Below are 72089 nucleotides of genomic sequence, written 5' to 3'. Positions count from 1 at the left end.
ACACTGGTACACGTAATCGTTATTCTGATGAAAAGTATATGAAAGCTGGGGTTGGGAGATGATTGGTAGAGGAACTAAGAAAGTTTTTTATTGGATTCGAACAGATGAGAAAAGATAGGTACGACGACAGAATGGAAGGCGGCGAGACGTCATTGCGAAACATGCAACAACAGTTAGTGGACTGAAAGTAATTAGTAGGATACTGGAGAAATGCAATGAATCCACAAAGGAAATTGCGTACTAAAAGGTCGTGCGACCCATTCTGCACTTCTCAGTCACGTTAATGTGATCACCTGTCAAAATCCTGAATAACGGCCTTTTGTAGGAAGAGAGACCGTGAGGTTCCGGAAGGTACCGACACCGATGTTGATCCATGCCTACTCCAGTGTCGCGGCCAGCTGTGCTAGGTTTCTCGGGTGAGGATCCATGGCACGACAGCCTGATCCAGGTCGTCCCACAGATTGTAGCGGCTTCAGTCTCGTAAACTGCCATACGTCCGGGAGAGCGGTCTGCTGACAACGTGCTTCCCACATCCGCCTCCATTGATGCCTGTGGGATGAAGATGACACGGTGGCCGGTCGGTACCGTTGGACCTTCATGGCCTGTTCGGACGGAGTTTAGTTTTTTTGTGACTCAGTCAAAAAGTGAACGCAGACAAGCATGGAAATAGGAAGAAGATATGCCAAATTGTGAAAAAAGAAGCAAAATAGGAATAGTGAACAGTGAAAGCTCAACAGGTACAGCATCGAGCAGAGTTGTGTAGCTTCAGCGACGTGGTTATGTGCTGACGGTTGGACTGCGCAAATCTTGGAAATTGTCATACTAGACATTGGATGTAGAACATGTTATGTGGCAAGTATATAATACCGTCGCAAGTAAATGTGATGAATAGTGAGGGCAGGAGAGATGCCGCGTCGACCTTTCGCAGACAAGAAAACAACGAATAAGCGGTTGGGAACTATGCTACACCAGAGGAGTTCAAATGTCAGAACGGAACGCAATAGTCATAACATATGGCACTTGTGTATAACAAATAGGAGGTACGTACTTCTGTAGGTCCCTTTCTTACACCTAGCTGTTGCAAACTGACGTTACATCACGACACGGATACAAATCTGAATACAGCGAACAGGCACGCCAATAACCGGACGGATAGTTCATAATTTTGGGAAAAAAGAATTTGGGGGAAGAGCGAGATTTGAACACAGGTCATCAGTCTGCAATCGAGCGACCACTACAGTCGCAGGTTCAAATATTGTCTCGGGCATGAATGTGTGTGATGTCCTTAGGTTAATTAGGTTTAAGTAGTTCTAAGTTCTAGGGGACTGATGACCTCAGATGTTAAGTCCCATAGTGCTCAGAGCCATTTGAACCATTTTGAGCACAGGTCACGCCGTTCAACACCGTGACCAGATAATCACGACGCTGCAGCTACAGAACAGAATGGTATAAGGATACACATATTGAGCTTGGACCGTTCACTTTTCCAATTTTGCTTCCTTTTCTCACAGTTTAGTACACCTTCTTCCTGGTTTCATGCTTGACCTGTGATCTGTTTTTGATGGGCTATCTTCTGGGCCATCTACGACTGATTCTGAGGGGGGTGCGATGGGGAGTTTCGTTTGTCAGCACACTCAACGCTTAACGCTCGAATTCACGGTCCGTGTCGGACGGCTTAAGAATCCCTAATACATGCTACAACGGGAAATAACGCTGTCCTGCACTACACAGTGATTTGCAGAGTGCAGCAGTAGAAGTTAGAGAACAGATGTCTCGCTGGAGACACTAATTCGTGGAAAAGTGCAAGTGATGGTCAGTAGCGCGGGTAGGACAAGCTGAGGCCTTGAACGCAGAGACGGTCGATTGTGCGGCAGTAAGCGGCCGCGTGCGCCGAAAAAGTGTGTGGCGGGCGAGGCGTGGCGCGGCGGGAGCGCGCCAACGGCCCACAATGGCGCCGCGCCGCGGGCGTAACGTACTCGGCGCCTGGCCGGTGGTGACTCACCCACCCGGCTGGCCGGTTACCTGTCTCCCTGCCGGCCGGCGCTGCACTGCCCGCCACGCTGCCCGGGAAACTGTGGGCTGCCTCTCTCCCGTCAGCGAGTCTTCCTCAAACGTCCTCGCTCATCCGTAGCTACCTGCTTTTTCTGTGACGAACTTCCCCGGTACCGGGCTGAAACACGTGAAGATTAAATTACTGTGCTGAAAGGAACAGTTCTTATTAAAACTGCCGGCCGCTGGTGGCCGAGCGGTTCTGGCGCTACAGTCTGGAACCGCGCGACCGCTACGGTCGCAGGTTCGAATCCTGCCTCGGGCATGGATGTGTGTGTTGTCCTTAGGTTAGTTAGGTTTAAGTAGTTCTAAGTTCTAGGGGACTTATGACCTCAGCAGTTGAGTCCCATAGTGCTCAGAGCCATTTGAACCATTTTTTGATTAAAACTGTGTGCCTGACCGAGACTCGAACTCAGCACCTGTGCCTTTCGCGGGCAACTGCTCTACCATCTGAGCCTCCCAAGCACTATTCACGATCCGTCCACAAAGCTTCAATTCTGCCAGTACTTTGTTATTACAGCAGCATGTTCGGCTACCTTGACAAGGTAATGTAGTCCAGGGTTGTCAAATGGTTCAAATGGCTCTGAGCACTATAGGACTTAACTTCTGAGGTCATCAGTCCCCTAGAACTTAGAACTACTTAAACCTAACTAATCTAACGACATCACACACATCCATGCCCGAGGTCATCAGTCCCCTAGAACTTAGAACTACTTAAACCTAACTAATCTAACGACATCACACTCATCCATGCCCGAGGCAGGATTCGAACCTGCGACCGTAGCGGTCGCGCGGCTCCAGACTGTAGCGCTTAGAACCGCTCGCCCACTCCTCCAGTGTTGTCACCAACCCTCTTATTCATGGGGAATTTAGTCAAACTCATTAAATAAGTTTTTTTTAATACGTAGCTCAGCTCAATCTCGGTTTAGTTCTTATTTGATTAACGGAAAGAAAAAAGTTACCTTAGACCCCGAGTAACAAAAAGAGGGACGCCGTATTTGCCTAGGGGAGAGGTTGCGATCGGAATCCCACAGGGTTCGACCATTGGACCACCATTACTGTTCCTTTATGTTAATGATTTACCATTTTATTGAAATCAAGAGGTAGGATTAGCCCTGTGTGCATATGGTACAAGCATTGTTGTGAAGTCAAAAAAAGAAGCGTCAACGGGTGATATCTAATACGAAACATCATAATAGGATACTTGAGTTTTTCTGCGCAAGGTATCTGTTACTGCACACAACCGTTGTTGTGAGGCCGAAAACAGAGAAAATGGTAAATAATGTTTATGGGAAAGTTACTGACTGGCTCTGCAGGGATGTGGTAGTTTTAAGCTCATACAGCTTTATATTGTGAAACGTATTCCACCTCCTATTAACCCTATGCAGCAACAGGATAGAAAGTTCTAAAAAAAGAAAACAAAGGAAAAACCACATAGTAGACCTCCTTAAACTTTTAGGTTCGGCTACTTATGTTATAAAAATAATTGCCAACTTCGTGAATATGAATATTAGTAAGTTAATATATTTTGCATGTTTTCATCTGTTGATATCTTATGGGGTAAGGAGCTGGGAATCAACTACAGCCCACCATCGCCTTCAGAGGTGCAATGAAAAGTAAAAAGAAACTTAGGAAACTTCTTATCAAGAATCGATCTGAGTTTTAGACTATCATAAATATATGGGAGCAGTCAGATGAAAGTGAGACAGATGGGAAAAAGTAAGTAAACAGTTTATTATTTCAAAAGTAATCGCCATAACTGTTAAGAGACTCATCCCACTGTAAGACAACAGTGTCAGTGCCTTCATGGAAAAATGTTGCGGTTGTCTACCGAACCATGATTGTACTCAGGTGTGCATCTCTTCGTCCGAAGCAAATCGACGGGCACGAATGTCTTCTAAGGTTACGAAGGGAAGACGAACGCCAGTCGCAATCGAGCATCGCAATAATTCGAAGTCCGACTGTACAGACATCAGACACACACACACACACGTACATCTCGGCTGTTCATCCCATAAAGTCCAGGGACAACCCATGTAACACGATCCTACAGCAGACGCATCCAAAATTCAGTGGCTCATACGTGGTGATGTGGGAAAAATGCCTCATTTATTTGGTTACAGTTCTCATTAGGTGACGGCTACCCCTGCGGAGTCCATCGGTATTCCTACATAATGAAAAGTGAAGCTGAAATCGATAAAACATGCGGTCTCATGTTGATGTTATAAACACTGTTGGGTCACATTACAACTGCATCCTACAAGCTAGGGCAGCTATTGAAACTTCGTGGCAGATTGAAACTGTGCGCTGGTCCGAGACTCGAACTCGGGACCTTTGCCTTTCGTGGGCAAGTGCTCTATCAACTGAGCTACCCAAGCAGGACTCAGGAGGCGATCTCACAGCTGTACATCCGCCAGTTCCTCCTCTAACGCCATACAGACTTTGCCGAAGTTCTCGTGCAAGCTGGCACTCTTGGAAGAAAACGAATTCATTCTGGGAACGGCCCATCAGGCTGCGACTAAGCCATATCTCCGCAGTATCCTTTCTTCCTTCAGTGACGTTTGAAAGGTAGGAGATAAAGAACTGGCGAGAGTAGACCTATAAGGATGGATCGTGAGTTGTGCTTGGGTAGCTCATATGGTGGAGCACTTGTCCGCGTAAGCCAAAGGTCCTGAGTTCGACCCTTGGTCCAGTACACATTTTTAATCTGTAAGGAAATTTCGTATCAATGGACGCCACGCTGCAGAGTGAAAATTCATTCCAGTGTTCTGTATAATTGTTAGTACATTGCAGTGTTCTGTACAATTGTGAGTACATTATGTCGGAGCTCAGTGTATTCGAACGTGGTCAAATTGTTGGTATTCTTATGGTGGTAACCAAGGTTGCCGAAGAGTGTGGTGTTTCAAGAGGCATCTGATCGAAGATACACCGCATATAGGGAAAGCGGAAAAGTATCATCCGCTAAGTCACAATGCGGACGAAAGAGTGTGTCGAGTGTTCGTGATCGACGGTCATTGAAGAGAATTGTGACAGCTGTAAAAGTTACTCCGAAATGAATGTGGCACTCATGAACTGATCAGTACAAAAACAACACGGAGGAGGCTCCATAAGCTGGAAATTGCTGGGCAAGCTCAGCGATGGAGATGCCCGTAACAAGAAAACGTGGTGCCGGAACCATAACCTAGACAGTGCAGCAATGGAAGAAAGTAATTTGGTCGGACGAGTCTTGTTTCACACTATTTACAGCTTCTGGCCGAGTTTACACCCAAGAATGAAACGTGGCAGGGATTCAGTGATGATGTGGGCAGACATACCATGATATTCCTCGGCGCCGTGGTTACTTAGCAAGATCGCATTACTGCCAAGATTATGTGATCACCCCTTGGTACTCTGTTTATTCCCCAATAGTGATGCTGTGTTCCAACATGACAGCGCCCCAGTTCAAATCGTGCAGGACTTATTTTTGGAACACGAGGAAGAATTGTTGGCATCTTTGCCGGTCACCACAGTCACCAGATCTCAATATCACTGAGCCTTTGTCGTGTACTTTGGAGTGGGTGGTGCATGATCGCTGTACACCTCCATCGTCGTTACCTGAATTGACCACTATTTTTCAGTAAGAATGGAATAAGGTTCTCATGAAAACCCTACAAGACCTGTATTTATTCATACCGAGACGAGTGGAAGATGTTTTGAACGTCAACAGTTCTCCTAGATCGTATTAGATATGACCATGTCTTGGGTTTTGGCGTTACTGTATTTTCATGCACTGCCTGTAGGTCACCACATGTATGGAGACTCATGTGCCCTACAGTCCTTACGGTGTCTCCTAAAGAATGAGTGGTGGATATTTCATGGAGCAAACACGACGATCGATTTGGTCTTACAGACGTGTAAGACCCAGGAACGTTAAAGCCTTGGTCGTATTCTACCTCTACCACGCACGTGATCCTGATGAAACATGTCGTTCTTCTTGGGTAAGTCAGTCATCGTGATCGTACAGTCGAGATTGTCGGGGATGGAATCGTAACCAAATTGGACACACCTGCGACCTACGTCGATATTTAAAGAATGCAACGAAGATAGTCTTCGCACCATATTACTTGTTCTACCGCAACAGAATTCACTGTTTTTTGTGCTAGCCACTGAACTGGTTATCTTTCTAGTTTCTTTACAGAGACAAGTATTCTAACGACTGTAGCGTGTCGGTTAGACTTCGCGCACCTTCAAAATCGCCGGCCGGAGTGGCCGAGCGGTTCTAGGCGCTACAGTCTGGAACCGCGCGACGGCTACGGTCGCTGGTTCGAATCCTGCCTCGGGCATGGATGTGTATGATGTCCTTAGTTTAGTTAGGTTTAAATAGTTCTAAGTTCTAGGGGACTGATGACCTCAGCAGTTAAGTCCCATAGTGCTCAGAGCCATTTGAATTTGAATCTTCAGAATCGCTGTTCCCCTTCTTACATCAGTGGCATGTGGGTGTCCGCAATTTATATGATTGTCATTGATGCTGTTATTCCCCCGCGATACGCTATCACCACACAGGAGGCTAACGGTTAGGAGTTTGTTGTTCCGAAATATGCTGCTCCTCCCCCCCCCCTCTCCCCCCCTCTCTCTTGGCCCTAAGCGAGTTGATCTGAAAACTATGACAAGTAGCTTCATTTTCCCATGAAAGCAGTGCACGAAATGTGTAATCCGGTTTGTTGATCCCTCCATCTGCATATCGCGATGTCGGTATGACAATTAGGCGGTGACGATAATAATGCGACTGCATAATAGGACGGAGCCGTTTTTTTTTAGGGTGGTTTGTAGCGGTTGGGTTACTGCCGGACGGAACGGCCTCGGCACCCATGAGAACTTTCGCACGGATGCCCTGCTCGGTAAGATTGTTCACTGTCGGGCAGCGAAGGCCGAGCTGTCACCTGCTGGCACAGTAAGGCGTTAAGGAGAGAAGCTCTCCGCCTGGAACTAGATGACTGCATTTATTGTTCTAAAATGATTCTTTCAACATTTTTCCGATGATGAGAGTCCACCACTGAAGTGTTAATGTCGAAGCACCTCTTTCCGCCACAAACGCTTAACTGCCCTCAAAAGAGTTTACCGTCAACGGCTGCCAAATATGATGATTAGAACTTTCCAACAGTCCGTACTTTAATACTTTTTACCTATGCGGAAGCGCCATCACAAGCTGAATAATTTTGTTTTGCAATCATGGTATCTTTTCAATTTTTTTTCTTCATCTGGTCGATCCAGAAGCGTTTTACCCTTTGCAAGGCAGCCAGTAAAGGCGCGTACACACGAAGCCAACGAAGACCGACAAACAATAGAAACTGGATTCTGCCGAACTTTGGTCGTCAGTGCAATTGCTTGTTATCCACACCAAACGAAGGGCGTGAGGCCAAAGGAATCGGCCATGGGAATCGCAGTTGGCTCTGATAACTAGCCGACGTTGCTCCCGTTTTGTTATTATTATAAAGTAGTGCTTTAATAAGTTTCCTTGGCCGATATTATGAGAGAAAAAGACGATGTTGAATGTGCTTCTTTTTCTGACGATCAGTTTCTTGCAATAAAGTAAATGCTGCACATACGAAGACTGCTAAATCGTTGGTGGACGATCTCTCTTTTAAAAAGTAGAGAGCAGTGCGGTGGGACAAAATTAATGTCTCTTGCAAAGCTGAATCGGAATATGGGCTGTTTCATAATTTTTTTCGCTGATGAAATCTACAAATTTCGGTTTGCTATTGAGTTGTGTAGGCCCTAAAATTTCCATAGATTAGTGGAGCTCTACCTGCAGTGTAAAGTTAATAGTCGCCCCTTGTTCTGTTTGTGTATCTTTTTCGTTCACGGCGAAAAGAAGTGAATAACCAACCATTTTCTTTTGCACATCGCGCATATCACTATCTGGTAGCTGAGTTATTTTCCTCCAAGCCTCTCTAGCCTTTTCAGTTTGTTTTTATAATCGCAGTTCGTAAGGGCTCATTAACGTTCCCGTTCACGATAGAACTCGTAACAGCTTTAATGCTCTCCCCGTATTCTGCTCTATACTCCAGTATTTTTCAACACAATAAATACAGTACACGCTCTTAGCGAGAGCGGCCACTGCCTACAGGGGGAACAGCGACTGTTTTAAGTTTTTCAGCACAGCCACAAGTCGCACTTAGTATGTTTCGTTAACTGGTTCGCTCTTTAGTTTATCAGCCAACTTCTGTATTGAAACTGTAAATTGCAGAGTGTCTGATGATGCTCTCGCCAAATTAAAGAGCGAAACCAGTCAATGAAGCCGGCCGCAGTGGTCTAGCGGTTCTAGGCGCTCAGTCCGGAACCGCGCGACTACTACGGTCGCAGGTTCGAATCCTGCCTCGGGCATGGATGTGTGTGATGTCCTTAGGTTAGTTAGGTTTAAGTAGTTCTTAGTTATAGGGGACTGATAACCACAGATGTTAAGTCCCATTGTGCTCAGAGCCATTTGAACCAGTCAATGAAACATGCTAAGTGCGACTTTTGGCTGTCCTAAGAAACTTAGATATACACCCTTTGTAGAAGCAGGACAAATGGCTCTGAACCAACGAAGATTCGACATGGCGTCTACACTAAGAGGTGTGTCCCAACGTCAACCAACTGCCAGTAGATCGAACCGCAACCAAGGTCAACCTCTTCGTTGGCTCCGATTTGCCGTCTGTCACACTAAGCAAATCTCGGCCAGCGAACGGGTCGGTTATCATTCGTTGACCTACGTTGGCCTAGTGTGTACGCGCCTAAAGAAGAAACACAGAAAAACCCAATTGTTCTTGTTCTTGTCCGAAGACTGGTTTATCCAGTTCAAGTCTCTTCTCTGCGTAACTATTGCAACCTTAACATCCATTCGAACCTACTTATTATATTCGTGCCTTGATTTCCCTCTACAGTCTGCAGACCCAACACTTCCCTCCAATACAAAACTAACGATTCCCTGATGCTTCAGGATGTGTCCTCTATCACCCAATTCCTTCTTTTAGTCAGGTGTGCCATAAATTTTCCTTTTCCTCCAGTTTAATTTAGTAGCCCCTCATTAGTTACTCCGTTTCCCTTTCTAATATTTAGCATTCTTCTGTAGAACCACATTTCAAAAGCTTCTGTTCTCCTATTGTCAGAACTATTTATTTTCCACTTACACTGTGTATAAGGCTACCCTCCAGAAGACAAATACCTTCAGAAATGTCGTAGTAACAATTTCTCTCTTTCTGAAATGCTTTTCTTGCTATAGCCAGTCTGCAGTTTATCATCACCTCAACTTCGGCCTTCCTCTGTTATTTTGCTGTCCAAATAGCAAAACACATGTGCTACTTTCAGTGCCTCATTTTCTAACCGAATTCCCTCAACATATCCTCATTTAACTCGACTGCATTCTATTACCTTCGTTTTACTTTTGACACCTCATACTCCACCCTTCATGCAGGGTTAAAAATATTAAGGGCTCTGCTGTAGGTCAACTAGGACTACGAAAGTCCGGTGTTTACATCACAGAGTGCGAGTGTGAGCGTCATTACATCGGCCTACGAAGTGTGGAGCACATGGTCAATCGCTTCGACGAGACAGACAAGTATTGGGGAGGCGGGGGGTGAGAGTAGAGTTAAGCGAGCTCATCAGCCAGAAAATTTGGTCGCACTGCTACGCAGGACAGGTAAAATCGAGGAATTGAAAGCAAAATTGATGCCAGAGATGAGAAATAATTTAAAGAGGGGTAAAAGTAAACTATCTGAATGGAAGTATCCGGGGGCACGCATTAGCAAACATTAATATGGTATGTGTCCGTGCCGGCCGCTGTGGCCGAGCTATTCTAGGCGCTTCAGTCCGGAACCACGCGGCTGCTACGATCGCGGGTTCGAATCCTGCCTCGAGCGTGGATGTGTGTGGTGTCCTTAGGTTAGTTAGGTTTAAGTAGTTCTAAGTCTAGGGGACTGATGATCCCAGATGTCAAGTCCCATAGTGCTTAGAGCAATTTGAACCATTTTGATGTGTCCGTCGTTTGTTTTTTGAAGGCTGCAGCTGTGCTGGTGCCACTTTCAGTGAGGTGTCCGAATGTCTGTGGAGGAATGGCACCCTGTTCTTTCTCAAGAGCCGAAGCCAGAGAAGGTAGTGTTGTGGACACTGGGATCTGGAGCGAATTCGACGTTCCAACTCAGACCAAAGGTGCTCCAAAAAATTCAGGTCATAAAAGAGGAGAAAGTGCGGCGCTCGGTTGACTTCGTGGATTCTGTTGTCGATAGGCTCGTTATCAGCGTAGCAGGTGACACTTCCAGAACTAAAATGTCTTTCTCGGATTCGGATAAGGAAGGAGCTAAGAGATTACCACACGACTGATTGTAAGTAATACCGTCAGTGGCTTCAATATTTGACTATGCTGTGAAATCCTACAATACTCTCTTACGTTACACACAGCTTATGCAGAAAAATGACCCTGTGGTTAAGTCAGGAATTTTCATCATTCTTGTTTTTAAGTACAATAGTACGTTAGCTAACAACGATAACGTGTTGCGGTTTTCTACTAGTCGTCTAAGGAGCGTATTGTGGGAGATTTTCAGTGTATTATTTCATTCTGCTTAACAATTAAATGACATTCAAAGCGGTATTGCTCCTCTGCTCGTCTCATTTTACGTTTGAACTGCAGCTGGCCACGTGACAGCAGGCTAGCTGTACCAGCTGACCGGCCAGTGCTGTCCAAGTTAAATGCGCAGGTAAAGCTGTTGCCCTTTATTATCGCCAAGTCGATGTGCGCGTAACCAACAGCACAAAACGTAACCTTATTATCGTACCTGACAGTACTCGAGATAGCTTGGCTGCAGTCCCACGTGAAACGGAAATCCAGTGAGGTTCCAGCAAACGCGGAAGAATACATAGTACAATGTTTACATCAGATTTATTCTTGTGATGAACGGATTATAGTCAACGTTCGAAGTCCTTGATCCCTCCTGACTGATCCATTCTGCTGCTATGCTTCTCTACACACAATAGGGTATTCACCGCCTCCGTTCATACTGACATCTAGTGGTCAATACCGCATTACGTATTGGTGTCTGGATACTTGTGATCAGGTAGGCCGTATGGGTCGGACAAGTATGGAAGTTAGAGAGAAGGCGAAAGTTCTGCAGGGCTTACCTGCGGCGAGAGGCAACTCATACACGTCAGACCCTACCCCCCCGCCCCAACCCTCGCAGACCCGATGCAAGCGTAAGACATAACGAAATAAATAATTCCCTCAATCCGGGAGGAGAAAGACCCGTGATGCTAAAAGTAAAAAAGCCAAAAATGAAATGTATATCAGATGGACCGACGATAGTAAAACATGGTGAGAGAAATAATCAGGTTAGTAAGCCGGCGGGCGCAGCTTAGGGAGCCCCGAGGCTCAGCAAACGGCGGGAGTCGTCCCTTCCACAACTTTTGCACCCCGGATTCGGTACACTCAGTGTGTTGAACTTGGGAATCGAAGCCACGGTCTCGGAGGAAGCATAAAAACCTGTTCAGCTATTCTTTTGTCAACAGCTAGTATGTATCGTCATTTTTTCTGTTTTCCGTCGTTCTTCAGTTGCTTCAAACTTCATGGAGGCACTCCGTCTTTGCAGGTAAATGAGATTCAGGTCTCTTTTTGCCATACGCGTTTTGCTTCTTTTATTTATGAAGCGTCTTCCGTGCGATTTCCAATGTTTCTACTTCATGAGTTGGTCCGGGAGGTGCGTTCATTACGTTCCCAGCAGGACCAGACACGTGGACTAGCAACTCTGGAAATCGCCACTGAGGTTGCTTCATAAATAAAAGAAGCGAAACGCGTATGACATAAAAACTGCCATTCCTTTAGTTGCAAAGACGGGACATGCCTCTATGAAGCTATTACCTCTTACACCTTCGGCGTCGTCTTACACTTACAAGGAGACGGCACGACCGCGGGGTCGGGGATTTGTCCGAAATTTTGTGTGGTGAAAGAGGACCTCTGACACCTCACGTGATTAAAATATTAGGACGCACCACCCGGAAAATCCCGGGAAAAATCATTCCAAAGTTTCTTAGGTGCCTTATGAGTACAAAATGTTAGTCCATTGCCGAGCCGCCGTGTGGCGTAGATGTTTAGGCCTCGGAGTATTACGCCAGAGGTCTCGGGTTCGAGTCCTCCTCTGACACTTTTTTTCATCTCTTTCATTTTCTTTTGTTATTCCACCAATTATTCAGGAAGTTTTGCAAACCTACATTATCTTTAACAAATTAGTTACATTATTGAATAAAAATTATTTTCTTTTTGTCCAACAACACAATTCATGGCGGTTGGTTTTCCATTTCTAATAGTAAATTATATGAGGGGAAACATTGGGTTTTTAATCAGAATAAAAAAGTCAATTGGGAAACATTTAGTTTTTATACATATAATAATTATAAACAAGAACCGCAGTGGTAACTATCGTAAAAACAAACAAAGCAATAATTTTTTCGGCATCTTGTGCAACATATAAAGGCGGATATTTTTCAATCACAGGGCGTTTGCAATAAATCTGTACATAAACGTGCCCCATTAACATTTAGGAAAATGTTTTGAGTTTCTGATAATTTTGAGGCAAACCAGGCATATTGAATCATGTCTCGGAATATTGGTGGCGATAATTGACGGTGAATTATAGAATGAATTTTTATTCAGTCTTCCCGGGAATTAATTTCACGATTCTTCTGTAACAATGCGCTGCAATTTTGCAAGCAACAGAAGAAAAAAAAGTGCCGCAGGAGGAATCGAACCCAAGACCTCTGACGTAAGGGCCCGAGCGCTAACCATGTAGGCCAGACGGCGGGTCGGCACTGGAGTAACATTTTATACTCATAAGGCACCTAAGAAACTTTGGATTGATTTTTTCCGAGTAGTGCGTCCTCATATGTTAACCACTTGAGGTGTTAGGGGTCCTCTTTCACCACACAAAATTTCGGACAAATCCCCGACCCCACGCTCGTGCCGTCTCCTTGTTAGTGTTTGCGCCTATGGTTACAGTTTCGCGACGTCGTTCACGTACACCACGTTCAAAAAGATGCGCGTAATGTGCATTCAACATTTCGTGACTGTTGGAAATGGAGAAGCACTCGTTATGAACCTTTCAGAGACTTTGAATGGATTTCCTTTTCACGGTAAACAATCCGAAAAGAAAGAATTCTATTGCGGTACGGTATTCACGTTTATCTACTTGAACGAAACACTAAAGCGCTGCTTCTGTTCCTCAGCTCAGTTTGACTGTTGCCTTCCGTTATTGCGCAACGTGGACACCCAAGTGGTGGTGTGTGTGAGGAGCGGCGATGTGCCGGCACCCTGGGTGCAGGCTGTCACGCAATACAGGCCGGCCCTGCCTGCAGCAGCCCGTTACGAGGCCTCCACAGTCGCCGCCTCCGTCTCGGTAGGCGCGCAGGCGCCGCGGGCAAGGACAGCCGCTCCGGATCGAATTCGTTCCTCCACTCCCGGCGGGCTTAAGGGGAGTGTGAGTGGCCTATTCCGCTAATACTAAACTTGCTAATTTCGTGGCCCATGTTCTCAAGAACTACTTCATGCAACTTGAAACTTTTGCATGTTAGTTGTACGTGGCCGCTCGGTTAGAGGCGCCATGTCACGAATCGGGCGCCCACTCCCGCCGGAGGGTCGAGTCCTCCTCCTGGCATGAGTGTGTGTTGTCTTTGGCATAAGTTAGCTTAAGTAGTGTGTAAGTCTAGGGACCGATGACCTCGGCAGTTTTGTCCCATAGAAATTCACACACATTTGAACTTGTAAGTGCATCGAACACTTACTCCTCCAGTTTGATTGAAGTATATATTCTATGAGTTATGAAAATTTTTTATGTTGTATTATTTTTATTACAGTTTTTCCGTACGTTTATACAGGGCTTTCCAGAAACGACTTTACAACTTTGAAAATTCATATAAATTAATTCATGGTACCTACTGAGGTGATAGTAGTGTCAATTTGTAGGGGAATTCATCAAGTTTCGTCTCGTGTAATTCTCTAGTGCCGAATCGCACCGTAAGAAGCGCTAGCGGCAGTTGCGTTAAATACGAGGTGCATTCAAGTTCTAAGGCCTCCGATTTTTTTTTCTAATTAACTACTCACCCGAAATCGATGAAACTGGCGTTACTTCTCGACGTAATCGCCCTGCAGACGTACACATTTTTCACAACACTGACGCCATGATTCCATGGCAGCGGCGAAGGCTTCTTTAGGAGTCTGTTTTGACCACTGGAAAATCGCTGAGGCAATAGCAGCACGGCTGGTGAATGTGCGGCCACGGAGAGTGTCTTTCATTGTTGGAAAAAGCCAAAAGTCACTAGGAGCCAGGTCAGGTGAGTAGGGAGCATGAGGAATCACTTCAAAGTTGTTATCACGAAGAAACTGTTGCGTAACGTTAGCTCGATGTGCGGGTGCGTTGTCTTGGTGAAACAGCACACGCGCAGCCCTTCCCGGACGTTTTTGTTGCAGTGCAGGAAGGAATTTGTTCTTCAAAACATTTTCGTAGGATGCACCTGTTACCGTAGTGCCCTTTGGAACGCAATGGGTAAGGATTACGCCCTCGCTGTCCCAGAACATGAACACCATCATTTTTTCAGCACTGGCGGTTACCCGAAATTTTTTTGGTGGTGGTGAATCTGTGTGCTTCCATTGAGCTGACTGGCGCTTTGTTTCTGGATTGAAAAATGGCATCCACGTCTCATCCGTTGTCACAACCGACGAAAAGAAAGTCCCATTCATGCTGTCATTGCGCGTCGACATTGCTTGGCAGCATGCCACACGGGCAGCCATGTGGTCGTCCGTCAGCATTCGTGGCACCCACCTGGATGACACTTTTCGCATTTTCAGGTCGTCATGCAGGATTGTGTGCACAGAACCCACAGAAATGCCAACTCTGGAGGCGATCTGTTCAACAGTCATTCGGCGATCCCCCAAAACAATTCTCTCCACTTTCTCGATCATGTCGTCAGACCGGCTTGTGCGAGCCCGAGGTTGTTTCGGTTTGTTGTCACACGATGTTCTGCCTTCATTAAACTGTCGCACCCATGAACGCACTTTCGACACATCCATAACTCCATCATCACATGTCTCCTTCAACTGTCGATGAATTTCAATTGGTTTCACACCACGCAAATTCAGAAAACGAATGATTGCACGCTGTTCAAGTAAGGAAAACGTCGCCATTTTAAGTATTTAAAACAGTTCTCATTCTCGCCGCTGGCGGTAAAATTCCATATGCCGTACGGTGCTGCCATCTCTGGGACGTATTGACAATGAACGCGGCCTCATTTTAAAACAATGCGCATGTTTCTATCTCTTTCCAGTCCTGAGAAAAAAAATCGGAGGCCTTAGAACTTGAATGCACCTCGTATGGCTGCCTTCACTGGATCCGAGAATGCTAGCTGTGTGTTTTGGTTTGAAGAATCGAAGTCGGCGACAACAGTTCACCGTAATTTCCGTGCCAAGTACGCTAAAGATCCTCTAGCAGGCCTGTAGTATGAGTGGGATAAATGTTTTATAGAAACAGGGTGCTCTGTAAGACATGAGAAACCATCAGAACTGGCCGCTGTGGCCGAGCGGTTCTTGGCGCTTCAGTCCGAGACCGCGCTGCTGCTGCAGTCGCAGGTTCGAATCCTGCCTCGGGCATGGATGTGTGTGATTTCCTTAAGTTTAAGTAGTTCTAAGTCTAGGGGACTGATGACCTCAGATGTCAAGTCCCATAGTTCAAAAATGGCTCTGAGCACTATGGGACTTAACATCTGAGGTCATCAGTCCCCTAGAACTTAGAACTACTTAAACCGAACTAACCTAAGGACATCACACACATCCATGCCCGAGGCAAGATTCGAACCTGCGACCGTAGCGATCGCGCGGTTCCAGACTGAAGCGCCTGGAACCGCTCGGCCACACCGGCCGGCTAAGTCCCATAGTGCTTAGAGCCATTTGAAACAAACCATCAGATTGTCCAAGAACATCTGACGACGTCGTTGAGCGAGTGAGACAACGCTTTGTCAACAGACCTACGAAATCCACCAGGCGTGCATCTCGCGAACTGCAAAGCCCACAAATGACTCTTTGGCGTGTGTTGAGAAACCGTTAGCATTTGAAACCGTACAGATTGACGATCGTACAAGCAATAAGTGACACTGATAAAATTGCTCGCAACATCTTCTGTGTGGACAAATCAATTACATGAGAATGAACATTTCTTCGACAAAATAATCTTTTCTGACGAGTCGACTTTTCACTTAAGTGGCAAGGTTAATACACACAACTGTAGGATTTGGGGCAGTGAAAATCTACATCAAACATTGCAGCATGTTCGTGATAGCCCCAATCTGAAAGTTTTTGGTGCATTGAGCAAGAACAAAGTGTATGGTCTCCTTTTTATGTGAGAGAAGTGTCAACAGAATAGTGTACCTGGATCTGTTACAACAGTTTTTGATACCACAGATCGATGAGAATGACCAAGAACGAAATGTTTTCTTCATGCAAGATGGTGCACCACTGCACTACCTGGCTGACGTTCGGAATTTTCTCGGTCACTGCTTTCCAGATCAATGGATTGGCCGTGATGTGCCAATTGCATGGCCCCCAAGTTCCCCAGTCCTGACACCACTCAATTTTTTTATGGGGATTCATCACCTCCTGTGCCGGCTTCCCTATCTGAACTTAGAGCAAGAATTTACACCGCCACTGAGCAAGTTACACCTTCAATGCTAGAGCGAGTTTGAGAAGAAATTTACTTCCGATGGGATGTGTGCAGGATAACCGACAGAACCCACATACTACATCTTTAGTTTAAGGTAAAAAAATTGACACGTTTCCCTACAAAATAACACTAAAGGCAGCTCTATCTTATTTCAATAAATTTATATGAATTTTTGAAGTTGTTAAGTCCTTTTTGAAACACCCTGTATCCCTACCATTCAAAACGTTTAGTGTAACAAGGGTATTATCAATTAACTACAAAACAGTCAAAACTTTCGTAAGAAAACGAAACACCTTCATTCGTCCTTACGACGTCTTTTATTGTGTAGCTACCAGTTTCGACGCTTCAGTGCACCATCTTCAGGCCTTAGTAGATGCTGAAGATGTTATCACCATCTGTGCGTAGACATCTCATGCCGCAAACCTACCAACAGGCTGTCGGAGCCCTGATACGCAGAACCAGTGATGTATTTGGTTGCAAAGACGGAGAAACAAGCTATTAAGGAGGTGGTCATAATATTTTGGCTCATCAGCGTAGTGAACACCACTGTTCTTACTGCAGTTGGGCTCACGAGCGATGACGGACGAGTTTAGGTGTGTTATGCGCACCAACGTCACGCTTATTGTGGCAGCCGGTAAGCGTTCAGTAGTGTTCGCAAGGCTCTGCTGGGAATGCCGTATGCAATGCTAGCATTATACGCGATCGTAGCGAGTGGGTCTTTATTCTGTTTGTTGTGGGTTGTCCCCGGACTATACAGTACCGGACGTTTGTGGCTTTTCTGTCGTTTTCCCGCTGACTTCGTTGTTCGTTTCCACTTGTCAAGTAATGCTACAGAACGACAAAGGCTGCTAGCCACACGGAAGGGTGTTCCGGATACGATTTAAGATTTGTTGTACATTTGCTCCCTTCCTAGTACCGGTAATTTTATTATAACAATAGATGTACAGTACACTACATCCAAGATGTCTCAAATCTTTTTGGTCAAATTGAAACAGGTGATAGGTCTACAGCCGATTATATTGAGATAGGAAACCAATGTTCGGAAATGCATATGTGCTGTGTTATGGACATACACAGCGTACACCGCATAACAACGTAGCTAATACTAATTGTTGAACGTGGTGACTGCCAGTCTCAGTGCATGCATGGCAACGGTGCACGAACTTCTGCCGCACTCTCTGGAAGATCCCTGGTGTCTGTTGGACCAGGGAGCTTGGAAACTAGCTAGCAGGTCTTCATCCGTTTCTGCGGGGATTTCATACAACAGAGTCGTGAAGTAACTCCAGAGCAAAAAGTCCAGAGGTGGGAGATCCGGCGATCGCGCTGGACATGAGACGAGACCTCCCCCTCCGATCTAACGATGAACGTACATGTTCAGGTTCTCGCCAACAGTAAATCGAAGAGGCTGTTGCATCGTCGTGTTGGAACAGCATCGTTTCGGGGACAACAAGGGACACAGTCACGAAGAATTGCATGAGCCGTTGCAGTGGATGCACTGAGACTGGCTGTCGTCGCTTTGAACAATTTCTGTGAGCTACGTTGTTGTATGTCTGTAACACAATAAATATGCATTTGCGACCACTGGTTCCCTATCTCAATATAATCCGTTGGACACACACTATCACCTGTTCCAGTTTGACCCGAAATGTTTGAGACACCCTGTATGTGTCATATCAAATTATTTTCCTACTTCACACCACGCTTTCTCCATCAAATTCCTCCTGCAGAAGTCTGGGGTCTTGTAGTTGTATAGAAAGGGATTTTTCCACTTCCCGTACAAAGCTCATGTTTACAGTCTGCGCTTTCTCCTTTGAATTAAACCAACACAGAGCTGTATTTGAGGACACGAGCAACTCGGATCGCACGGCAACGCGGAGACCGAGTCGTTGAAAACTGGTTGGTAACGCGTTTAACAGGAGCATATACTGTATTCAAACATTATGAATCACCTCGAAGGGAACGATCTATTGATACGTAATCAGCATGGTTTCAGAAAACATCGTTCTTGTGCAACGCAGCTAGCTCTTTATTCGCACGAAGTAATAGCCGCTATCGACAGGGGTTCTCAAGTTGATTCCGTATTTCTAGATTTCCGGAAAGCTTTTGACACCGTTCCTCACAAGCGACTTCTAATCAAGCTGCGGGCCTAAGGGGTATCGTCTCAGTTGTGCGACTGGATTCGTGATTTCCTGTCAGGAAGGTCGCAGTTCGTAGTAATAGACGGCAAATCATCGAGTAAAACTGAAGTGATATCAGGTGTTCCCCAGGGAAGCGTCCTGGGACCTCTGCTGTTCCTGATCTATATAAATGACCTGAGTGACAATCTGAGCAGTTCTCTTAGGTTGTTCGCAGATGATGCTGTAATTTACCGTCTAGTAAGGTCATCCGAAGACCAGTATCAGTTGCAAAGCGATTTAGAAAAGATTTCTGTATGGTGTGGCAGGTGGCAGTTGACGCTAAATAACGAAAAGTGTGAGGTGATCCACATGAGTTCCAAAAGAAATCCGTTGGAATTCGATTACTCGATAAATAATACAATTATCAAGGCTGTCAATTCAACTAAGTACCTGGGTGTTCAAATTACGAACAACTTCAGTTGGAAAGACCACACAGATAATATTGTGGGGAAGGCGAGCCAAAGGTTGCGTTTCATTGGCAGGACACTTAAAAGATGCAACAAGTCCACTAAAGAGACAGCTTACACTACACTCGTTCGTCCTCTGTTAGAATATTGCTGCGCGGTGTGGGATCCTTAGCAGGTGGGATTGACCGAGGACATCGAAAGGGTGCAAAAAAGGGCAGCTCGTTTTGTATTATCGCGTGATAGGGGAGAGAGTGTGGCAGATATGATACGCGAGTTGAGATGGAAGTCATTAAAGCAAAGACGTTTTTCGTCGCGGCGAGATCTATTTACGAAATTTCAGTCACCAACTTTCTCTTCCGAATGCGAAAATATTTTGTTGAGCCCAACCTACATAGGTAGGAATGATCATCAAAATAAAATAAAAGAAATCAGAGCTCGAACAGAAAGGTTTAGGTGTTCGTTTTTTCCCGTGTGCTGTTCGGGAGTGGAATGGTAGAGAGATAGTATGATTGTGGTTCGATCAACCTTCTGCCAAGCACTTAAATGTGAATTGCAGACTAATCATGTAGATGTAGATGAGTCACTCTGTAGTCGCTGCGTCTGCGTAGCCCTATCTAACTAAACCGGAAGTGATTCGCAATCGACCGGTTACCGACTCACGTCGGCAACGTGGTTCATTTTAGTCGCTCCGTGTGCTGGACGGGAGGAAGAGGACGCACGAGTTGAAGCTGTCGAGTCTCCTAGGACTCTGTGTCTCCTTCGCCTCTGCACGTGCGCTGAGGCGTGGCTGTTTTGAGGAAGGTGAGGGATGTGCGCAGTTGGTGCGCGATTCCCATGCGGTCCGCAGGCGGCGGCAAGGCTGCGGGGTGCGGAATGCGGCCTTGCTGGCCGCGGCTGCGGGGCATCCTTTATTGAGGCCGGGTCTGGAATTCCGCTCCGCGGAAGCCGGGCTCAACGCGGCTGGCCGCATCACAACTAGCTGGCACTCGCGACGCGTCCGCCCAGATAACAGACCCGCTGCTGGCGGACTGGGCCCATCACCCCTATCTGCGACGGCATCTGCACTCTGCTGAAGCTTCCTCCATGATTATTTATGTACTGACTGATTCACTTAACATGGCAAGACTGGGGGTCATCGGGTCTTCTGTTACATCTAACCAGGTGTTCTACATACCTTACGTTGCATGCAGGGTGAACACTAATGAAACCGACAAAATACAGGGACGGATTACTGACTGGAAATGGATCAAAAAAGGTTCAGTGAACCTGTGTCCGGAAATGGGCAGCGTGCGTGTAACGATAACAAATCGTCCCGTAAACAATACATAGCTGTATCGCATCCACATCACAACAGATGTTCAAAGTGACCTCCATGGGATTGTCGGTGAAGTGGTAGTAGCGGTTGTCATGCAGCATACACATAACCATACTTTTGCTTACACTATGTTGGTGGGCCACTTGCCTGGGGCTTGTAATAGGGCTACTCTCAATACACTGTAGAACTTGGCCCTTCCAATGCACAGTCCGCCGACTCCCTGCACGCCCGTCTGTCTGAAAGGACGCATGACCACACAAGCGACCAAGAAGAGCTTGAAATGTTGTGTGAGGTGGTTGGTATCCGTGAAAGTGCTTGTTTTGATATAGGCGTGCTGCCTCTCGACCGTTTCCATCTGCTTGGCCGTACATAGACACCGTCTCGGCTTGCTGCCGACATGAATACCGGGCCATTCTGCTGCTTATAGGACGCTACGTCAATCACACAGTCTGCAACATACTAGGAACGCACGGCACTGTCATTTGTCTGAGCCATTTATCGTGGCAACAATGCATTTCAGGACACATCTTCATAGGACCGTTTTTCCTCCATTTTCACTCAGGAATCCGTCTCTGCTGTTTGACGATTTTATTAATGTTCACCCTGTATATTACAGTAAGCATGTTATACCAACTTTAGAAAATAAACGTTACAACAATACAGATAAAAAAACACAGTTTAAATACAGCTGCAGTTAGAGACTGCATTAAGGGAAGAGAAGGTAGTGTGGCTCATGGAGAGATAAGAGACAGAAGCATAACTAGGCGGAAACAGGAGCATTTGACAGAGGGAAAGCTGGCCACAGCGTACTTTTGGAAAGAGCTAAGAGGATGACAGAAGGAAGTGCTTGAACTTTTCTTAAAAGTATCAGGGGCTTAAACTGTGCGAGGAGTATACAGTGCCTTGTTCCAGAGGCGGGCAACAGCAGCAGCGAAGGAGTTTGCAAATGTTTTGTTTTATGGATGGGTGCAGCTACGATGATTATGTAGGGAAATAGCTAGCACCTATTACTAGATGTTGCAAATAAAACATTTTTGTCTTTCGGTGTGGTTTCCATTTCGCGACCGATCGGAGCTTTCTTATTCTGAGAGAGGAGAAGACAATGGCAGTGGCAAAGAGACGGAAAAGTAGTAAAAACTGTAAGATCGTAGACAGTGGTTGTGTTATAGAAAGAGCGAAGGGGACAGTGACAATGCGAGAGAAAGAGATGGACGCATTAGCAGTGGAACATAGTTGTGAGACAAAACAGTGCTAGCAAAAGAGTGAAGGAGACAGTGCTAGTGAGGAGGAATAAAGAGACAGAGAAAGTGGAAGTGGGTGGGAGCCGTTGATAATGAGAGACAGAATGTATGACAATGACTACGAGAGAGAGACAGTGACAGTGAGAAGAGACAGCAGCAGTATGAAGGAAGGAGTGAGATAGTAACAGTAAGAGAGAACAAGAGGGAGATAGTGACAGTGAAGTAACAGTAAGAGAGAACAAGAGGGAGATAGTGACAGTGAAGGGAGATATAGTTGTGGGACAGAACGAAGGATTTTGGGGCTGTAGCGGACGACACAATGATAGGAGACATTAATAGTAGTAGAAGTAGTAGTTTTTGTTGTGAGACAGAACGAAGGAGACTGGCTGTGGGAAAGGAGACAGTTACAGATAGAGAGATACAAAGAATAACGACAGTGAGTTGGCCGGCCGGTGTGGCCGTGCGGGTCTAGGCGCTACAGTCTGGAGCCGCGGGACCGCTACAGTCGCAGGTTCGAATCCTGCCTCGGGCATGGATGTGTGTGATGTCTTTAGGTTAGTTAGGTTTAAGTAGTACTAAGTTCTAGGGGACTGATGACCTCAGATGTTAAGTCCCATAGTGCTCAGAGCCATTTGAACCATTTTTTGACAGTGAGTTGGGCTGAATGAGTGAGAGGGAATGGGCAAGAGGGAGTGAATGGGTATGAACGACTTACAGTGATGAACTAGTGGGTGTGAGTGAGTTGCAGTTAGGGCAGCCTGTAGGAGTTTGAGGTGAGCTGCATGGTAAAAAAATCGCGAATATGTTTGCATGCCAAAATTTTTGGAAAGATTTTTAAAGGTATTGAGGAAGGTAAAATGAGGCAGCTTATACCTCACCCTTCAGTCAGTCTCTTAAATAAACAGGAACATTTTCGCATTTTTTGTTCTCCAATATTTTTCCGCTAGTTTCTATACACCGCTACAGAACGGGATCATATTGTTTAATCAATACTTTTGGGTTCCGAGTCCACTTCTACTGCGAATGACCTGAATCATCTCTAACAGTGTCCAAGCTGGTGAACCTTGCAGGATGAATGTTTCGAAAATGCTCCCATGCTGTCTGAAAGCTCCTTTGCGTGTGTAGAACTGCCGCCCCCCCAGATTACAGGCTGCGTGTGGAGGCGAGCTGAAAGAGTGGCACAGCTGTTGCAGAGAAGCGGCAGCCGGTTCCGCCTTTTGTCGGTGTTGTGTTGGCGGGGGTGGGCAGTGTCCGGGGCACGGACAAAAGGCGGCGCTGTGGCGTTCGCCGAGTGTCGTGGGAGTCTGGTCTGCCGCTTACCGGCCGAACCGACGCCCGTATTAACACCCTAGCTGCCTCAACGACGTCTTTTCTTTTAAAGCTCACAGGCACTGCTGGAAGGTTTTTAACGCACGGGTCTGTCCCCGACGTTGTCGCACATTCCCAGTCACGTCGAGCATTCCTTCAATCTCAAGCAGTGTTAGGGACAATACAGGAACGCCCACTGCTGTTGTAGGCAGTAGTCCAGTGGCCGTTGTTAGCAGTTTTTTCACTGCTACCAATCAAATATGCAGTGGCTACAGCAAGCAGCACTTTCCGGAGAACAGGAATTTACATGCCTGTCCACACTTACATTTTACGTTGTCCTTTTTAAGAGTAAACGAGCTGATTTTCTTCCTCATTCTTGTTCAGTCACAATGTCTGATAACCTCGGCCTCGACGGTGCGTTAAACTCGTATCTCCATTTCTACTATTTATTTGAAGGAAGAAATTGAAGATTAGGATTTATGGTCCCGTCGACGGCGAGGTCATTAGAGACCTGGAGGAATGATGGAGAATATCGCCAGTGTTTTTTCAAGAGAATCGTTCCGTTATTTTCCTTAAGCCATGTGGGGACATCACGGGAAACCTAAGTCGACCCCGGATGAAGTGCCAAGCGGCGTGTTGAATTGATGGTGCTAAGCTGTACAGCGTAGTGTTGGGTTTATGGACGATTATTGACGGGTTAAATCTTTGTCGGCCCTTCTTAGCTGACATATCTGGAAAAGCTCATCGAAAGAGATGCCACATTGTTTGAGACTAGAATTGTGACTCGCGAGGAACTGCGCTAGAAATCTGTTGTAGATTTTCCGTGGAGTCCCTAAATCTCTCGGCGTGAATGATGAGACGGTTCCTTAAACAAGTCACAGCCAATCTTTTTCCCCGTTCTTATACTATCAATCGTAGCTTCTGTTGCGTCCCCAATGGCGGGACGTTAAACTCTTAAGCATATCTCTCCCTTATTTCCCGCGCAGCATACATAAGAAAGGACACAGTGCAATTCATAAGTGCTCGGTTTCCTGCTCCGTATCATGTTTCCGACGAGAGAGCCAATTTTGGCTTTCAAATTGTGTTAACATACGCCTGATTTCGAAGCACATATCAACTGCCGTACTCACCGGCTTCGCACGTGCCATAAAGGAATTTTCTCAGTCGCTTGCTGGCGTCCTAGTATCGTACCGCCTTCGTCCACACACAGCCGGCCGTATGTTTGCACGTGACCTGCTGAAGTTTTGTACCACATCCCAGTAGGCATTTTGAACAGCAACCTGATATCTAAAATCAGTTATAAGATTGTCTTGCGGCAATTTTAGACGTGATACCTCACGACCTTTTCCTCTCTTATGCTTTACTCTTTAGCTCCATGTAGTTATCGATTTTCTTCCTGACATTGTCCATTACTTCATTACTTGGTGCCTTCTACTTCCTCTACCTCTACTATTACTTCACGTCCTTTCTGGAGTAGGCTCTGGCCTCTCAAGGTGTGACCTTGCCAATTTTTCTTATTTTCCTTGTGATAACCAAGAGTATTCCGTTCTCTCAAACTCTTCTCAAGACGTTTCATTCTTCCCAACTCAAATCCCACCGTTTTCCTCCGTACCCATTGCTTTCAATGCTAAGGTCTCTGTAGCGTATAAAACTATGTTCCAAGCATTTGGTCAATCAAAAATGTTCAAGTGTGTGTGAAATCTTATGGGACTTAACTGCTAAGGTCATCAGTCCGTAAGCTTACACACTACTTAACCTAAATTATCCTAAGGACAAACACACACACACCCATGCCCGAGGGAGGACTCGAACCTCCGCCGGATCAGCCGCACAGTCCATGACTGCAGCGCCCGAGACCGCTCGGCTAATCCCGCGCGGCTTTGGTCAATCCATTCCTCAGATTGTATTCAGTGGCCGCATAACAATTTATTTGTTCAACGCTTCGTTGAGTATCGCTTTTCTTGATCTTATTTCTGTACCGTTTTTTAGGTCCTCCGTTATGATATTTCGCAAGAACTTGAACCTGATCTAATTGTTATCAGTCTGTGATTTTGGGCTTCACTCCTTTCTTGTCCCAGTATCGTGGATAAATCTCAGTTGTTTCTTACTTACGCATCATCGAACATGAAGTGACTGGGTTAGCAGGGAGGTACAGTATCCTGTGTAGGTATAGCGATCTAAAGCTTGCAATTTTGACTTAACGGCTGTAGTGTGTATTGTTTAGAGGATCTTTTACTACTAGTTCAGTAGTAGTATTGTTAGCCGTAGGACACGCACATTCCTCGACTGCGTCGGGTTATCAGTATGCCGCAGAACAAGTTGATGGGGAATGTACAGCAGCACCTGTGTCGAGTGGGCGCCAGGTAGCATACTTACTAGCCACTGGCAGAATAATGGCTGGCTCCTTTGTGCTGGCTGCTCGCGCCAATGCCACGGCGCCACCGCCGCCCATGCCGACCGCCTGTTTACATCCGATACGGCGGCTCTGCGGGGCTGCCGCTTTGCCTCAAACACGTACAATACTGAGGGTACTCAAAATAACGTGTTGCGGGGGCATCCCCCCGGAGATCGATTCGTCTTGAATCCTGCGTGGTCGTCAGGGGCATTTTATACACTACTGGCCATTAAAATTGCTACACCAAGAAGAAATCCAGATGATAAACGGGTATTCATTGGACAAATATATTATACTAGAACTGACATGTGATTACATTTTCACACAATTTGGGTGCATAGATCCTGAGAAATCAGTACCCAGAACAACCACCTCTGGCCGTAATAACGGCCTTGTTACGCCTGGGCATTGAGTCAGACAGAGCTGGGATGGCATGTAGAGGTACAGCTGCCTATGCAGCTTCAACACGATACCACAGTTCATCAAGAGTAGTGACTGGCGTATTGTGACGAGCCAGTTGCTCGGCCACCATTGACCAGACGTTTTCAGTTGGTGAAAGATCTGGAGAATGTGCTGGCCAGGGCAGCAGTCGAACATTTTCTGTATCCAGAAAGGCCCGTACAGGACCTGCAACATTCGGTCGTGCATTATCCTGGTGAAATGTAGGGTTTTTTAGGGATCGAATGAGGGGTAGACCCACGAGTCGTAACACATCTGAAATGTAACGTACACTGTTCAAAGTGCCGTCAGTGCGAACAAGAGGTGACCGAGACGTGTAACCAATAGCACTCCATACCATCTCGCCAGGTGATACGCCAGTATGGCGATGGCGAATACACGCTTCCAATGTGCGTTCACCGCGATGTCGTCGAACACGGATGCGACCATCGTGATGCTGTAAACAGAACCTGGATTCATCCGAAAAAATGACGTTTTGCCATTTGTGCACCCAGGTTCGACGTTGAGTACACCATCGCAGGGGCTCCTGTCTGTGATGTAGCGTCAAGGGTAACCGCAGTCATGGTCTCCGAGCTGATAGTCCATCCTGCTGCAAACGTCGTCGAACTGTTGGTGCAGATGGTTGTTGTCTTGCAAACGTCCCCATCTGTTGACTCAGGGATCGAGACGTGGCTGCTCGATCCGTTACAGCCATGCGACTTAAGATGCATGTCGTCTTGACTGCTAGAGATACGAAGCCGTTGGGATCCAGCACGGCGTCCCGTATTACACTCCCGAACCCACAGATTCCATATTCTGCTAACAGCCATTGGATCTCGACCAACGCGAGCAGCAATGTCGCGATACGATAAAGCGCAATCGCTATAGGCTACAATCCGACCTCTATCAAAGTCGGAAAGGTGATGGTACGCATTTCACCTCCTTACACGATGCATCACAACAACGTTTCACCAGGCAACGCCGGTCAACTGCTGTTTGTGTATGAGAAATCGGTTGGAAACTTTCCTAATGTCAGCACGTTGTAGGTGTCGCCACCGGCGCCAACCTTGTGTGAATGCTCTGAGAAGCTAATCATTTGCATATCACGGCATCTTCTTCCTGTCGGTTAAATTTCGCGTCTGTAGCACGTCATCTTTGTGGTGTAGCAGTTTTAATGGCCAGTGGTGTACCAGCGCTTGCGAAGGACTCAATCCATTTCGCTCCACGTAGGTGACTGCACTATCTGCGACTTAAGACGGCAGCTACTCTGGCCAAGTTACTAACGCCCACTTTGTCTTGAGTTTGTCGTTTTGGCTCTGAGCACTATGGGACTCAACTACTGAGGTCATTAGTCCCCTAGAACTTAGAACTAGTTAAACCAAACTAACCTAAGGACATCACACACATCCATGCCCGAGGCAGGATTCGAACCTGCGAGCGTAGCGGTCTCGCGGTTCCAGACTGCAGCGCCAGAACCGCGCGGCCACTTCGGCCGGCCGTTTGTCGTTTTAACTTGCTTCTGGCACTGAATAATCCTTGTGGCACTGTCTTTCGTCTAGCTCTTACTGGAGTGCACAGTGAGACAGTGTTAGGTATTAACGCGCGTTAAGATGATCCCTCACGAACGGAGGGAGGAGAAGAAGTCGGGGGAGGAGGGGGGAGGGCGTAAGCAGAACGTAAAGAGGATTTTCTTGTTGTTAGGAGTCACATTCGTGTACAATTGTCTAAATGATAATTATTTTCGCCATTTGAGCGATATTTTCAAAAGATGGTTCAAATGGCTCTGAGCACTACGGGACTTAACATCTGAGGTCATCTGTCCCCTAGAACTTAGAACTACTTAAACCTAACTAACCTAAGGACAACACACACATCCATTCCCGAGGCAGGATTCGAACCTGCGACAGTAGCAGTCGCGCGGTTCCGGACTGAAGCGCCTAGAACGGCTCGGCCACCGCGGCCGGCGAGCGATGTTTTAATTCCTAGTGGATGCACTACTGCAATTTCGGCTTTGTAGCCATTTTCAAACTATTCTGCAATTAACATACACATTTTAGTCTTTGAACATTATCGTACGACGTTACAATTTACGCCACGAATAGTCGTAACGTGTATACTATTAATAGCTAACACATTATTACTGCCCTTTCGAAATAAGTTACGTACATTGCATGTTATAGTACATGTCAAGAACTTCGTAGTCATTGTATTTGACCAAACAGGGATCGTCATGTAATGACATTTTCATGTCATTTTGAAAATATATTCGTAGTCTACAATTTTACACAAGGACGAAAGATAATTCTACAATGACATCTTAAGTACGTCTTCGGCAGTTAAGTCTCCAGTGGTGTCATTGGTAACAGGGTGTATGTCTTCTGAACTGTGTACTCTGACATACCAGGTTATGTTACCTGTTAAGAGTACACTCAGTACGCCTTTTATGGTGTAAATTGTGAAGTTCTAATTAATGTGCTAAAGTTAAAGTAAGTGTGTTAGTTGCAAATCACTTGAAAATGGCTACGGAGGCCAAATTGCATTAATGTGTCCAAAAGGAAATAAAAACCAAACAAACGTCGAAGCTAGTGTTAATTTTAACATTATAGGAAGCTTCACCACTCTGAAAGCTTTTAAGAATAAGATAGTACTTTAACAGGCGTGTTCTGTTGAAGTCTGCATGACCTTGCATTCCCGTGAACTGGCTGCCCTGGAATTGTGTGGACTAGATGTAGAGCTTAACGTGGAATCTGAACCGAGCTATTAATATTTTGTACTGATGCAAAGGACTGTGCAAGATGGAACAGTAGGCACTAGGACTAACTGGGGATCTAACTCTTAACCTCGGGGTTTATAACTTGTCGATTACTTAGCACCGGCCGTTGTGGCCGAGCGGTTATAGGCGCTTCAGTCTGGAACCGCGCGACCGCTACGGTCGCAGGTTCGAATCCTGCCTCGGGCATGGATGTGTGTGATGTCCGTAGGTTAGTTAGGTTTAAGTAGTTCTAAGTTCTAGGGGACTGATGCCCTCAGAAGAAGTCCCATAGTGCTCAGAGCCATTTCAACCATTTGATTACTTGGCCCATTGCGTCAGTAATGTTTCTGATAAATAGACCGATACACATCAGATTTTTCTCATTTGTTTATGTGTCCGCTATTAACCCGCAGCAGAAACTACGGTTGCCCCCTCCCCCTCCGAATTAAAACTAACTGATGTGTAGCCAGATTTTACTACAATTCAGTAGCTTGTATGTTGTGATGGACAGAGCACACAGACAACAGGACTAACTGAGTCTTTACGATAAAAGAGAAACAGCAGCCAGAGATACACTGAGAGAGAGTGCTGTTTACAGAAAGAGTACTTAATGACGAAGTCTTTTCGGTTGCCAGGTAGGCAGTGTCAGGATAAACAGTGTTTTTGTGGAAGCCGCGACGGTACGACCGAAGGAGCAGAACAAGGGAAACATGGCACACTGCAATTACAGAGGTGCTGGTCAATTTGTCTGAATGAGGTTGCAACATTGCTTGCGTCGTCTCGTGGCTAACACTTCCTGTTAGTTTTCGGTGCCTTATTCACAACTCTTCTTTACGTGAGAATAAAAAGTAAATCTTATGTTTTTTGGTGAAGAAGATGAGAGTTAAAAACATATTATAAATTATAACAAAAAATATAATCACAGATTGTGTTGCACTGAAAGTATTCGAGCAACTTTTGTACCTTCGATGGCTGTCTAGATTGAAATTATTTAATTAATGGGGACAATAGTTCTGTCGTAATTTGCATAAGGTGATCTGACAATCATTTATCGTGAATGGTATGTAGAGACTTATTCCAGTGCTGATATAAGTTAGTAAAGAAAACCGGAAAATTCTACAAAGCACATTTCTTAATAATAGTGAAAAAATGTACAATACCTAAAGTGAATATACCTTACACTTGAGAAGACAATCAAAAACAAGTTATTAAATGTTGCTTGTACAGTGCGTATCTATTATCATTGATGGCAAATATTTACAACTATCTGTCAGTTGTGAAACTTCCTGGCAGATTAAAACTGTGTGCCCGACCGAGACTCGAACTCGGGACCTTTGCCTTTCGCGGGCAAGTGGTCTACCATCTGAGCTACCGAAGCACGACTGACGCCCGGTCCTCACAGCTTTACTTCTGCCAGTATCCCGTCTCCTACCTTCCAAACTTTACAGAAGCTCTCCTGCGAAACTTGCAGAACTAGCACTCCTAAAAAAGAAAGGATATTGCGGAGACATGGCTTAGCCACAGCCTGGGGGATGTTTCCAGAATGAGATTTTCACTCCGCTGCAGAGTGAAAATCTCATTCTGATCTGTCAGTTGTGCCTTCTCTTAGATGCATTATTCGGACACTTTATTCGAAATAGTAAGAAAAGTGTTGAGAGGGACTCGATAAAGTTTGAGATGCAGTTACGTCAGCAGATTATGGAATTATCCTTAGCTGTAAGAATGACTCTTTTATTCTTAAGTGGAGTGTGCGATATCGTGAAACTTTGGGACACTCATAAACTGTATGCTTCTGAGGACTCTAGAAAATCGTAGTTGCTATAAACGAACGTATAATTTGTATATTGCTGCGAAAATACCGTTCCACAAACTTTTTTACAGAATACACACACAGTTATCATATGCAAGATCGTAGGAAACGTTATGAATTCTGTATTTTTGTATGAAAAGCACTTTTCTGCAGTCAGAAAGCATGTAATTTGCACAAGAACTAAATACCCCCTTCTGGCGGTTGCAAGGCGCTCGAAGCTAGTTTATCGCTAATTATACAAGGTGGTCAGGAGAGATCTGGAAAGCTTGTAAGGATGTTCTATTGAAAAATTATTGTTTCCCTGTTAATTAGCATTGAAGTTAGCCAATCGGGGCGTTGCGCGCCCGGATTCAAGCGGCCCGCCGCCGAACGTGTTTCTTTCTTTGGTTCCCTAAAACCGAACAAGAAAAGCGATACAAAAATTAGACATGGGACGGTAGTAAGGATCGAATCCGAGCCAAAGGCTGAGCAGTCTCGTGCGCTCTCATCTACCCTGTGAGGATAACTGACAACTGTATCCGCCGGGACTGATGACCATAGATGTTAAGTCCCATAGTGCTCTGAGCCATTTGAACCGCCGGCCGCTTGAATTTTCATGCGCACCAACCTGATTAGGTAGCTTCAGTGCTAATCAACTCAGAAACGACGCAACGTATCGAATTTGTTTCTTATCAGTTATTTCTTAGCACAACTATCCTGCAACACCATTACAAGCTGTCCACATTGTTTCTGACCACCCTGTTAAGAATAGCTCATTCGGCGAAAATTGCTCTTCTCTCTCTCCCTCCCTCCCTCCCTCCGTCACCCCTTCCCTTCCCCCTTCTCTCCTTCCTTCCCTCCCACCCTCATGTGTCACATCGATGCTTTCTAAAGAAAACAAGAACCAGATGTTTACGAGAGGACTGAAAATTTTTTGACATGCTGGACGCACTCTCGCTATAAATTCCTTTACAGACACTGAATCTCTATATGGTATGCTCCTTGGGAACGTAATAGGTCCGGTGCTGATAATAAATGTACATTAATGAACTGACAGATATGATTAGTAGCATTATAACAGTTATAGCTGAGGAAATACCATTCGGTAAATATTTCAGCCATGTGCAGAGACTGGCACCGAGCTCTTAGAGAGGGAAAATTCAGTGTCGTCCACTTCACGAAACGTAAAGAGTGATATACTTTCTGACTGCAGAGTTAATTAGTCACAACTAGTCTGGTATGTCACTCATATATTTAGTGGTAACAATTTACAGACAGGGAAGAGGTGAAAATCGGATGGGGTCTAGTCGGTACTGTATGGAGGATGATCAGTGACCGTGAACTCAAGGCGCCGATGTGTTGCAGATGTCACAGGCACCGACATATTTACGTTACAGGCACCCTACAATTCTGAGCTCTCACGTGGCAGAGGGTTGCAACTTGCGTTAGCGTAGCGGGAAAGTGGATCAATGTGCCTGACATGTAATATCACAACCGATATTGAGAGCACAATAAAAATTCGGAGGCATTACTTTTTAGCACACCGTCGTTATTTAAATATCAATTGGTTCCATTAAGAAATTCGTCACTGGAGTAGGAGCTTGCCACTTTCCGGAAGAATACGGACAGATAAACTTACGCAGGCAACAGCTCACACAATGGCATGCAGGTAGTCGTTCTTTCTTCGCTCCATCCGTAAATGGGACTGAAAAAAAAAAACACACACACACAAGTATCTGTTACAATAACAGAATACCTTGTGCTAAGCACTTCACAATGATTGGAAGATCATGAAGTCAGTAAGCGGAGCGAAACTGTCCATCGCACATTGACCATGCTGGCATCGAAACTAAAGATGATAGAGCGGTGGCCGAAGTACTGAATTAAGTCTTCCGACATTACTTCACCGCAGAAGACTAATACATTCCTCTTATAAATCATCGCACGATCACCGAAGTGAAAAATGTTGGGGTGTGTGATCGTGGAATAGAAAATAGATTTCAACTGCTCGACAGTGGAAAGGCACCTATACCGTAAATTTCAAGATAGGTTATTTTTATCGTACGTTGCTGGATCAGTGGAGGGTGCGTAGCGATTGCGGAAAAAAAGAAAAAGAAAACAGCAGGTAATTCCAGTTTTCAGGAATGGTCGTTGGACACATGCACATAATTATAACCTGATGTCACTGGCGCCAATCTGTTGTATAATTAAGGAACATGTTTCATGCTCACGCATTAAGGTGTTTCTAAAATAAACGCGGATACTGGAAACATATCATACAAAAATCGGCTCGCGCCGTTCGTCCGTAGCAACCAGAACGTCATCGATTATGGTGCCCAGGTTGATTACATCTTCTTTGACTGCAGGTGGGCATTGGATACAGTTGTGCACTGCCGTTTACAGAACAAAATGTGTAGTTACAGAGTATCTGATCAGATTTGTGATTGGATCAGCAATTCCTTGCAGATAGTTATGAAAACGTCGCTCTCATCGTTACAAAATCGACAGTTGTAAAGATAAAATGAAGAGAACCCAAAGGAAATGTCGTAGGAACGTTACTGTTTACAATGTATATTGATAATGTAATGGATAACGCAGCGTGGTTCGTGATGTTACTAGCAGACGCTGCTATTGTCTGTAGGAAGGCTGCAACACTACAAGACTGTATCGAATTGCAGAAAGACGTGCAGGGGACCTATTATTGGTGCAGCGCTGGCAATAGACCCTGAAAGTCAATCAATGGAAAGTACTGTGCTCAATAATAAATTTACTTCTTAAGTAGGATGACCACATGAAACACACTGAGGTGACAAAAGTCATGGGATACTTTCGAATATCGCGTCGCACTTTCTTTTACCCGACGTAGTGCACCAGCTCGACGTGGCATGGACTCAACAAGTCGTTGGAAGTCCCCTGCAGAAATATTGAGCCATGCTGTCGCCCTAGCCGTCCACAATTGCGAAATTCTTGCCTGTGCACGAACTGACATCTCCATTATGTTCAATACAAGTTCTGTGGGATTCATGTCGGGTGATCTGGGTGGTCAAATGATTCGCTTGAACTGTCCAGAACGTTTTGAAACGAGTCGCGAACAATTGTGTCCCGGTGAGATGGCGCATTGTCATCCATAAAAATTCCATCGTTCAGAACATGAAGCCCATGAATGGCTGCAAATTATATCCAGCTACACGAACATAGCTACTTCCAGGCAATGGTCGGTTCAGTTGGTCCAGAGGACGCAAGCTATTCCATGTAAACACAGCCCACACCTTTATGGACCAACCATCAGCGTCCTGAGTGCCTTGTTGGCAATTTGGGTCCATGATTTCGTGGGGTCTGTGCCACACTCTAACCCTACAATCAGGTCTTACTAACTGAAATCGGGACTCATCTGACCAGTCGTCTAGGGTTCAACATATATGGTCACGAGTCCAGGAGAGGCACTGTAGACGATGTCGTGCTGTTAGCAAAGGCACTCGCGTCGGTCACCTGTTACCATATCCCATTAACGCCTAATTTCGCAGCACTATCCTAACGCATTCGTTCGTCGTAGATCCCACATTGATTTCTGCGGTTATTTCGAACAGTGTTGCATGTCTGTTATCACTGGAAACTATACGTAAAAGCCGCTGCCCTCATTCGTTAAGTAAAGGTAGCTGGGCACTGCGTTGTCCGCGGTGAGAGGTAATTCCTAAAATTTGGTATTCTCGGCATACTCTTGACACGGGAGACCTCGGAATATTGATTTCTAGAACGATTTCCGAAAATCCCCTGCGTCTTGCTCCAACTATCATTCCGGTTTCAGTATCTGTTAATTGTCCTTGCAGGTGAAGCCTGTAAAAGGGGTAAACACACTGTGATGGGGGATTAGTAAAACTTAATCCCTCAGCAGGTCAGGCCAACGCGTGGTTGGCCTGTGATGAGGTTGTTGGCCCAGTCCTCGGATGAGCCGGTTGCGGGAGCGGCCTGCTTTCTCGTAGATCTTCTTGGCGATGGGGCGGATCCTACATCGGAGCGGCAGGATCCCTGTTTCCTCGTGGAGTTGCGCGTCGAGTAGCGCCTCGGAAGATGCATGGCAGTCTTCAGGGCTCGGTTCTGTACCCGCTGCATAGTCACAATGTGAGCATCTGCGGCTTTCCCCCAGACCACGGCCGCATACTCTAACAGTGGGAGGACCAATGGTAGGTATAGCGTTGTGCTGTGTTGCGGTGGCGATGACGACTGCGGGTTTAGCAGCGGGTACAGGGCGCAAAGGCGTCCTATTGCTCTCCTTTTGACATCACGGATGTGAGGCTTCCAGGTGAGCCTGCAGTCTAGGGTGACACCTAGGTATTTCGCCGTCCCACTCCATGGGATAGATTCTCCCAGTATTTCGACTGGCGTAAGCCCTGGCGGCGAATGACAGCTCCGCCATTGCACTGCCCTTTTATACCTCGTGTACGCGATACTACCGCCGTCTGCATATGTACATATCGCTATCTCCATGACTTGTCACTTCAGTGTATACGACTAGTAGGATAGCAGAAACCAGGTTAAGACTCATTAGAAGAGTCTTAAGGAAATGTAATTCGTGTAAGAAAGAAATGATTTTCAGAATGGTTGGACCGATTGTATTGCTTATCAGAAAGAGACGCTTTGTCGGGTTGGATCAACAGAAGATACAATGAACAGCACGGAATTTAGTCAGCGCGGACAGCATTAAGATGCTAACAAAGACGCTCCTGGAGACGCTTTGTATTGCAGAAAGACGTTCACTGTTGAAAGTCCGAGTGTGCAGGATCTAAGAAGGATCTAACATATCATTAGCTCCTGTATATGTCTTACGAAATGACCATGACGAAAAAATCAGAGAAATTATAACTCATACTACTGTTGAACGACAATAATTCTTCCCAAGCGCCATTCGCGAACGGAACAGGGAAGGGGGGTGGGAGAGAAGATACTGGCACCAGAAGTATCCACGCCACTCGTCTTGAGATGTGTTTCGGAATATATATTTAGATGTAGAGTAGCGATAGGTGTAAAAAGAATACATCGGTACAATATATCGCTTCATAGCGTCGATTTTATCACGCTCTTTCGAAAAATACGTGCATGGTACGTTTGTAATATATAGAATTTTTTTACACAATTGAATACAGATTCTTTCATAATGGGGCGTTCAAAAAGAAACGAGCCGGAGGCATAGTTACAGAAACCAGTACCTGTATGTTAGAAGTATTGACCCTGGCTGTTGAGACAGTTCCTACTGTGACGCAAGGCGGTGAATGGCTGTGTCATAAAATTCCCGGGGCTGCGATGCTAAGCAGTTCCGCACGTGCAGCTGAACGTCGTCGTCCACATGAGTGCAGGAAAGGTTATGCTGACATTCTTCTTGGACCACGATGGCCCCCTTCCGATTCACTTCCTGCAGCACGGGACAACAGTGAATGCCCAGAGTTACTCGTGTACCTTGACCACCCTTTGCCAAGCGATCAAATCACCCGTCTGCTCCACAAGAATGCAAAGCCTCGTTCGGCCAACACAGTCGCGGCATTCATGCAGAAATTCAAATGGGAGGTTCTTGGCCACCCTCCATACAGTCCGAACCTCTCTTCCTGTGATTACGCCATTTTTGGTCCCCTTAAAAAGGCTGTGAGGGGCAAACGATTCACCTCGGACGACTGTACGTGCAGAACCGGCTAACATCGCAGCCCCGGGAATTTTATGAGGCAGCCATTCACCGCCTTGTTTCACAGTGGGATAAGTGTCTCAACAGCCAGGTTCAATACTTCTAACATATAGGTACTGGTTTCTATGATTATGCCTCCGGCTCGTTTCTTTTTGAACGCCCCTTATATAAGCTACGAAGACAATTAAAATGGAAATATAGTTTTTAAAAAAGTGTTGCGGCTGCCAATTAGAATGTAGTGGTCACAGCCGTATAGAGGAATACCAGGAGTCCCCCCGGGGTGGCCGAGCGGTTCTAGGCGCTACAGTCTGGAACCGCGCGACCGCTACGATCGCAGGTTCGAATCCTGCCTCGGGCATGGTTGTGTGTGATGTCCTTAGGTTAGTTAGGTTTAAGTAGTTCTAAGTTCTAGGTGACTGATGACCTCAGAAGTTAAGTCCCATAGTGCTCACAGCCAATTGAACCATTTTGAATACCAGGCGCACCTGTATTCATGCAGGAAACAGTCGGAAATATGAGGATTCAGATACGTAAGGTTTGAAATATTACTGGACAACGAGCTATAAGTAATGCATTTATTCGCCATAATATTTACTTATACAGTGGTATATTGTTAATATATCTCTTCTAGCACATATAATTCTTGAATATCAATTGTACTGTGTTTGCGGCAGGCTTTTTGTTCCTAGTTCCTCCACCTGGTTCCGTGAGAAACGTATTGACGGAATTTTCCGTGCGTTGCTTCCGTTTTATAAATTACACTGCGGGCGTTTGCAGAATTATTGTTTGTATACCGTTCATTATTATGACGAGTTACGCGTAAATTTCATTTGAAGTATTGCTGTACAATTGCTCGTGACCGTACGCAATGGGACGTGTTTATTTAAATCTTGGAGTTGCCAGAAAAGACGATTTCTATCACGTAACAAGTAACCCGGTAGGATACATAGTATTATGTTTACATCCACGCAAACCTTACGATGAAAAGTGTACCTTATCAAGTTCGCAAATTACTTAAAACTAAACAACTAATGGGTCACTCAGCCATGTCGGCACACACTGTGCTTGTGAGCAAAGATTACGGAATCAGTAGTGGGTGAGAGTAGAACCGACATTGAGGTCTGTGTATTGCTCTTTTTTCGGCCTGACACACACGGGGATTTGGCCAAGAGTTCCGGTGGCTCGGTGTGGAGGACTTGTAACAGTATTCCGTCACGGAGCTGGCGCGCGTGCGGTATGGGTCGGCTGCAGCTGCCGGCATTCCTATTGTGCGCGGGTCCGGCTCGCTTCTCGCTTCGATCTGGGCGCAGGCCAGCCGGAGCCGCAGCCGCCACCGGCTGCACTGGAGGAGGAGGGACGGCAACGCCGCACGGGCGTAGCGCGGCCGGGGAGACAAGTCCCGGTCCACTCACCCACCACCAGCTGCCCGACAAAATGCACCGCGCACAGCCACCACTCGTCATCCAAGATGCTGTAGTATACAGAGAAGTTGCAGCATTAGAAAATTGCAGCGAAATGCAGGAAGATCTGCAGCGGATAGGCACTTGGTGCAAGGAGTGGCAACTGACCCTTAACATAGACAAATGTAATGTATTGCGGATACATAGAAAGAAGGATCCCTTATTGTATCATTATATGATAGCGGAACAGACACTGGTGGCAGTTACTTCTGTAAAATATCTGACACTATGCGTACGGAACGATTTGAAGTGGAATGATCATATAAAATTAATTGTTGGTAAGGCTGGTGCCAGGTTGAGATTCATTGGGAGAGTCCTTAGAAAATGTAGTCCATCAACAAAGGAGGTGGCTTACAAAACACTCGTTCGACCTGTACTTGAGTATTGCTCATCAGTGTGGGATCCGTACCAGGTCGGGTTGACAGAGGAGATAGAGAAGATCCAAAGAAGAGCGGCGCGTTTCGTCACATGGTTATTTGGTAAGCGTGATAGCGTTACGGAGATGTTTAGTAAACTCAAGTGGCAGACTCTGCAAGAGAGGCGGTCTGCATCGCGGTATAGCTTGCTGTCCAGGTTTCGAGAGGGTGCGTTTCTGGATGAGGTATCGAATATATTGCTTCCCACTACTTATACCTCCCGAGGAGATCACGAATGTAAAATTAGAGAGATTCGAGCGCGCACGGAGGGTTTCCGGCAGTCGTTCTTCCCGCGAACCATACGCGACTGGAACAGGAAAGAGAGGCAATGACAGTGGCACATAAAGTGCCCTCCGCCACACACGGTTGTGTGGCTTGCGGAGTATAAATGTAGATATCTATGTTGATACCCGGGATTACCCGATCTGAAACAGGTGCCATACAAGTCTTCTCCACCACGCCGATCGAAAGCACTGCAACACGTATAAAGCCGATGTTTTTGTGATCAACATGAGTTTGTGTCAAAAATTTTACAATACGAATGTTAAGCATCGAAACACGTTCAAGCAAGAAGTTAATCGTTTGTGGAAGGAAGCTAAGCTGAAGTCCACCGGCAAGAATTCTCTTAGTGATCATATGAAGGGCTTATTTCAATAGTGGTACTAGTCCATTACCTCCACTTTTCTGTCTATAATGCTTCTGAAATTAATGGTCGAATCAAACAGAAAGAAAGGTTCATCTCTAGCAAGAAGCCATATGCTTGAATATTTCTGGTCTCTCGACTGCAGATTTTTCAGCGGTCATATAACTTTAGGACTCTGTATCTCAGAATGAACAAAAATGGACTTGTACCACTATTGAAATAAGCCCTTCATATAAACCAAGAGGTTGAAAGGCTGCATAATCATACGATTCAAAGGAAGGTACAAAAAATGTTGTATTTCGTCTGCATGTAAGTGAAGGTTCAACAACATTTACTGTACATGACATACCAATAAAAGTTCAATTTCTTAGGGATCAGTCAAAAAGGTTAATACAATTTACGTCGAGCCTTTTTATCCGTCTCTATCTGTGTATCCGTTCGAATATTACTCAGAGTTGGCCTGTTTAAAATAAAGAGCTTTTAATCAAGTGTTAAAACACTGTTTAATACGCTTTATAAATAAAACATGGTTTTATTAGAGTGCTTAATCGATATTTAAAACAAATTTTAAAAAATCGTTTTACGTGTTTTTACCAGACTAGGGGGTAACATCACGTGAGGGTGGGAGGGGGGGGTGTCGCCACTACATCCCCCGAAGGGCAAGGAGGTCCCACATTTTAAAGAACACCCCTCACGTAGTTAATGGACGTCACCCTGTCACTGAACTTCGAAATCGTGCGCTACGTATGCAATTCAGAGCTTTCCACACAGCATATATCTAAAATATGATAAGCAGGTAAAAAAGTAAACAGAGTCAAGTTCTTGGGGTGACAAGTCGATAATAAATTCAGTTGGGAGGGACATAACTCAGAACTGCTTAAACGAACTAAAATATCCAGTAGCGATTACTGCACATATATATGAGGTATATATGACGTTTCACATACAGCTTGAAACTCCATTTCTACATGCAGTAAACGCTCCAGGATATCTGATGATGGATAAATTGCGAATCGCGTCATGCGAGCAGTTAAGTCATTCCTTGCCTGGTGTCCGACTTTACCATTGCCATTCAGTTAGTCTGAACGCAGAACTACTGACTGTTTTAATTTCAAGTCAAGTTTGATATCGGATAAAAAATGACAAAAGACACATTATTTCGTGTGATGTAATTACAAATTTACACTTTTCGGGGTTTTTCCTTTACGTGTACCGTGAAACCTTGCTTCTTGCAAAATTTCGTGATACTAGTCCAACGGGGACTATGCTACAGGTTTTGACGAGTTTGTATCAAAAAATGAGACATAAACGGCCGATGTTGTTACTTCATTGACTGAGAAGCTTCAATTATTTACACCACCAACGGACCATGGGCCTCAGTATGTGCCATAATTTTCAACTTGATATGTCTTCTCGTTCCGGAGAAAAAGGGTTTTTAACAGTTGCACAGACAGACAACAAATTGAGGTACAGAACCCCAGAAAGGTGTCATGCTTCGTTGATTGTGGTTTTGACCTACAATCATCTCGTAGATGATACTTCAAGGATTGTCATTTTGATCATTGAATATGTTACCCCAAGTAAGTTCGTCACAAATAATCCATCACAATTTCAGAAGTGTATTGATGTCCATATATATAATACTAGAAGAAAAAAATTGTCTTAATTATTCATTACTAAAGCTGCAAGTGTCTCAGTGTAGAGCTCAGTATGCAACCATGAAGCTGCTGAACTTTTGGCCAATAACATAAAATGATCGCAAAGCAGATTTTAAATCTAATTAAAAGCATTTCTCCTGGAGAGCTCCTTGTACCCCACAGTTTGTAATTAAAGACTATTAGCATATGCCGCTTAAATGAACATGCAACCAAATTTACGGATGACACTACTTAAATATCTAGTTAAAGTCTAATATGTACATTTTTGTTAAATTAAAGCCATTGTAACAATTAAGGAACCTGTAAATGGCCCTCATTAAGCCATATTTACAAAAATATCTAGTGTACGCAGCCTGTAAATTGATTAGTTCTACATGATTTCGATAAAAATTTAGCATATTATGTGCGGAACGGGTAAATAACTAACGAAACATCAAACAATGGCTTATTAGTGTAAAATATACTTTCGGCTTCGGTCGGACAGACGATTCGTTAATGTTTTGAACAGCCACCACCGATGCTACTAGTGGAGCATTGTATCACCAGCACGGGCAATCACCAGGAAGTGTATCTCCTAAATAGCAGAAATAACGTTTTGGGATATTACCCCAGAGCAAACAATAAATTTTAAATGGTGTGTATGTGGAGTAACACACAGTTGTAACAAGAAAAGTTGAAACCATGTGGTAAAGTTTCCAACAATGTCCAATATATCAGAACTACTTTGGTAGGACTCTACAGAAACGACAAATAGTTCTATAACGTTGTGATCAGACCCGCAATTTTTACGGTTGTGTAACTGTGATAAACAAGGCAAAGAATATGTGTACGACTGAAATTTGTATTGGTGGGGTTATAGGGCTGCAAGAGAGACAGAAATTTTATAACTCTGAAGAAATGGAGGTATCTGCTGTTAGCAATGTAACTGAAGGCGGCACCTCAAGATATTTACGAATGAGCGACAGTCGTTTTCCAAGAGACAAGCGTGAAACCACAGAGAAGACTGACTAATAAACGGAAATAAGGAAGAGTGCTGAAACTGTGATCAGGATTTTGCGAAAGATAACATGTCAGATTTCTACCGCATGACTCTAGACTAAATCAGCAACTGTTGCCGAGGGTGTTTAGTGCCTGAGTGGATCATACTGCTAAAAATAAAAAAAATTAGCTTCTCTTCCTAGAGAAATTAGTGGAAAAACGCAATTTAAAGATCTGTAGAATGGAACAAAATTAGGTCAGCGTCACGCAGGGACGGTATGCAGCTTCAGTTATCAGTAACGAAACAAGACAGCATTAGTTTAAAAGTTCCTTCAACATTTTTCGTTGGGTAACCATCGCAGCTTCATGATTAGTGTTCTCTGTTGCAGCGAATTGTGATTCAAGTGTTCAGTATGTAATGGTGACAAATGTCATAAATTGCCAAGATTACATCAAAATGTAATGCGCTGATAGTAGCTAATAAGATAGGGTTTTATCTCTAACTAGTTAAAAAAGACTTGCTCGGTAATGGTACTAGCAAGTGAGTTATTTTTATAAGTTAAGATTTTGCAGTTGATCACATTATTATTTATATCTGCTTATTGTCTGATATTCAGGAACGATTCAAGTGAAGTGTTATATGCAGTGTAGATACGAAATAGTTGTGACCGTTTGCGAGAGTTTTGTTGTTCGCATATATGAGCATTGATCAGTCACAGCTTTCAGATTTACTTTCCTTTGTGCAAAAAAATGAAGCTCCACCCCAGCAGCATTGTCACTGCTCAGTGATTTCTTCGTTAACTGTCAACGTTTCGAAAGTCGGAATAGCACTCTTCTTGTTTAGGAGCGATGTGCACTCATTCTTTGAATGGGGAGCGATCGTTCTTTGTTGCTGCGTTATTTTGAACGTTTTTGTGTTTCCAAGCGTGGTTGCCGATGGGGAGGCTTTTGTGGGTAAAAGTGTGCGTGTGTTTGGGGGGGGGATTGTCACCGGGCGCACCGATTAAAAAGCGAGGTACGCATAGTCCCAGGTAGGCAGCCACGGCCAGGATGAGGGATGAGTCGTGTGCCGCGGCGGTACAGTCTGCTATTCACTGGGAGGCTGTTGTTTACCGAGAGACCGTATTAACGACATCTGACAAGGCCTTGTATAACAAGCAACCTATAGGTGTTTGGAGGTGAGTAGTCGCTTGTCTAAGCGGCATATTCGACGAGCAGCACTACAGCCACTGTGGATGTTAAAACATTTCATTTGAAATTTATGATGATTACGTGTCTACTGTTGTTAGGTGGCTATGTACTGTACGCACCTAATATCAGTACATACATTTTCTCTTTAGCACACTTTCGGAGAAAAATCCTTTGTTTTGTCCGACACGTTGTGATTAAAGTCATAGGGCAGCATCAAAAATAAATTTTGTTGTGCTAATGTCTCAGGAGTCTGCGGCAGTGGAGAAGAGGAAGGGAGGGGTTAGGATTTCCCCTCGCTGACATAATATCATTAGGACCCGGGCATTAACCGTTTTGAGGAAACGTGGGTGATGGAATCGGCCACGGCCGTGTTGTGGGAACTGTGACATGATTCTGGAAAACGGTAAAAAAAAAAAAAAGCCGATAGCAGGGTTGACTGCAAATGCTACATTGTAAAATGGAGCGAGTTGGCACGTACAGGAAAGATGGGCTCACCCGTGTCGAACCGTCATCAACCTTTTACAAAGAGGTAGTTAAAGTATTCCATCTGAGCAGCAAACATACAAACTAATACTCGCAGGTAATACTCTAAATCACTATATTACAATGCAACAGCAATCCACATTGTCTTGGCTTTAGACAGGCCATTTACATATCGGCGCCATTTCGTAAAACAGCTGTAAAAATGAATATCCCCATTAATTTATAGAAGGTAACTATAACTCGGCGGGGGGCCGACACAGGAGGGGACCAAACAGCGAGGTCAAAGCTCCCATCAGGGACTTAACTGCTAAGGTCATCAATCCCCAAGCTTACACACTACTTAACCTAAATTATCCTAAGGACAAACACACACACCCATGCCCAAGGGAGGACTCGAACCTCCGCCGGGACCAGTCGAACAGTCCATGACTGCAGCGCCTTAGACCGCCCGGCTAACCTCGCGCGGCTCAGAAAAAGACAGTGCGTGGATACGTGCATCTGAGGATATAAGAGGTGAGACGTATTGTAAGCTCCCCGCTCTGAAGGTAGTGTTACGTGATATAACGGGTGTGAGCAGGCCGGTTGTGCTAGGGACAACGCGGAAGCGTCGAGCGACCGCCGTCACCTTTTAAAGAGGCGTGCGCTATCAGCGCCCTCGCCGGAAGACGTCTGCTATCTGACGGGTCGGGACGTGCCGGAAACCGCGCACGCGACGGAATTGTGGCGCGTGCTTACTGTACATCAGGGCCAGAATGCGGCCTGCCGAACCACTTGTATGGCACGTAAACGAGTTTACTGCTGCGGTTATAGAGCTAACAGAGTGCAAGGGATTTCTCCATTCTTCTTTCTACTCTACTACTTCCTCTGCTCACTATCCATCACTATCTTCTACACCTGCATTAGATACAGGCTCCCAGGTAGATGCCATTTTCCTTGACTTCCGGAAGACGTTCGATACAGTTCCGCACTGTCGCCTGATAAACAATGTAAGAGCCTACAGAATATCAGACCAGCTGTGTGGCTGGATTGAAGAGTTTTTAACAAACAGAACACAGCATGTTGTTATCAATGGAGAGACGTCTACAGACGTTAAAGTAACCTCTGGCGTGCCACAAGGGAGTGTTATGGGACCATTGCTTTTCACAATATATATAAATGACCTAGTAGATAGTGTCGGGAGTTCCATGCGGCTTTTCGCGGATGATGCTATAGTATACAGAGAAGTTGCAGCATTAGTAAAGTGCAGCGAAATGCAGGAAGATCTGCAGCGGATAGGCACTTGGTGCAAGGAGTGGCAACTGACCCTTAACATAGACAAATGTAATGTATTGCGAATACATAGAAAGAAGGATCCTTTAATGTATGATTATATGATAGCGGAACAGACACTGATAGCAGTTACTTCTGTAAAATATCTGGGAGTATGCGTATGAAACGATTTGAAGTGGAATGATCATATAAAATTAATTGTTGGTAAGGCGGGTGCCAGGTTGAGATTCATTGGGAGAGTCCTTAGAAAATGTAGTCCATCAACAAAGGAGGTGGCTTACAAAACACTCGTTCGACCTATACTTAAGTATTGCTCATCAGTGTGGGATCCGTACCAGGTCGGGTTGACAGAGGAGATAGAGAAGATCCAAAGAAGAGCGGCGCGTTTCGTCACATGGTTATTTGGTAAGCGTGATAGCGTTACGGAGATGTTTAGCAAACTCAAGTGGCAGACTCTGCAAGAGAGGCGCTCTGCATCGCGGTGTAGCTTGCTGTCCAGGTTTCGAGAGGGTGCGTTTCTGGATGAGGTATCGAATGTATTGCTTCCCCCCTACTTATACCTCCTGAAGAGATCACGAATGTAAAATTAGAGAGATTCGAGCGCGCACGGAGGCTTCCCGGCAGTCGTTCTTCCCGCGAACCATACGCGACTGGAACAGGAAAGAGAGGTAATGATAGTGGCACGTAAAGTGCCCTCCGCCACACACGGTTGTGTGGCTTGCGGAGTATAAATGTAGATGTAGATGTACTCCACGAAGCACTGAAGTGTCTGTGAACGCGAAATCCACCGACGAAATTTTGGAGCTTGTTCACGGATATTTTGAGTTTTCTGTTGTAAGGGAGCGTGATCTCTAGTGAGCCGTTGTGGAGTAATTGCATTTAGTAAGGTTTCCTGCCTCCATTTACAGTGGTTGCAAAAATTTGGAAGACCAATATATATGCTTGAACATAAATGCAGGTTACGCTGTTTTATTTGATCACGAATAGCACGTCTGCAGTGTCCTCAATACACTGCAAGTGTCAGACGTGGTGAGAACATTGTTCTCTGTAGTTGCGAGTGCATTATGTCGGAGCGACGTGCATTCGAACGTGGGCAAATTGTTGGTGGTTGTGCGGTGGGTACTCCCGAAACAAAGATAGCCGAAGCGTTTGATGTTTTAAGAGGCACCGTATCGCAGATTTATACTGCATACAAGGCAAGCGGGAACATCATCCGCTAAATCACAATGCGGACGAAACTGTGTTGAGTGGTAGTGACAGACGGTTGTTGACGAGGATTGTGGCGATAAATAAGAGGATAACAGTTGCTAAAGTCACTGCAGAACTGATGTCGCTTTCGCGAACCATGTCAGTGCCAAAACTAGACGAAGGGTCTCCATAAGATCTGCAGGGCGAGGTGGAATTCCAAAATCACACATCAGTTATGCAAATGCTTGTAACAAGAAAACGTGGTGGCGAAGCTATAAAAACTGGACTATGAAGCAGTCAAAGACAGTCATTTGGTGAAATGAGTCTTGTTTCACGCAGTTTCCAACTTCTGGCCAACTTATCGTCCCAAGAGTGAAACTGGGTAGGAGTTTGGTGATGATTAAGGCAGCTACATCGCGGTATTCAGTGGGCCCCATGGTTACTCGGCAATGCTGCATTATGCCAAGGATTATGCGACCCTGTTGGCTGATCACGTCCATCCCATGACACAGTCTTTGTTTCTCAGTGTTCCAAGAGGACGGGGCCCCTGTTCGAACTGGTCTAATCATCCAGTACTGGGTTTGTGAGCACCAGAATCAACTGTCTCATCTCCCCAAGCCACCACAGTCGTCACCTGTCAATTTTATTCACCCTTCCAGATCTACTGGATATAGGAGTGCGTGGCGGCTACCCACCTTAAACTCCATCATCAGTATCTAAACTTGCCCCTGTTTTGCAGGGAGAATGGTATAAGATTGCTCTTTAAATCCACACAGGACCAATATATATGCAATATTTGCACTGCACTGGAAACACTTGCACAACACTGCAAGCATAGAGAATTGTAACCAAACTTGTTCCATTCCCTCACTGTACTACTTGCAGCTGTCAACAGTAACGGCCGCTTTGCTCCTCGCCCTCAAGCTTGCATTCGGCAATGCTAGAGTCCGTCTGGGATTTCTTTTCCCAGCAGTGTTAGTTGTACGCTAACAGTGATACGTAACAGTATGGATACGATCGCTTCACAGAACGTAATGGAAGAGCGGCACCGTGGCACTATGCAAAATTATTCCTGCAGCGTCGGCAACCATATCACAATATATTACAACCTTGGCCCGGGTTAACGTCCGTTTTCTCTAGTTCACTGCGCGCTCTCTAGCAGGTAATAGCTTGGTCGGCTATTCGATGCACACAAACAGTTGAAGTACAAAGAGCGGTATTTACACGGTTTACAGACGGCTTGTATTACATTCTACTTCCGCGTCTATACTCTGCAAGCCGTTATACAGTGCAAAGCGAAGGGTATGGCGTACCGAGATTATAGATTTTCTGTCCCATGCCGTTCGCTTATCGAGTGAGGGAAAAGAGAATTTTTATATGCTTTTACGCGCCTCGTAATCCATCGTATTTTACTCTGGTTATCCCCACTCCGAATAAACGACGGCGGCAGCAGAATCGTACACTCTTCCTCGAATACCGGTTCTCTAAATTTACCCAGTAAGTTATCGCATGCACAAACTCGACTTTTCTCGAAAGATTCCCAGTTAAGTTCCCCGAGCATATCTTTTACAGCTTCATATGGGCTTGGAAAGGCATCACTTAATTCACTCGATGATTGCTTCCTTGCGTACTTCAAATGGTTCAAATGGCTGTGAGCACTATGGGACTTAACATCTGAGGTCGAACTACTTAACCCTAACTAACGTAAGGACATCACACACATCCATGCCCGAGGCAGGATTCGAACCTGCGACCGCCTTGCGTACTTGATAAGGACTCCAAGCAGTGAAACAGTAACCTAGAATTGGTCACACTTGCATACTTCAGAGATCTATTACGTTTATTTAGAACCCGCCATCGCTAACACTGATAACATAGCGGATTTGTAAGATACTCCTGCTGCTGCAGATTAAGAGTTTGGAGAGACTAAACATCTGAAGGTTGTTATTCGCTTATTCTCCCTCCCCGCCCCGGGAGAGAATCCATGTGTCCCATCTGTCTGCGTCTAGAGTTAATCGTATGTGGAGGTGTCAGAAAGGGTTCTAAATGTTTGCATAGGGTGTTAGAAAGGCGGAACGTGGATATCAGCCCGGTATTCACGTAGTGAATTGTGAGAAAACTGCCTAAAAACAACGTCCTGGTTGGCCGGCTCGCCATATTCGCCGTTAATTCGCGACGTGGATTCGAAATGGGTGAGGCTCGTCTCCCTGAGTCTCGGAATACGTGCTGTAATACGCGCGGGTATCCTAGCGCGTAAACACTCCGTATGGTCGTACAAGGGTTAGTCAGAAATATGGAAACGCAAAAAAAAAAAAACAAAAAAAAAAAAAAAACACGTTACCATGCCTAACACGGTATAGGGGACACGTTGGCTTTCAAAATAGCTTCCTCTCGTCTCGGGATGGATAAACGCGTGTCCTTTCTTCCTGCAAAAAATTTCCTAGTGAAGGCGGATAGCGATCACACACGTTAATCTCCAAGGTACACCAGAAAGGCTCAATAACATAGAAATCTGATGAATTTGCTGCCCAGTGGAGATGCGACATTTCGTCTTCGTGCTTACAAAACTAGTCCTGGACGATGCTAACCGTCTGAAGCGGGGCTCTGTCGTCTTGGAAGAAACATTGTATCATGGGATAGACATGATAGCCAAAATGGTCGCATAATTTTTGAAGTAATGCGACCTTGAAAAATAACCACAAGGTCCATGGAATTGCCCGATATGGCTGTCCAAATCATCTCGCCGCGTTCCATTCTGGGCAGCAAGCAGTCTGCATCGTCGGCTTGCGATGGCATATCCAGCACCTGTAGTTGGAAGTAGTTGACGATGGAATACAGCAACGAAAGCCTTGCGGAAATCTAGGGGGGGGGGGGGGAGGGGGTATCTACCTGTGCACATGTATCTTTTGTTTACAAGATACTGTGTATTAACAATGAACGCTGTGTTTCGTACTAGTGGTTTTTCTTGAATCTGAGCTGTTTCTGGTAGAGAATTTAGTCTTCCTCCAGGAACGTTACAGGTTATCAGTTTACGATGTGTTCTAGCGTCCTACAACACACGGACGTGCTCTTCATGATGTGGCGATGGGCCTGATAACACAGTACTGAAAATGACAGAACTTCGATAATGGGAGTGGCGCCACATAGTAGAGGGAGTTGTGAGAGAGTTAGAGAGAGAATTTTCTGCGCTGTCGTACATGGGCATGAGTGGTGTCGCCCTGTGTATGAGAGTCAGCGGACGGCTTCGCGCCGTAGCGACGGGCTGTTTTTTGCGTAGCCACAGCTGCAAGCCGGCGTCTCCTGTTTCCTCTGCACACGAGAGACACGTCCGCTGCCTGCTGCGGTGGCGGCCGCTCGCATTGCCAGCCGTGTCCACGATTGTTCCGCCACATGCGTAATCCGAGCTCCAACACGCGATACAACCGACCGTCTTTGCCCGTTATTTGCTTGTCCTGCCCGATGTCGATAAACAGGTAGCATAGACTCTTCTGCAGTTTCTGAGCTAGATTTCTACTGCACATCCCGAGGGCAAGATGCTACCCTAAGCGAGTTCAACCGAGGATTGTAATGCAGCATGGATCACTAAATACAGGGTATCCAAGATAAACCTGGCCCGGAAAGTGACTGTAAGGCTGACATGAAATTTACCCTCGTCAATGGATCACACGCCTGCCCCGTTACAAAGGCCTACAATACTTTGCGAGACACTTTCATTTTGGCCACCCTGTACAGAATATACTGAAAGTCGAATTACCATACCTTGTGCGTGATACCAACTCTATGAATGACGTGGAGAGTTGTAGTGGTCCACTTATCCTAGCTGACCCAAAAGGCTATAACAGAATGATGCAGATGAAAACTATGATTTGGCCGTCAGGTTAGAGACAGTAGGCGTATAACATTTCTATATGCGACAGCTAAAATTATGCGACGCGTGCTAGTCACCACATCCGAAGATATCTACTATTTTGCACACGAAACCGAGCGAAGAGGCGGAGGGGTAAGATATTGGACACGAGTTGGAGAGGAGCGTAATTCGAATCTCCGTCCAGATATCCGAATTCAGGTTTTCCACTGTTTTGCTTCTTCGTGTTATTCATCTTCTTAATGCCAAGTACCGTCGATAAGTTGGCCTGCCACCTTTTCGTTGGCCTATGTAGCGATCTTACACAGTTGGGGTGGTAGTATAGCATTCGATTTTGGAATCTTCTTTGAGCTTCCATAATGGAATTTTCACTCTGCAGCGGAGTGTGCGCTGATATGAAACTTCCTTTCAGATTAAAACTGTGTGCCGGACCGAGACTCGAACTCGGTACCTTCGCCTTTCGCGGGCAAGTGCTCTACCAACTGAGATACCCAAGCATGACTCATGCCCCGCCCTAACAGCTTTACTTCTGCCCGTACCTCGCCTCCTACCTTCCAAACTATATCTCTAACGTCGATCGGTTGTAGAATTTTGGAACACGTAGTATTTTCAAGTATAATGACTGTTCTGGAGACTAGAAATCTACTCTGTAGGAATCAGCATGGGTTTCGAAAAAGACGATCGTGTGAAACTCAGCTCGCGCTATTCGTCCACGAAACTCAGAGGGCATAGATGTTGTGACTTGGCAAGACAGCCAAGTCACTATGAGGTGAAGCCGAAAGGCACGCGCTTAAGCTCACGCAGGCTGGCGCGAGGTCTGGAACAGTTAAGGGAATTAATAGTAGCAAATAAAGTACGTAGTTGATGTAATACTTAACTTTAATCCATAATTGGTGTACATCGCTCTTGTAGATACATCAATAATAATCTCAATACAAACTGGTAATGGCGCCTTGCTAGGTCGTAGCAAATGACGTAGCTGAAGGCTATGCTAACTATCGTCTCGGCAAATGAGAGCGTAATTGTCAGTGAACCATTCCTAGCAACGTCGGCTGTACAACTGGGACGAGTGCTAGTAAGTCTCTCTAGACCTGCCGTGTGGCGGCGCTCGGTCTGCAATCACTGACAGTGGCGACACGCGGGTCCGACGTATACTAACGGACCGCGGCCGATTTAAAGGCTACCACCTAGCAAGTGTGGTGTCTGGCGGTGACACCACAATAGACACTGGTTCCCAGGTAGATGCTGTGTTTCTTGACTTCCGCAAGGCGTTCGATACAGTTCCCCGCAGTCGTTTAATGAACAAAGTAAGAGCATATGGACTATCAGACCAATTGTGTAATTGGGTTGAAGAGTTCCTAGATAACAGAACGCAGCATGTCATTCTCAATGGAGAGAAGTCTTCCGAAGTAAGAGTGATTTCAGGTATGCCGCAGGGGAGTGTCGTAGGACCGTCGCTATTCACAATATACAGAAATGACCTTGTGGATGACATCGGAAGTTCACTGAGGATTTTTGCGGATGATGCTGTGGTATATCGAGAGGTTGTAACAATGGAAAATTGTACTGAAGTGCAGGAGGATCTGCAGCGAACTGACGCATGGTGCAGGGAATGGCAATTAAATCTCAATGTAAACGAGTGTAATGTGCTGCGAATACATAGAAAAAAAGATCCTTTGTCATTTAGCTACAATATAGCAGGTCAGCAACTGGAAGCAGTTAATTCCATAAATTATCTGGGAGTTGGCATTAGGAGTGATTTAAAATGGAATGATCAGATAAAGTTGATCTTTGGTAAAGCAGATGCCAGACTGACATTCATTGGAAGAATCCTAAGGAAATGCAATCCGAAAACAAAGGAAGTAGGTTACAGTACACTTGTTCGCCCACTGCTTGAATACTGCTCACCAGTGTGGGATAGGGTTGATAGAAGAGATAGACAAGATCGAACGGAGAGCAGCGCGCTTCGTTACAGGATCATTTGGTACTCAAGGTACCCTCCGCGACATGCCGTCAGGTAGCTTGCGGAGTATGGATGTAGATGTAGGCTTGGTTCGATTCCGGGAACTTGGTAGTCAGGGGAGCACGGTAAACTCGTCTTGACGTTTCGCATTGTCCTGCTATTAGATGCCATTATGGCAAGGAAAATCAAACTGCATGCTGGGATGGACGTAGTTCCCAAGGTTAGATGCACACTTGTGTTGATTTTTCGCGCCTTCCAGAGTGATGAGATCACCCAGGGAATGCCTTCCGGCCCGAACCCTTTCGAAGATTGTTGCGTGATGTTTGCTTCGAGACGTTTCACCCCGTACATCCCAATGCATCTACCTGCCGCATAGAGCATAAATGTGGCTCGTCTGAAAAGGCCACGTGTCGCCACTGAGTGGACGTCCAGTTGCGTTATCGGTGAGCAAATTCCAGCCTGCGTCGTCAGTGGAAGCAGTCAGCATGAGTGCATGAACCAGGCGCCTGCTACGGAGGTCCATAGGCAGCAACGTTCGCTGAGCGGTTGCTAAGGAGAGACTGTTGGTAGCCCTTTGGTTCATGTAGGCAGTCAGTTGCGCGTCTGTTCGCTCGTACACATCTCTGGAGCTGTCGTTCACCCTTGTCATCTAGGCCCGTGATGCACCACGGTTGCCTGGGCGCTAGTTTTGTATAAAGCCATTTCGCCACGCACGGTATACTTTAACCACAGCTGCAAGCGAACCGTTCACAGACTTAGCCGTTTCGGATATGCTTCCACCCTTGGCCTGGAAGCCAGTGATCATGCCGTTCTGGACTTCAGATATGTCACTCCGTTTCGTCATTACGACAACGACTACACCATTTTCCGCACGTTGACGTCGAACATAGGCGGTGGCCACATTAATGTAAGTGGAGCGTGTGGCAGTCAACATCACCGCAATTTAGTAGCTCTACGGGATTTAATCATCATTGTATGGCTTCAGCTGGATATGGTATTCCTGAAGAAATTTGTTGCCTCTCTTCCTCGCCCAATTGAAGCCATTATCAAGGTAGAGGCGGTGCCGTTACACGCTACAGCGAGGAGTCTCCTGGGCTGAATAAATTTTTTGGCAGTGTCCTTAGTTTTTCCGTTACGATAGGTTGTTGACCATTCGGACACCAATGCGCATAATACTTGACAAGACTCGTTGTACACTTTTATTGTTTGACTTACCTAGAGGTCTGTTGACGCAGGAGTGTTTTGCGGGTGCCATCACCGCCCCCTGACGTTGCACCATCTGTGGCGTAGACCGGCGGGGCTTTCCTAGGAAGTGGCGATGCTGTTGCCAGCAGTCGCGCACGCGCGCGGCATTCCTCAGCAGCTGTGTACAGTTCGCCTGCCTGCTGCCGCCCAGCCGATTCCACGAAAATAAATTACTTCCAATCTTCAGTGAACAAACAGACCACGCGCCCGTCGTGAACGGACACTACAGTTTGATAATTCGCTCCCACGTCGACTTAACAATGCACACGACAGTTCTTCAATTTTACGAGTTCCTGAACTAATTATTTTCACAGATTCCATTTGCAGCCGCTTTTCACTTCCCTGTGCTCACGGTCAAATTAAAAAAAATTGATTATTGGTGCGAGTGGTGTCTGTCCTGTCGGACATGTCCGACAGAAATTAGACTATAATAGCGAGGACATTGGTCTGGATAGACTAATTTTACGAGTCGAATGCTGTGGATGTACGGTAAACGCCAAAGAAACTGCTATAGGCATGCATATTCAAATGCAGAGATATGTAAACAGGCAGAATACAGCGCTGCGGTCGGCAACAAAAAGTGTCTGGCGCAGGTGTTAGATCGGCTACTGGTGCTACAATGGCGGGTTATCAGGATTTAAGTGAACTTGAACGTGGTGTTGTAGTTGGCGCAAGAGCTATGGGACACAGCATCTTCAAGGTAGCGATGAATTGGGAAATTTTCCGTACGACCATTTCACTAGTGTACCATGAATATCACGAATCCGGTAGAACATTAAATCTCCGGCATGCTGCGGTCGGAAAAAGATCCTGCAGGAACGGGACCAACGACGACTGAAGAGAATCGTTTAACGTGACAGAAGTGCACCCCTTCCGCAGATTGCTGCAGATTTCAATGCTGGGCCATCAACCAAGTGTCAGCATGCGAACCATTCAACGAAACGTCGTCGACATGGGCTTTCGGAGCGGAAGGTCAGCTCTTGTAGCCTTGATGACTGCACGACACAAAGCTTTACGCCTTGCCTGGGCCCGTCAACACCGGCGTAGGACTGTTGATGACTGGAAATATGTTGCCTGGTCGGACGAATCCGTTTCAAATTGTATCGAGCAGGATGTGTACAGTTATGGAGACAACCTCACGAATCCATGGACCCTGCATGTCAGCAGGGGACTGTTCAAGCTGGTGGAGGCTCTGTAATGGTGTGTGGCGTGTGCGGTAGGAGTGATATGGGACCTCTGACAGGTGACACATACGTAAGCATCCTGTCTGATCACCAGCATACATTCATGTCCATTGTGCATTCCGACTGACTTCGACAATTCCAGCAGGACAATGCGATGCCCCACACGTCCAGAATTGCTACAGAGTGGCTCCAGGAAGACTCTTCTGAGTTTAAACACTTCCGCTCGCCACCAAACTCCCCAGACATGAACATTATTGAGCATATCTCGGATGCCTTGCAACGTGCTGCTCAGAAGAGACCTCCACCCTTTCGTACTCTTACAGATTTATGGACAGCCCTGCAGGATTGATGGTGTCAATTCCCTCCAGCAATAGTTCAGACATTAGTCGAGTCCATGCCACGTCGTGTTGCGGCACTTCTGCGTACTCGCGGCAGCCCTACACGATATTAGGCAGGTGTTCCAGTGTCTTTGGCTCTTCTGTGTAATTCTCCAACGATAATGCTGCCTCACCACTCGAATGACAATTTCGTCAAGTGTTACTGAGCGACGGGGCTGGATCCGACCAAACTAGTAGAGTTCACTAGCAAGTAGAAGAAGACCCGCGTGCGTATTCAGTGTTAACTTCAGCGAACCTTTTGGAAAATTCCGCAGTGAATCACTGGTTTTGAAGACATCGGCCATCATATGTTTAACGGGTATCATCTTCATCTGCTTCCATACTGTACAAACCAGTGTGAGCTGCATGGTAGGGGGTACTTCTCATTGTACCAGTCACTAGAACTTCTTCCCATGTCATCCACGTGTGGAGCGCGGGGAGAAACATTGATTAACCGCCTATGTGCGCACTGCAATTATTGTAATGTTGTCTTCGCGATACCTACGGCAGCATAACAGAGAGGATGGTCTGTAGTACAGCATCGCTCAAAAGGTTTTGAACATTAGTGATTTTGAGGAAAAAATGCAAATTGGAACCAGAAATGTTAGAAATACCCATAAGTCAGATTTGGAATAATCTTTTATTGAAACTAAATACATCCAATCAGATTTTACTATCCTGAAAGTAGTCTCCTTTGGCTTTAATCACTGCTCTGCATACGCGAGGCAGTCTTGCTGTCACCTTCATCAGGGTTTCCTCAGTGAAATGCCGCCATTCCTCTTGTAGTCTGATCCAGAGGCGATGAACGTTGATAATAGGCCTTGATTCAACTGCTCTATCCAAGTGATTCGAAAACAGTTCAGTAAGATTATAGTCGGGAGATTGGGGCGGCAAAACCATATTTTTCAGTTCTTTCTCTTTTTCTGAATTTGCCAAATACGCTTTACACAGTTTTGAAGTGTGTGAATGGTGGTTATCTTGCTGCAGGACGAATCCCTTGCCAATGAGATGCCTTCCGCATGGCTTTGCGTGATACTATAGAGTGCGATGATAATCCTCTTTCTCCATTTTTACGTTTATTTGTACACGATCACCAGTCTTACCACCTCCAGAACATCCCCATACCACGAGGGGACCTTTTCCAATATTTAATGTTGGAGATAAACATTGGCGTAATGTTTGTTCCCCTGACAACCGGCAAACAAACTTGCGACGCTTTGTGCCAAGGACCTCAAATTTGGATTCATCAGTGAAAAGTATCTTTTTCCATTGATTTACTGCCCAACTTTCATGTTGTTTTTCCCAGTGTAGCCTCTTCTCTCCTTAAATAGTCGTCAGTAAAGGTTTCTTAGCCACCACACGCCCATTAAGGTTTAGTGCCTGAAGACGCCTTTTCACAGTACTTACACTCACCGGCTTTTCCGTGTTATGGTTGATTTCTGCTGCTAAAACTGGCGCTGTTTTGAAGCGACCACGTTTACTTGTGACTACTATATATTTGTCATCACTTTTTGATGTGACTTTTGGCTTAACCTTTCGAGATCGGTCCCTATTCTGGCTAGTATTCACATGCCTCTGCAAGGTATAATGGCCACATCGCAGGGAAATATGTTCTTGACGTACTGTTTGTCGCATAGTAAGACCGGCTGTACGTAAAGACACGATTGGAGAAAGCTCCTTTCTTCGTCCTATTGTCAATGTTTACCCAGAGCACTCACGGAAGTTCGCTCTTTGATATTTCATGCATAACTACATGCCCCTTTCTTACCTATAACCATGTTTACAGATTTTTTGATGTCATATCAACGCCGTCTTGTGAGGAAAGATTATATTATACCACCACAATACAAAATTAGCGGCTTGCAACGCTTGGAACCTGAATAGAATAACAACGGAAAGTGGTGTTTTGAGCAATTTCATTTTTAAACACGTGGAACACTGTCTCAAACGTTACGACACTGGGGAAACAATATAGCTAACTTGTATTTGAAACTGATAACTAGCTTTTTCTATCTTACTTTCAGAGCGTTCGAAAGCTTTGAGCGATAGTGTATATTCCTAGGTTTTTCACTTGAAACTGGTTCTCGAAACTTTGTATGTAGACTTTCATATTTCTGCCAGTTCAGTTTTTTTGAGCATCGCCATGGCGCTTTGTGACGGTCTGGCAAACTTTTGAACATTCGTGCTTCCTTTTCCTTCTGTACGTTCAGTATCTGCTCTTGGTCCTATTTGGTAAGTGTCCCACAAGTATCAACAGTATTCTCGGATGTTTTGTAAGCAGTCTCCTTCCTAGAATGATTTCATTTGCTGATTTTCTACCAGGGATTCTGAGTCGACCACGACTGGGTCTGTGTGATCATTCCATTTCATATCCCTACAAAGCGTTACATCCACTTATTTGTATAAGTCGACCAATTCCAGCTGTGGCTGATTAGTATTTTGTACATAAGTTGCTAAGTTTTTTCCGTTTTCTGAACATTTAATGCAAGTGGCTAATCTTTGCACCACTTTGAATTTTTTCAAATATCCGACTGATTATTTGTGCAGCTATTCTCAGTCATTACTTCATTATAGGTAAAGGCACCATCTGTGAAAAGTCTGACGTTGTTATTAACATTACCTGTAAGGTTATTGATAAACAGCATGAGCGGCAAGAGTCACTGCACACTTCTCTGGGTCACACCCGAAGTTACTTCCACATCTGACGATGACCCACCATCCAAGATAACGTACTGTGTCCTCCCACCGAGAAATCCTCATTCCAGTCGCGACTTCCTCTTGATACCCCATACGATCACACTTTCGGAAATAAGCGTGGGTGTGGTACTGACTGTCTTATTTCATGTTTTTCAGGGTTTCATGTGAGAAAAGCGCGACTTGGGTTTGACATGATCGACGTTTTCGGAATCCTTGATGGTTAGCTTCGTCAAGTTCATTCTGTTGTAGATGATTTATTACATTTGAGCTTAGAATACATCGTGAGATACTACAATAAATGGATGTCACGGATGTTTATGTTGGCTTCTGGATCACTTCTATTCTGTATACAGTTGCTTCACACTTAGTTATTCATATGCTTTGAAACTAATATCTGGGTACCTTATTAATCACGTTGCACAAATCTGCTGTGCTGTTTGCATTTTATTTCATTCCACAAATTCCTCATGTTGTATCTGTCTTAAGGGTCTGATCGTCAAGTTACCATGCTGAGTGTGGCTAACGATATCACTTAAACACCTCTTGTTATATGCTCACCATATTTCTACAGCAAAGGCTCAGCGTACTTGACAGTGTGTGTGTGCGCGTTACAAAACTTTGCTCTTATGCATGCGAATAAATTGTCATATTTTGCACGCTTCGAAATCCAGGAAGAAATAGGTTGTACAATTCACGTTTTTCAAAGTAGAATTTATATTCGTAATAGGTTTTACAATTCACGCTTTCAAAGTAGAATTTATATTCGTTCAGTCACCTGTCTATCACATCAGTATGGTACATAGTTACTGAAAAAAATCAAATGAAATATTTAACGAATGGCTTCACATAACCAGTTTAGGATTTTGAATCCAGGCATTCCTATACCAGAACAGCCACAACAAAGCAGCACTGTAACATTGGAGATGAAATATGTACGTTTCGACGCTGTAAATTTCACCCTCAGCTACATATTATATAATATGCTCCGATTTAGTTGTTGGATCCACAACGCTGATGACATGGTTCAGTTATATGTTATGGCCACCAATAGAGAAAGGCCTTCATACCGGGCGATTCAAAAAGAAAGAACAGATTTCAGTTGTTTATTACAGACTAGCTGTAAAAGATTTACGATATTGTGCTTGACACTAGATAGAGGAAGATTCGAAGTTTTGACGCAGCTTTGGGGCTGTTTGTTTGTAGCAACATGGCTGCTCCACCACAAGAGAAATTATTTTGTGTTGGAATTTTCTCGAAGTCAACCCGTTGTTCAAGTGCAACGTGCATTCCGCCGTCGATTCAGCAAGAGGCTGACATAAAAGATGGAGTCTTTGCCCCATCTTTGGCCGCTCTTCAAGAGCTGAGAAATCCTACTGTTGAAGCTGTTGATTCAATAAACACGGACCTGTAAATGAAATGGACCGTTTCGATGCTTCTCGAACAGCACGTGGCGCTCCTGGTGGCTGTGTGTTACAGCTTCTGTGCGAACGTAAAACTTTAAACCTTCTTTGTTCAATGACTTGCACAATGTATCGCTCTCTTTCATAGTTTGTCGGTAATAAACAACTGAAATCTGTTCTTTCTTTTTGAATCACCCTGAATGTAACAGACATTCAGTGTTATCGTATTTATACTTAAAAAATAACAGGAGTCTTGATCAAATTTATAGCAGAAGCGATAGCTGGGAAACGTTATCTCTCCTGGCAGGTAATGAATCTCTGAGATTCAAACATTTTTGAACAAAAAGAGCCGGCATACAGTTTAGAAATAGTATTACTAACTGCCGTTATTAACCTTAATGGCCGGGCGTCTAAATATTGGTATGCATTAAAAGACTAATGGGTTCTGACACTGCTCCGTGCCGCAGATGGATCGGAAGTGGTGCGACTGTTGCCGTCACTAAAGCTGGTATTGGGGTATTGATAAAGCCGGATCATCCGCTTGTCTCAAATAGGGCTTCCACGTTACATATCACGTTCGTACTGCGTGGCGTCATGTTACGAAACTGTCTTTTTGCATTATACGACAACACATCAGTGCGATATCGACAATTGCTCACATTCCTACTGTCGGAACAAAACGTAATTTGAATTAACGGGACTCTGGCGTGTCGCGTACAGGGTGCGTTGTACACTGTAATGAAGACGCCATTCAGACGTTCTCGCCTTGCTGTGCTGAATGGTACATCCGACCGCAACTTTAACAATAATTCGAATATGAATTCGTCTCGAAATTAACAAGGGTTGTCTCATCTGTCATTGACGTGACAGCACACCGTGACGATAGGCACAGTTTTAGATTCTGTATTAGGACACCATTACCAGTTATTGCTTTATTTCATAATCTTTTCGTACATGTGCCGCTCATGCGGCCACGTGATTTCAGCAGCACCCGGCGACTGTCCACAGCAGTAAGGAATCTTATTCCTCAGGGATTAATATAAACCCCTGGCTGTTTCGAGGCGCGAGTTAGTGTACTATATTACTGTCAATAAATATGTATACCTTCATGTGTGCCCATTATTTTGTCAGCCACCCAAACAGTAAGCACCGTTAATGGCGGAAGAGGTGGTTGAGAGTCCTAATTCGTATCCGCCTCAACCAGCACTGAAATTCCTGTACAGTCTTTCGCTAAATCTGACATTTCACAGTCGCTGATTTTTACTGTACGCTCAGCACAGTAATTTACGTGTAGCTGCGCTGGATAACTCGGAAATGTTCCTCTGCGAAGAGTGAGCAGAGAAGTGACGTATTCAAGAATAAGACAGCATTCCTCCAACTGCTGTTTCGAATCGACTCGGGTACGTAGTACTAGAGGCCAAAACGAGAAAGGTTGCTGTTTGCGGTTAATTAAAAGATTTCGGATGTCTTTTCGTACCTTTTTATTTGCTATTGCCTGTTTTCCGGACAACAGCTTCCAATTGCTATACGTAACAGACGTCGCATTTAATGATGTACAGGATGTAACTGGCATAAGTGCAGATATTTTTATGTGTGGTACCTTAATATGTGCACATATCAGTGAGTTGTTTGTCTTTTCTCTGCGTCGAATAGTCTTCACACAAACAAGTCACAAACTTTACCACTGATGTTTTCTGCACGGTCGTAATTGTACCACTAAGTGGACTACACTGATCGGTATAGACTAGCAGTTCTCCGTCCACACTACAATACCTGACCTGCTGCTCAGAGGAAAATAAGCATTAATGCCTTGCTCTTGCCACATATTGTTGAAGGCACTAGCCATCCTAAAATATACAACTTGACTAGCTTGAATTATTAGTCTGCAAATGAGAAAATATTGATTTTATATTCTTCAGCACACTGTCCTTAGTCACCAATAGAGAAACCTGCACATATACAGCCTGTATTAAAAAGAACTGCACGTGATAATGATTACAAAAAATTAGTTGCGATTTATTGAAAAGAACTGACGGTGTACTTTGTTTTACAATTTTGCAATTGAAACAAAACAGATTGGTGCGCTACGATTTTCACTGCTGAGTCGTTGAAAACTGGTAATGAAAGCAACTAAGTCTGATTTTAATTGCAAGCGATTTTAATTTCATCAATTGTATAGAAAGAAAGCCCGCCCGGCTAGCCACGCGATCTAACACGCTGCTTCCCGAGCGGGTAGGCGTGCCGGTCCCCAGCACGAATCCGCCCGGCAGATTAGTGTCGAGGTCCGGTGCGTTGGCCAGCCTGTGGATGGTTTGTAAGTCGGTTTCCCATCTGCCTCGGCGAATGCGAGCTGGTTCCCCTTATACCGCCTCAGTTACACTATGTCGGCGATTGCTGTGCAAACACTGTCTCCACGTACGCATGTGCCATAATTACTCTACCACGCAAACATATGGGGTACACTCGTCTGGTAGGAGACGTTCCCGGGGTGGCGGGTCCACTGGGGGGCCGAACCGCACCATAACCCTGGGTTCGATGTGGGGCGGCGGTGGGGTGGGTGGACTGCTGTGGCCTGTTGTCGGGTTGTGAACCACTGAGGGCTACGACGGGACGAAGCCTCGCCGCTGTTTCTAGGTCCCCGATTCAATACACACACACACAATAGAAAGAAAGTTTCAAAGGCATGGACATTAGCACTCGGCTGTGTAATAGTTTTCGCAGTAGCTCGTTTTGAGATTCCGGACAGCGTTCGAGTGTGTACTTTCCTGTTGGCTTAGACTATTAGCAACAGAGTTCTGAACATACACACCTAGGTACCATGTACGTAAGTAGCTCGAAAATTTTTTAAATAATAGAATCTAGAACGTTGCTCTGAACGACCGGTCTTCCTCAGAGGCAATGATAACGTCAGGAGCGCACCAGAGAAGCGCCATTGATCCGCGGCTGTCTCCGTTTGTAAAACGATCTGTCAGGTTAGGTGGGCAGCGATCTCAGACTGTCTGCTGATTATTGTGCACGAACAAGTATCGTCGTTTTAAATGGCAACTTGTTTTGCATTTCGGCGAATGTAAATAAACGCGAATGAGAAGAAAAAAGAAATTGCAGTAATTTTCGAATATTGACTCAGTCATATCGATTAAATATCTAGATGTAGCGTTTGAAACGACATTAAATGGAACGAGCACATAAGGTCAGTTGCCGGGATGGCGAATGGCCAACAACGTGTTGCCAGGAGAGATCTGTAAATGTCACGTTTGTAAAACAGGCTACTTGGAGAATACATGTTCGACCCATTCTTAAGTGTACGAGGTCGGATAAACGGAAGACACTGAAGCTATGATTTGGTACCGGTCGGTACGATCAGCAGAGAGTGTTAAAGATATGCTTCGTGAGCTTGCGGGGAAGATGTTATTTTTCCGAAACGCTATTGAAGAAGTATATGAAACCAGTATTTGCGACGAACTGCGGAACAATTCTACTGTCTCCAACGTTCACACTGCTTGAAGACGAAGTAAGGGAGATTAAGTTTCGTTTAGGGACAAACAGGCAATAGTTTTCCCTAGCGTCATTTGCGAATGGGACAGGTAAGGGAATGACTAGCAGTAGTGCCAAGTACTCTTCGCCATATAAGTTCAGTGCAATAAGTTTGTGGATGCGAATAAATCTGAACAGAAGGCTGCACGAATTCCACTGTAAGATTAGGTACCAAGGCCAAAGAGAGAAGAGCTCGTGTGGGCTGAGGTCAAAGACAAAGAATTTACGAATTCTTTGTAACAAGGAGAAGGGTAGATCGGAAGAGACTTCGGGCGATAGGCGACACAGCGAGCGGCCGTGTGCCTGTACTGTTGTGAGGTCAGCTGCGCCGGTAGTGTGTTGATTTGCATACGGCAGACTTGGAACGTGCTGCGAGTATGGAATGGCACGCGGGGGTTGTACACGTGTGACACAATTCCGTGCGGCCCACTATTTGCTGCTTTTCTACTTAGCAATCTGCCGCTGCAGTGTACCCCGAGGACTAGTTATGGGGTGGAGAGAGTAGGTTCAATTCCTGCACGAGTTTCATGAATCACTTTAAGAATACGCAGAGCTAAAGGCCGATTCCTTGATCGCGGCTAGCTTGTTGCCGCACACTTACGCCCAGTTCAGACCTGTGATCGGCTTCTACGCTACTGGCCATTATAATTTCTACACCAAGAAGAAATGCAGATGACAAACGGGTATTCATTGGACAAAATATTATACTAGAACTGACATGTGATTACATTTTCACGAAATTGGTGAGATATCTGGAGAATGTGCTGGCCAGGGCAGCAGTCGAACATTTTCTGTATCCAGAAAGGCCCGTACAGGACCTGCAACATGCGGTCGTGCATCATCCTGCTGATATGTAGGGTTTCGCAGGGATCGAATGAATGGTAGATCCACGGGTCGTAACACATCTGAAATGGAACGTCCACTGTTCAAAGTGCCGTCAGTGCGATCAAGAGGTGACCGAGACGTGTAGCCAATGGCATCCCATACCATCACGCCGGATGATATGCCAGTATGGCGATGACAAATACACGCTTCCAATGTGCGTTCACCGCGATGTCGCCAAACACGGATGCGACCATCATGATGCTGTAATGCCTAATGGAGGGCGCCACGAACTTTTAGGTCATTTTCAGCCAGGTGTCCGGATAATGTTGATCACATAGTGTACGTATTCCCGAACAACAACATGAAGGTGTGCCGGTGCACCATCGTGGTTGTACTACATACTCATCCATTCACCATGAGGAACATCATTCATTTTGCCGATTAGCTTATGTTGCAGGAAATGGAGGTACACAAGATTAGTAAGTTAGTCAGGTAGGAAGCTTGGCCGTATCGGGGAAGCCATTGGTTTGTAGACATGTGATTATATGCTTGTTTCATTGTCCTCTACTCGCACCTTTCGTTTATACCTATAACAGTGAAACACGTCCGCCTCAATAGCTGAGTGGTCAGTGCGGCTGAACGTGGTGGAAAGGGGCCTGGGTTCGATTCCCGGCTGGGTCGGAGATTTTCTCCTCTCAGGGACTGGGTGTTGTATTGTCTTCATCATCCCCATTCACGCGCAAGTAGCCGTAGTGGCGTCAACTCAAAAAGACTTGCATCAGGCGACCGGTCAACGCAATGGGAGGCCCTAGCCATACGAATTTTGTCCGACTCTGGTAGCTGAGTGGTCAGCGAGACGGAATGTCATACCTAACGACCCGGGTTCGATTCCTTGGTCGGAGATTTTCTCCACTCAGGGACTGGGTGTTGTGTTGTCTTTATCATTACATTTCATCCCCATCGACACGCAAGCCGCCGAAGTGGCGTCAACTCGAAAGTCTTGCACCAGGCGAACGGTCTATCCGACGGGAGGCCCTAGCCACACGGCTTTATTAAATTATTGTATAATAGGAGCAGAGTCGGCTGGGGAATCATAACAGCGACGACACGGGTTGCAAATGGGGAAACCCCCTGACATACGTAGATTGTTATGTCTCGACGCCTGGGAACGAGCATGGCGGAAACGGCAAAGCTGTTCTCGTGCGACTGTCGTATCGTGAGCGTTTATGGAAAACGGTTGAAGGACTGTGAAATGAAGAGTATGCGACAAGGTGCTGGACGTTTACGGTTCATCACAGAAATGTGACAGAGTAGTGTTGGTGCAGGCACGAGTGTTCCGGAGCACAGCGTTCAGCGCTCATTGTTCTGCGTGGGACTCCGCAGGAGACGACCTCCGTCGTGTTCTGCCATGCTGACGCTGTGACACCGTCACTTACACTTGCAGTGGGAATGGTTTCGTCGAGATTGACAGTGTATCAGTCGAAAGACGTCGCCTTGTGGAATGAATCACGTTTCTTGTTACACCAGGACGATAATCGAGGCCAGATTTACGGCGTGATTCAGGAGAACGGCTACTCGCAACATGCAGCGCGCCACGGACGCAGGCTGGTGGGGGATGTGATGTATTGTGGCAGTGCAAAGGAGGTCGAGCTGATAGCAAAACACACACAAATTACTAGTAATTTATTAAAACTTGAACGTGGCAAATACTTAACTTTGGAAAGAAGTAGTGTCCTCACAGATGACAGGTATTTGATATTGTCGCTGACGTTTATAACATTTACTACTTCGTTCGCAGCAGAATGATCTTTCACACGAGAGTACAGTAGTCTGCCACTTGATATAAAGGTCGGAGTAACTGTTCTGTTAGCACGCTGCCGGATCTGTGCCAAGACAGTACATTCGTAAACGATGATCACAAGTTGTGGCTGATTACATAGATACTCGGCTGCGGTGGCGTAAGGAAACACTTGGGGGCGAGTCTTCAAAATGGCTCTGAGCACTATGGGACTTAACATCTGAGGTCATCAGTCCCCTAGAACTTAGAACTACTTAAACCTAACTAACCTAAGGACATCACACACATCCATGCCCGAGGCAGGATTCGAACCTGCGACCGTAGCAGTCGCGCGGTTCCGGACTGAAGCGCCCAGAACCGCTCGGCCACCAGCGGCCGGCTCACATACACTGACATAGCATAGGACAACTCATCGTGCCATCCTACCACACAGAAACATGCTGCTTTTAGGTCGATGCTACACACACTCTCTTGACTTGGAAGAAAACAGCCTCAGCAATTAACTAGATACAATAAAAAGCATTGGCATAAGCAATGACTATACAGCCGAAACAATTGACAATTTAAACAGACAAATACATAGAAGTACGACAACAAATGGCATACTGTGAAAAAATAGAAAATATCTGCCAGTATGTCATACCTAGGCCCCATATCACAAAAAATCGCCAACCTTTTTTTAAAAAAAATATAACAGTTGCATTCTCAAATAATAATAGGTTAGGAAACTTACTCACCCATAACTTACAATCAAACACACAAACATTCAACAGCATTGGAGTGTAAAAAAGTATCATGTCTCAGTTGTCCTGCGCACTATGTAGGGAAAACAGGCAGACACTTCAAAATCCGTTTTCAAGGACACATGATTGCTTTCAGACTCAATCACTTCGAAAACTCAGTTATTGCACAACATATACTGGAAACAAAACATATCATAAACAGTCTAGAAAACAATTTGGTAGTACTGCACTAATGCAGCCAATGGTAAGACCTTAAATCTTTTAGAACAACTCGAGATATACCTCCATAAAATCAATAAACCAGAATCTTTGTTAAATGAAAAGACAGATTTCGCAAGCCACAGTTATTTTAGTAATTTTATTCTAGAATTATTCCCTGCATATGTCAGTTGTTTAATAATTAGATCTCTGGCATTGCAAATAAATTCATCTTTGCTCACATCATGTTCAACAACATCTGTGAAGTGTTTACAAAAATGTATAAGCGATTGTGCCTCTTGAGTGAAGTGATATGCATGAACAGGATGGAGAAACCAATGTATGATGGTGTTAAAAAGTTAAAAAGGCTTTTCGTGGATTATGTGGTAAGTTTACACTGTTCATTTTTTCGACTGTTTCGCACATATTTTGTACATTTGACTTACGAAATTCATAATCTAATATCAAGCCTTTTTACGACAGGAACATGCATTTCAGCTAATTCGAGAGCAAAAATAAATCGTGTATTAAGACAAATTAAACCTGCTGATGGACCCACAGGATTCGAAATGCATCGTGTGACCGAAGGCGTTTTTTAATTCATGCTTCCAGTGCAACCTCTATCAATATTTTGAGATTTTAGTTGTACTTCGTACTTTATGTTGTAGTAGCAGTACATAAGTGGATTCTAGATGCAGTAATTAGAAATATATATTTGTCAAAAAATGTGTTTTGCATTAGGAATGTTTGTTCTGGCTTGTACGACTGGCAGAGATCAGGGATCCTCATCACCTACAACTTTTAACTCGTCAAGTATTTTCCGTTACAGTAAGAACGTAAGGCCGTAGTAACAGTGGATAAATCACAATCCAAAGCGCTAATGACAAATATGTTTGCCGTTTCGGAAAGTACAATATTCGTTTAGAACAGGGCTTCTCAAACTTTTCCTCTGACGGAACACATTCAGAATCTTGGTGCTTTGACGGAAGACCTTGTTTATTTTGGATGGCAATAAAATTAGTAAAATTTCAAAAAATGAGAAAAAATGTTTTATTCATTGCCTACTTCGATTTTAAATCGTAGCTATTGTCACAGAACTCAAAAAAAAAATTAGAAAAAATAATAAAAACACCGTGTTGTTAATAATTTCTCGCGGAGCACTTATTCACTTTAAACAAATAAAATGGTATTTGTTATAAGATAATATGAAAAGGTCGTTTCTCATTCTTGATTACAAAGCTAGCTTCGTAAAATATAAGTACGAAGCTGGACATCCAAGATGCCCTGTTACCAGTGATAGTGAAGAATATGTTTCACGTTAAAATTTTTCGTAAATAGTAAGTTTTTGCGGAAAGTCGGTACGCAATGTCAGAAACCGAGTACAAAACCTTTCTAAGAATACCTGAATTCATCCGTGTACGAACAGTATGTATTGTGTTGAGAAAAGGAAATTTGACTTGCGAAGTAATATATATGATTAACGAGAGTTACAGGGATCTGAAATGGGGAATGTACAGGGTGACAATTATTGAAATGTATGAAATAAAATCGTCATAAATTCTAAACGTTTTGCGTTAGGACGTTAAAACTGTACGATTGCATGCGGGGTATAATGGGAATTGTATGCGCATGCACGGTCTGGTTTAGCGGCGACGCCCACTTTCATTTGGATGGGTTCGTGAATAAGCAAAATTGGCTCATTTCAGGAACTGAGAATCCGCATTTCGCCACCTCAGAGTGAGCGAGAAAGATCTGCTGGGTGCAGAATTTCCAGCCGCCGGGTCTTTTCGAGCAACTCGTAAAGGGAAAAAATATGCGCCTGCAGGTCGTAAGGCGGAACGTGCGATGGGCCGGTGGAAGCGGGAGCCCCCACACATCGCACAAAATATTGCCGACGATTGTCGCGCTCCGCCGAGCGCGAACTGGCAATAAAAGTGCGCCGCGCCGCTCCGCCTCGCGATACTACCGCTGCGCGGGCCACTGATAAAGCGCTTAATGCGTACAGTGAGTGTTCTAACAAAGGTACTTTTTCTGTTCACAGGTTGGCAGATCGGGAGTGAAACGCCGTAACTGGTGAGTTTGCGTTTCCTGACAACAGAAAGCAGTTGCGACATGGGTGATAGCATAACTGCATAGAATTTGCTTACGATAAGTTACTGTTGGCGTACAGTGGTCCGTCAGATCTCACGAGTGTTAAGGTGAGGTGATGCAATCAAAGTAAACGCACGATTTGACACGAAGCTTGCAAGGAGACCGGAAGAAGCGAGCCGATAGCTCGGAGGGACGATGACGTTTTTAATGTTTTGACGTTTTTGGATTCGGCAATACAGTCAGGCTGAAATATTGATGAAAAAGTGTCTTGAGTAGTTGTAATAACGTGGGGTATCGACAGAAATATTTTACTCGTAACAGGAATAAAACATGAACGACTAACCCTTTTTAGTTCGGGTATTTATTATCCAAAACTGCAGCTGAGAACAAAGTTGTTTTGTGAGACAGCAAAGGTACTATTACTTAAGAGAAGGGTCTTCTTCCTGGGTTAATGCAGATATTGTTTCTTCTTAGGAAATCATAGGCTTCTCCTTGGAGTTGGGTATCCTTCGTAGTTGTCAGAGTTGCCGCTCATGTAGTAAAGCTCGTTGAAAAAGAAAAATTTATAAAAATGATGACGAAAAGTCGTCATATTTCCCGCACGTGAACAGCGTCTCACCAGTATTACAAAACGAATTGTACCACGTGTACCCCTTCCTGCGACGATGATAACGATGTAAAGGAAGACTGCAGTGATTAGGTTTCTGGCGGTTCATCCTTGTGAAGAATCAGCTAAGGCTGATTTGAAATATCTGCTCGGATTAGGACGGAATGTCTACTTTTTATAGTGTTTGTAGAGGGTGTGTCAGCCCTCCACCTATCTATGGCTTTTTTATGGGCGTAATTGTCCGAGTTATAAACTTTTTATATTTCCTACTGAAATTACATCCTTTGCAGTTTTTGAAGGAGATTACAATGTGTAAGGGCATCCAGATGGGACTGTTTATTCTATGAAGTTGGCGAATATAAAGTTCAACTTTAAAACAGTCTTCTACGATCTGACCCCACGAATTATCCTTATTAAAATTTCTAATTGTACTGATTGATGTCTTAACCCAACTTGTCTGTCAGAGTTCCCTTATTGCAACAGCATACACTGTGTACTTGCATGTAGCTGCTGACAAATTGTATTGTCCCTCATTCTGTCAGTAGGCTAAATTATGGCAAATTCCTCTCGGAGGGGCTAGGTCAGGCAAAGAAATGGGCCGTGGTTTCTTCCAAGAAATTATTGGGCCAGTCGACCGAAGGATTTTACATTCAGTAGTCAGAAGTGAGGTCCTCTCTGCTGGGACAGTGTTGATTTGATGTGATAGAGTATGGTAATGGCTGCACCTGGATGGGTCTTCGAATTGCTGACAATGGTCGTTTACTAGTCATCGTCGCTTCAGAGTGCACGGAGGAACCGCCAGCAACATGGCTACTTGACGGTGGTGGTCGGCTGTAACGGGCAGGAGCTCTGCGAAGAAACGGCGTGTCACTTGGCTCAGCATGGCGGTATGAAAGTACACAAGGATCTCCAGACTGGACAGTGAGGGAGTGCAGGATGTGCGAACCAAAGACCTGGTTATCTTACACTGTTGTGCCCGCAAAGCTCTTCTGTGTCCTCTGCTCTGTAGAAAAGAGCTGCTTTTTGCTCGGATTACAGGTCATTCGTTTGATTCAGTTTAAAACGATCGAATGAGTCCATGTATCACGAGCGTCAGCGAGGCGTTCTGCAACGACTTTTCTACTCTACAAACCACTGTGAAGTGCGTGGTAGTGGGTAATTCTTATTGTACCACTCTTTAGCGTTCCTTCCCGTTCCATTCGTATCTGGGGCACGGGAAGAATGATTGTTTATATATCGCTGTGGACGCTGTAATTAGTCTAATCTTGTCTTCTCGGTCCCTGCGAGAGCGATACGTAGCGGTCTATAGTGTATTCCTAATTTCCTCGCTTGATACTGGCTTTTGAAGGTTCTAAGTTTACGTTGTTACTGTTATGCCCCAAGTATGGTAGTGCACGTAATCCCTTTTCTGCCCACATGATCCGTTCCTCGAATGCGAGATTGTTTCCTTTAACAAGGTCTTTGAACTGTGATAGTGCTCCGGTTGTAGCGACATCAATGTCAATGGACCAATAATCTCCAACATTCATGTAGCACGTTACTTTGAAAGTGGTCAGGGCACTTTTTACAAGATAATACAACCGTCCATGGTGCAAGCAATGCTCGAATTCTATTTGATGTGTTTTCTGGTGCACTGCAATCGATGATCTGGACCTACTACTTGAATACTATAGTAATAAAATCGAATATCCAAGGTGCAAGATGGAACTTCATTACGATCATGATCTACAAACAAATAACCATGTTACACAGAGATTTTAGATGAGTGTTGGGTCCTTTCGATTTCAGGTAATTCGAATCGTCAAATTGTGGAGACAACTTCCCATATTATCTAGATTTGTCGTGTAAATGTATTTCATTTTATTCGCAGTACTATGTTACGAAGTGTTGCAGACGCTATTTATGTTGTTACTCACTTCTGCCATACGGACGTCACAATTGGCTATTTCTAGACAGTGATTGGTTCCTACTGATTTTTTCCGTGAAGTATCACTGCTGACACAAGAGTTGTCATTTTGTTGGACTAATTAACACATTGGTTTGAAAGAGCAATTGTCAGCGTCAGTGTTCATCGAAGTGAATCGTATATGAAGCGAGGACTGAACATAACATGAGATACGCATGCAGTGATAGACAGCCAGCCTGTATTTAGGATATTCCAGGTTAGCAGTTATAAAACAAAAACCTCTATATACCTCACCCGGTTCTTAGAACTTACGGACTTAACATTTTTCAGCATTTCAGTTAAATGGTGAGACAGCGCAAATGAAAGTACGTTAACTAGGAAGCTTTCAATGTCTTGCCATTTTCTGTCTGCTTTCAGATAATCAATTGGCTGTATCTCATTATTGTTGTTGTTGTTTTTGTGGACTTCAGTCCTGAGACTGGTTTGATGCAGCTCTCCATACTACTGTATCTCAAAGCTGACAAAATAAGAAAAGCTAGTTTTTCACGCATCTCAATGTTTATGGCGTCGTATGTCCTGGTCTGTTTGTCGTACAGTGATATGATTTAGCAGTTACAATCAGTGGTGTGTTTCCGGGTTCGATTCCCGGCCGTATTGGTGATTTTCTCTGCCTGAGGACTGGGTGTTTGTGTTGTCTTCATCATTTCATTATCATTATCGTCATCATCATTCGTGACAGTGGCTCTATTGGACTATGGAAAAAAATTGGACTGTGTAAAAATTGGGACTTCGTATGGGCGCTGATGACCGCGCAGTTGAGTGCCCAACAAACCAAACATCATCAGTGGTATTCTTGGAAACTGTCTGCAGAATGTGTTGAAAGTAAAATTGGTAGTAAAGAAGTAATAAATTAAAACTTAACCTCTGATATAGAAGCTTTACTGCACGGACATCAAAAATGTAGGAAGCGATACTTTTTTCTTTTCATTTTTTCTGGAGGATGTCAGCGATAAAAAGTTTCCAAAAGCTGTGAACTTATTTGAAAAGCCTTTTGGAAGTCGCTAAGTGCTCTCATTCTCAAATACTGGGTAATTTGCGGGTCGTGAGATCCGCTGCCTCAAGTCATATACACAGTTGTAACTTTAATATTTGTGTTATTGTGTTAAACTTTTAAAGTAAGATCGTACCTCTTTATGAGTAGATTATGACAGAATCTTAATTTTTTAAAATTCGGTCAGTAATTAAATGAAATATTGAAAATACTGACACACGAAAGGGACAAGTATAGGACACTGAAACAAGCAAATAAATCCCAATAAACACACGTCTGGAAATAAATGGGTTCGCCGATACGACGTATACACAAGTGCTGTCATGCCAATGTTACAACGCTGTTAGAGTCTAAGGCTAAGTTTATTTCGAAACACCGCGGGTGAGACGTAAATTACAAATTCATAAACCGCCCTCCTTTGATTTTTCCGCATACCTAACTACTGCTAAACAACATTTCGACAAGAAATGTATCGGTTGTGGCTTGCCAATACCACGGCTTCCAAATTCCCCCAAACGGCGACTGTGCGAAACACTTGTTACAGGGTGTACATGAAAAGGGTGTCCATAAGTTATCTTTGCAACTTAAGACTTTAATGTCTATAAAACTATACTAGATGTTAACAAATAGTTTTAAGTATGAGATGAGATAACATATAAAGGTTTTTTTCGCTCATTCATACACATCAGTGTGCCACGGACAATGTGTAACCAGAATTTCATTTTTCTCCACGTACGATTCAAGATCTCCACGGTGACATGTTCAAATGCATTGCGAATGCGCGCCCTAAAGTCCTGTAGGTGTCTAGCCTTGGTTCTGTACACCAGATCCTTTACAATACCGCACAGAAACAGGCCTAGCGGTGTGAGGTCAGGGGTTGTGGCGGCTATCGAATTGGACCATCTATTTCTATTTCAATCTACCTATTCGGAAACTTTACAGCTAGAAATAGATAAACATTTAGGGATCGGTGGTGTGTTGCCTTGCAATAGGTTGCAACTGTTCCAATTGTGGCACAGCAAACTGTTGTAACATATCCATGTAAAAACCAAGACTCGATGAAGAAGAA

The sequence above is a fragment of the Schistocerca americana genome, chromosome 6 (assembly GCF_021461395.2).
Source record: "Schistocerca americana isolate TAMUIC-IGC-003095 chromosome 6, iqSchAmer2.1, whole genome shotgun sequence".
Classification (NCBI taxonomy): Eukaryota; Metazoa; Arthropoda; class Insecta; order Orthoptera; family Acrididae; genus Schistocerca; species Schistocerca americana.
Note: the sequence above shows the minus strand (reverse complement) of the source record.